The sequence below is a fragment of the Solanum lycopersicum genome, chromosome 1 (assembly GCF_036512215.1).
Source record: "Solanum lycopersicum chromosome 1, SLM_r2.1".
NCBI lineage: Eukaryota > Viridiplantae > Streptophyta > Magnoliopsida > Solanales > Solanaceae > Solanum > Solanum lycopersicum.
Genome location: NC_090800.1, coordinates 57,002,338 through 57,074,426, shown reverse-complemented (window position 1 = coordinate 57,074,426; position 72,089 = coordinate 57,002,338). Strand labels below are relative to the sequence as shown.

The 72,089-nt window shown below is 36.2% G+C and overlaps 2 protein-coding genes, 1 long non-coding RNA gene and 1 pseudogene across 6 annotated transcripts; 3 read left to right on the top strand and 1 right to left on the bottom strand.

The window, feature by feature from the left end:
• The first annotated feature begins 22,401 nt into the window (after positions 1-22,401).
• On the top strand, positions 22,402-25,948 carry LOC138343012 (uncharacterized). Its single transcript, XM_069294681.1, has 2 exons — positions 22,402-22,907; positions 25,351-25,948. Exons 1-2 carry the CDS (start codon positions 22,402-22,404, stop codon positions 25,946-25,948), a joined length of 1,104 nt encoding a protein of 367 aa, XP_069150782.1.
• A 1,480-nt stretch (positions 25,949-27,428) lies between these two features.
• On the top strand, positions 27,429-28,101 carry LOC104646737 (uncharacterized; annotated as a pseudogene).
• A 15,119-nt stretch (positions 28,102-43,220) lies between these two features.
• On the top strand, positions 43,221-46,397 carry LOC104646738 (uncharacterized). Of its 2 annotated transcripts, XR_011213691.1 has the most exons (4): positions 43,221-43,328; positions 43,725-43,782; positions 46,011-46,100; positions 46,203-46,397. It is a non-coding gene; the product is annotated as an uncharacterized lncRNA (long non-coding RNA). The 2 variants fall into 2 exon arrangements; XR_011213690.1 differs by having other exon boundaries at positions 46,011-46,397.
• Positions 46,398-59,791: 13,394 nt separating this feature from the next.
• SR4 (calmodulin-binding transcription factor SR4) lies at positions 59,792-70,598 on the bottom strand. 3 transcript variants are annotated; one of them, XM_010320384.4, is made up of 12 exons: positions 70,409-70,598; positions 70,206-70,325; positions 70,021-70,136; positions 68,513-68,601; positions 66,286-66,331; positions 64,697-64,886; positions 64,324-64,571; positions 63,324-63,701; positions 62,514-63,199; positions 61,323-61,902; positions 60,229-60,537; positions 59,792-60,064 (listed from the first exon to the last, which is right to left on the bottom strand). In XM_010320384.4, the coding sequence occupies exons 1-12, from the start codon at positions 70,431-70,433 to the stop codon at positions 60,017-60,019; spliced, it is 2,835 nt and encodes a 944-aa protein (XP_010318686.1). In that variant the 5' UTR covers positions 70,434-70,598; the 3' UTR covers positions 59,792-60,016.
• Between the last annotated feature and the right edge of the window lie 1,491 nt (positions 70,599-72,089).

Genomic DNA, 72,089 nt, shown 5'->3' with positions numbered 1-72,089 from the left:
CTCCCATCCCCCATTAACCATGTAGCCACTATTGGTAAAAAAAAGGAGTCACACTTTTTAGATGATTCCTTTAGTGTTTTTTAGCATAGACTAGTGGATCCACTTAGCAGTTTAGGTTTTATACCAATAGCAAGGTATAAAATGGCCCTAGCAACATGAGGCAAAATGTTGTATCATTACTATGGCTCTTAAGTGATGATTGTCAGTTAGAGAAATTCCCATAGAAGTTAAATGTATTTTTGTACATACATCTCAGAGTTATATTGTATCTATGCATACATACAGAATTGATACCATGTTTTAAACTTTTTTCTTTATATTGCACTTATATTACATTGCTTCATACTGAAATGAGTTTAGTCGTATACAGTTGAGTTGATTTAGGTAAGTTTTTTAGATTCTCCTTTCAATTCTATGTTAGTAATGTATATCATTCCAACTCCATACTCGTACATTCAATGTACTAATGTCAGTTGGCCTGCATCATATCATTATGTAGATGTAGGTAACGAAGATCGGCATCCATTGCACCATTGATTCAGTTGAGCACTCCAGAGTCAATGGTGATCCTCCTTGCATTTTAGAGGACTCCCTTTATTTGTTTTCTAATTTAGTCATTAGGATGTTGTGGGTTTTTTCCCAACATCCATCTCAGTTTTAGAGGCTTCATAGATAGACAATCAGATGTTAGTCCTTTTAGTTATTCAGTATTATTTATTAGAGTTAAGACCTGGGTTGCCAGTTTTGGCAAAGTTTGAATTTTTCGGTTTTAAAAACACTCAGTATTTACATTTTCTTCAATTGAGTTAACTTTATGATTATTGTCTTCTGCTGAGTTAAGTAAGTCAGTCGAGGGTATGCTCGAGGCTAGTAATAGTCTTCATCGAGTGTCGACCACGCCTAGGGTGTAGCCTCAAGGCGTGACAGGTTCATGCAAGCTGCGTTGAAGGGGGGGTTTGCCGCCCAAGCGTGGCCACTGTAGCAGGATTGATGACACTGTAGCAGGAGCGACGGGACTTGAAGTAGTAAAAAAACTCCTAAAGGACATTATTTGGCACTTTCAAGTTTTAAGAGCTAATGAATGAACCCCGGGTGACTCTTAGAAGTTTTCCACCATTCATGAGGCTATAGGTAAGATTTTCACCCCTAAATCCATTTTTTTATCCGTAAAACGTAATAGAACAGGTAATTATCAATTGGGGAGGGTTTTGATATAGATCTCATGGTGGAAACAACCTTATTTTGGATACTTGGGATCAGGAGTTTAATCTAGGATTCATAGAATTGTTAGTTATTCGAGAATGAGTGATTTTTTTTTATTCTCATATTATAATAATTGTTTTTAGACCAAAAACAAGCAGAAAGAATTCAAAAAAAAAGGATCAAGTTTTTTAGGGTTTCAAGCTTGTTTTAAGGTAGGTGATGGTTGTGGTTCTATGATTCTGTGGTGTATGTTTGTTCTTACTTTATTATTATACTTTTATGTATATGAATGTTGCATCATTGATCACACTTGTTGTAAATGAAATAGATTAATTATGATTGTCATGAAATCATGACATAAATGTAATTGTGGTGTGTTGAATGGATCGATTACAATGTTTTGGCATAACTAACTTGGATCGATTGTCACGCTCCGACATAAATATGGGATTGGTTTCCACGTTCCATCATAATTATTGTATTGGGTATCACGTTTTGTTATGCTAATTGTTTGAATTTTGGCTCCATGTGAGGACCACTGATTTGATATGAAATGTGACGTTGTTTGTTGTTCTAATTGTTATAATATTGTGTATGTTGATATATATGCATGTCATTATAATGTTTTCTTGACTTTCTTATGTCGCACTTAATGAGAATGTCGCATGATCCTACCAATACGTTGTAGTTGTGTACTAATATAGCACTTGCTCTTATTTTTGTTGAGTGCAAGTCATCTTCAAGAGGCTACTGATAGACCTCGTTAGGAGATCAGTGATCGACGTTTGAATTTAAGGGTGAACCATTTCTTCCGGGTATCCATGCGTTTTCCTTTCGTTTATGTCCATCATTTCGGGGATTGGCATTTGTTCTAGTTAGTTGATTAGTTTATTAGATTGAAGTTGCATCCCTTCTTGTTTTAGTACATTGACTTTCAGTTTCTAGGTTATTTCTTCCGCATAATTGTCAATCCTATATATATACATAATATCTATGTATTTTTACAATTTTCCAGCACCCAGACATAATATTTGGATTATTTCTCTTAATACTCCCTAGCAAATGACCCCTAAGGTTTTTCGCCTCAATAGTGACAAGATCCTCATCCATGAAAACAAAATCTTCAAATATATACTTGCACCAAAATAGTAAATTATGACTATAAGATGCTCATGCAAAATAAATTTAATTAATAGTACCTTTAAAATTACTATTACCTTATTGTCATATTTTCTGAACATTTCTTTCTTCAAATGATCAAAATAGATCGTGTTTACTTGAAATATCCCAACTGGATATTCGAAGAGTCCAATTGGATGTACCAAATTGCAATTGAAACATTAACTTTGTTACAACATTCATAAAATCTAATTTGCAACGCAAGCGAAAACCCTTTTAAACTTCACATACTTAGGATCGGGTATCATTTGACTCGATATGGAATTTCATAGATTGAAAAGAGAGATATTGTCTCAAGGGTACATACGTCATGTATTGGCCGGACTCAACACATTAAAATGATCATTTGGAATTTGTGAATATTTGTTGAAGAAGACAATATGAATGTACTAATCAAATAAATTATCGACATATTTAAAAAGTCTTCTTTGATAATCAACCCAGCTTCATTAAAACTCTCTTTGAAATTAATTTTCAAAACCTTATCGATGGCATTTGAAAAATGCCGATAAAGAAGCTTTGATGTATAGTTCGGATCATGGTCAAAAGCCCATACTCCCACCACACTAAAAACCAATAATGTTCTTAAATTTACTAAGCCCAAAATGCGGTTTTTAGCCATTACGTTAACATCAAACATGTTATCCCGATTGTTAGATATATGATGTACCAAAATTATAATGATATGAGGTTGGACTTTTAGTTCGGATCAGTCTAAAAGATAATCAAAAGGTGACTCTTGAAATAAATGAACGTTGTCAATCTTTTCGAGCAGATTTGTCATATCAACAAAAACATTCACATTGACGTAGGAACACCCATGCAATTGTTTCTTATTAATCTAAAAATTAATATATTACAAATCAAATATTATAATATTCACAAAATGCAAAATTTATAATATAAACTAAGAAAACATTTGCATTAAACAGTAAAATAATTTTAAAAAAAAGCAATAATTGACGGTATTAAAAACTTACCTTTGGTGGTTATCTCATCTTTTTCCTTTTCTTACTAATCGAATTAGTCACTTTAAGATTTAAATCCTCCGTACCTCTGCTCTCCAAACCCCAACCAACTCTCTATGATAGAAAAATAATTACTGAATGTTCTGAATATCTCTTCAATAAGAACAAAATTAACAATTTGCATGTCACCAAAAAGTGGGAAAATAAATAAATACCTTTAAATACTGATCATCATTTACTTTTTATCTTTTAAAAAAAGAAAAATTCTCAAATACCCTTCAATCTATACTCGAAATCCCAGTGACAGACATATACTATACTAAGGTCATATTACCTCCCTGAACTTATTTATAAGTACTTATCTACCCTTTTTCGGCCTACGTGACACTAACTTGGAAAAAAAAGTCAACCAGCATTGGGCCCGCAAGATAGTGTCACGTAGGCCGAAAAGGGTAGAAAATTATTAATAAAATAAGTTCAGGGAGTAATAGGACCTTAGTATAGTATAAGTGTGTCTCTGAGATTTCGGACATAGGTTGAGGGATACTTGTGCATTATCCCTTTAAAAAAGGCTATTTCTTCCTCAAAATCGTTGTCGTAGGATAATGAACTTCTAGTAATTTTTCTTTACCCTTCAACTTTGTACCAACATCAGAATCATTTTTTTGTTGAATTTTGTAGGATGATGTTGAATTGAATGCAATACACTCGTTATTTTTGTCGGAGAATTTTTATCGTCCCTAATACGAATTTTATCGGGTGATTGAGTTAATGCTTAAAAAAAAGAATTTTAATATTTCTTGGAACTATAACTTAGGTGTTTATAACTACACCAACTTTATTGGTAATATAAAAAACTTTATATAAAGGAATAAAACCAATATGATGTCAACAAAAGTCCACTAAATTTAAACAAAGAAAATTTAAAAAAAATTATTGAAAAGTGTGCATATGTATTTGTATTACGAGAGATAATATTTCATAAAATATAATACCTAATTATATTCCATATAATATGGCACGAACTACTAAGACTATTTGAGAGAAAAATCAGGAAAAATATCAAATTAAATACAAAAATTAAATTTTTCGTCATGTATGTAATTTAAAATTTTAGTTTGTAATCAAATATAAGTATATTGTTAGTTTGTTGATAAAAATCATAAGTAGTATACTGTTGTAATTTTCACTTTATTAATTACAATAGTGTTGGCATGTTAGATGGTATTAGTTAAGATTTAAAAGGGATAACTTGGATAAAAATGTTGTGAATCAATTATTAATGTGTTGGTATATAAGAAAATATTAATTCGGATAAATATTGATATATTATATGATTTCATGTTAGAATGATATGTGGTATAAGTTAATATATTATATAATATCGAATTGGTAGTATTTATTTTTTCAAACAATATTTATATATTAAATGAAATTGTGTTGATATGATATATAGTATAAGTTAATGTATCATATGGTGACTATATTGTAGTATATAGCTCAATGAAAGTTGGTATATTATATGATAACAAGTTATGATTTATGATATAAGTTACTACATTATATGTTGTATAAGTGGAACCCGTATTTATTTGAATAAAAGTTGGTATATTATATAGTACCACCTAAGTATGATTTATCGTATAAGTTATTAGATTATATGTTTTATAAAGGGTAGTATTTATTTCAATGAAAGTTGGTATACGATATTATACCATATGGATATTGATATTTAGTAGGCAAAATTGTATATAATAGCAAACTAATAACCTAAAATAAATGGAATAGCTAGGGTTTGATTTAATTGTGCTCATAACAAACGTTAGCCAAAGTTTGTCAGGTGCCTCTCTCCCAAAAATCTCGCTCGCCACTCTCCCACTCTCGCTCGCCACTCTCCCTCTGCTCGCCTCTCTCGCTTTATACACAAAAGTATATAATTTCTGTTTCTGTTTTGCATAAATCGAGAGAAAATTGTATATACACATCCAAAAAACATATATCTTCGTGTTATACACTTAATTATACAATTTACAAACATTTTACTTCAATTCACTTGTAGACAAATGCAAATTTTATACAAATATTGCAGAGAAAAAGGCCAACGAATAATACAATTGCGAATTATACAATTGCAGTGGAATACAATTTTCTCTAGCTTTATACAACGGAAGTGTATATATTGTGTTTCTGTTTTTGTATAAAGCGAGAGAAAAACATATATCTTCTTGCTATACACTTATAATTATGCAATATACATATATTTTAATTCGATTCAATTGTATGCAAAGCAAATTTTATAAAAATATTGCAGCGAAATAGGCAGCAAATTATAGAATTGTGCATTATACAATTGCAGTGAAATAAGATAGTGAATTATACAATTGCAGCGAAATAGGCCAGCGAATGATATAATTTAGGCCAGCGAATTATACAATTGTATATGCATAGCGAATTATACAATTTTATGTTTGCTATGGAGCGCAATTATCAAACTTTGCTATAGCATACAAATATGAATTTTTTGTTTGCTATATGTGAAAGTTGCCCTATTTAGTATATGTTAGTATATTATATTGTGTGTATATATAGTAGTAGTATTTATTTTACAAAAAGTTGGTATATTTTATGATTTCATGTTGATACAATATATGGTATAAGTGGGTATATTCTATAGTATATATATAATTGATAGAGTTATGGATTGATTTTGTCTTGTATGGTTAACATGTAGAGTAGTCTACTTTAGTCCCTTACTAAGAGGATCACTATGGAGCATAATTGTATAATACTAACAGAAATCAAGTGTCTAAAAATTTAAATTATACAATCATAATGGATACCGTAACAAAATACAGTACAGTTTCAAATTTTTTATCAGTATAGCTCAAAACTATTTTTAAAAAATTTAAAAAGACATCAAATACCAAATTAGATAGTTATCCAACTACAGAGCTAAAACATACTCCACAATTAGATTGTAACCTCTTTCTTTTTGAATATTTGAGTGTGGCAATGATAAAGTTTACACCAGTGTTGTTCTCTATATTCTTTCTTTTTGACATATTATTGGTAACAACTTAAGGAATTTCACTACCAGATGGGTTGACTTTTTTCATATTTATCGGTGGGAGACAAAATATAATCAATCAATTCCAAGCTTGATCTTGAACAACCAATGATGTTGTTGACATCAATAGTCGCCTTACGCGATATTCTTTTCTAGGAATATAATCTTTATGAATTTTTTACTGATCATGATCGATTATATCAAAAAATATATATATATATTCTTTTTTTGATTAGAAATAATTATAAAAGATAAAATATTATTAATGAATAAATCAAGCTTTGTTGACAAGAATTATGGAAGAATACATTTTTCATCCTATAAATTATCGATCTGGTTGATAAAAAACAATTAAATAGTCTTCCTTTATGTAAAAAGTTTTTTGTTTTCTTGTGTCGGCCGAAATAAAAAAGGCTATATATAAAGTAAGTCGGTCACTTGATCAAAATAGTAAGTTTTTTCCTTGTATAAAATGAGGGTTTCCCCTCATAATAAAATAAGTCCTTCCTAGCAAGTCTCTCTTCTTCTTAATTCCGCTTCCACCCCCAAATTGGTATAACTGTAATTAACAATTCAAAAGGTAAACAAAATTAGCACACTAACCAAACATAGTTATAAAAATGTGTAGTTAAATTGAGTGTCATAAATTTAGCACATCACCCCTAATAAAAGGAAATAAATTGGATCCTAATATATATATATATATATATATATATATATATATATAACGACATGTTTAGTCTTTTTGAGCAGCAGATTTTATTTCTGGAAAAACAGGCTGACGCGACGGACCCCACGACGGACCGTCATGGGCACGACGGACCGTCCCAGGGCCTCGTTTCAAAACACTTAGAAAATCTGAAAATTGGATACTGAAATCGACTCTCTGAACTTCGTAACGGAATGGAAGGACGGACCGTCACAAGTGTGACGGACTGTCACAGCCTCTTCAGAGAAATTGAGTCTCTGAAGCCTGTGACGGAGCAGCAGGACGGACCGTCGCAGGCGCGACGGGCCGTCACAAGCTGCGTAATCCCAGTCTGGGTCGGATTTCTATACACGTTTTAAGGGACATTTTTGACTATTCCTGCTTTAATTATAAAGTTAGTGGGTTAATGTTAATAAGTCTACTTACTTGGGGGTCAAAAGAGGTAACCTTAAGTTAATTAGTGGGTTATTATTGTCATCTTTTATTCTTAATTATATACTAATTAGGGTAAAAGAAAGAGGGTTCAATAAAAAAATAGAAAGAACAAGAGAGAGAGGGAGAATCGAACGAGGAAGAGAGAAACAAAGCTTGGGAAATTGCTTGCTTGATCACGAATCTTCGGTGGAGGTAGGTTATGGTTATTTTTATGCTATTCGTAGTAAACTCTTAATAGCGAATGATATGTATTGGTAGTATTGTAAACCCTTCTATAAGCTTAATTGTATGTTTGCATGAATGTGATTATGAAATTGTGATATAATAAGCATGATGAAGCTATTGAATCCTAAATCTTGAAAAGAAACCCTAATCTACTTTGTTAATGATGATGCCTTGGAATAAAAGAAGTCTAGATGAACGAAAGTAGTGAGATTAGGGGATCAGGTGCCACGTTCCGGTACCAGGATAGTATATGAGGATCGGAGTGTCACGTTCCGACACCAGGATAGAATGTGGATCGGGTGCCACGTTCCGGCACCAAGATAGTATATGAGGATCGGAGTGTCACGTTCCGACACCAGGATAGAATATGGATCGGGTGCCACGTTCCGGCACCAGGATAGAATATGGATCAGGTGTCACGTTCCGACACCAGTATAGAATGAGGATCGAAGTGTCACGTTCCGACACCAGGATAGTATATGAGGAGCAGAGTGTCACGTACCGACACGAGGGGAATAAAGATAATGAATCTTGAAAGATGATAATATATTCAAATCTAATGAACCTAATTCCCAAATGAGTATGATGAGGAGGCGTGAGTCCTCATTGATGTGCTTGGTGTTGTAACCAAGGGTTATGGTAACTGTAAATGCTGCATGCTAAGGATATTAGTTGATTTTATGATATTGCTTAATATATACTGTTTTCTATTTGGAGTTGGCCGGTGATATATACTCAGTACCCGTGTTTTGTACTGACCCCTACTTTTATGTTTTCTTCTTGTTTATTTGTGGAGTGCAGCAAACGTACCGTCATCTTCAACTCAACCGCAATTCTAGCCAGTCTTCGTCACATCAGATCTTCAGGGTGAGCTAATGTTTCTAGCTTGGACTGGATCTTCTTCCTCATGTCTTGATGCCTTGAAGTTCCGCATGGACTAGCTTTTATTTGTTTTAGCTTCTTAGAATACTCTTAGTTTAGTAATTTGATCATAGATGTTCTTGTGATGATGACTTCCAGATTCTGGGGATAATAATAGTTATTGATTTTATTAATGAGTTTAAGTCTTCCGCATTACTTTCTGTTGATATTATATTGAAATGTTAAGGTTTAGATTGGTTGGTTCGCTCACATAGGAGGGTAAGTGTGGGTGCCAGTCGCGGTCCGGTTTTGGGTCGTGACAAACTTGGTATCAGAGCATTAGGTTCGTTGGTCTCATCACACAAGAACGAGTCTAGTACAGTCTTAAGGAACGGTAGGGGGACGCCTTTACTTTTCTTTGAGAGGCTATAAGACTTTAGGAAAATTCCATTCTTTCTTTCTTCTTTCGTGCTATTACTTGGGTTCAATTGGTATCTAGGTGATACAAATTGGTATCTGACCATCTTCACTCTATTTCGCAGATGGTTAGAACTAGAGCAACGACTGCGCCAACATCAACATCGGCAAGACAAGAAGCGTCTGAGCCAGCCACTGGGGCTGTAGCTCGAGTGAGAGTGGCGGCAAGAGGCCGTGGTAGAGGTCGTGGGAGGACGTCCTCTAGGGGAAGAAGACGAGCACCTAGCCCATCTGATACTAGGGCGGTGACTCCTCCACCGACTGAGGAAGTAGTAAGAGAAGGGGAGGAAGGGGAAACTGAACAAGTGCAAAATGAGGAATTGTCACCCCAACCTACCCCAGAGATGATCAATCAGGTTCTCACTTATCTTAGTGGGTTGTCTGATCAGGTTCAAACACCTCCAGTGTTTTTTGCACCAGCACCTCAGGCTCCGGAGGAACAACATGCAGCCACTATGGCTCCTCGTATGGATGCCTCTTTGGACATAGGCACGTTTCCACGTCTGACTACTGGGCCTATAATGACAAATGACCAGCATGAACTTTTCAGTAAGTTCTTGAAATTGAAACCTCCAGTCTTCAAGGGTGCTGAATCCGAGGATTCCTACGACTTTCTGATTGACTGTCATGAGCTACTACACAAGATGGGTATATTAGAACGGTTTGGTGTTGAGTTTGTGACTTATCAGTTTCAAGGGAACGCCAAGATGTGGTGGCGATCACATGTTGAATGTCAACCGACAGAGGCAACACCTATGACTTGGGCATCATTCTCTAGTTTGTTTATGGAGAAGTATATCCCGCGGACTTTGAGGGATAGGAAAAGAGATGAATTCTTAAGTCTAGAGCAAGGTAGGATGTCGGTTACTGCATATGAGGCTAAGTTTCGTGCACTATCCAGATATGCCACCCAACTTTGTTTCAGTCCACAAGAGCGGATTCGTCGTTTTGTGAAGGGGTTGAGGTCAGAGTTGCGGATTTCAGCCTTACAGGTAGCGGCTACGGTAAAATCCTTTCAAGAAGTGGTAGACTTCGTGATAGAGGTGGAAGGAGTAAAGCCAGATGACTTCACTATGGCATCGACATCAAAAAGGTTTCGAAAGGGGGGTGAGTTTAATTGTTCTTACTCAAGAGGATAGGGTTCCGGAGGTTACTCAGCCCGACCAATTCAGTCTTCACTACAGACTGTAGTTGGGGGTCCACCTCAGACCGGTCAACACTTCTCTGAGAGACCTATGCATGAACCCAGAGAGTGCTATGGATGTGGGGAGATCGGACATATTAAGAGATATTGTCCAAAACAGAGTTACAGACCTCCAAATGTTAGAGGTAGAGGTGGTCATGGTAGAGGCCATCATTCTGGAGGATGCGGTGGTCGAGGTAATGGTGGTCACCAAAACGGCCGCGGTGATGGGCAAACTGGAGCCACTACATCACAACATGGTAGGGGCAATGGACAGACAAACGATAGGGCCCATTGTTACGCTTTCCTTGGGCGGTCTGAAGCAGAGGCATCTGATGCGGTCATCACAGGTAATCTTCTGGTTTGTGATCGCATGGCTTCTGTATTGTTTGATCCCGGATCCACGTTTTCTTATGTATCTTCTTCATTTGCTAATGGTCTAAATTTACCTTGTGAATTACTTGACATGCCTATTCGTGTTTCTACTCCGGTGGGTGAGTCTGTGATAGTTGAAAAAGTATATAGGTCTTGTTTGGTAACTTTTGTGGGGAGTAACACTTATGTAGACTTGGTTATCTTAGAAATGGTTGATTTTGATGTAATTCTGGGTATGACTTGGCTTTCTCCGAATTTTCTGATTTTGGATTGTAATGCTAAAACTGTGACGTTAGCCAAGCCTGGGACAGATCCGTTAGTGTGGGAGGGTGATTACACTTCTAATCCGGTGCGTATCATCTCCTTTCTTCGTGCTAAGAAAATGGTTATTAAAGGGTGTTTAGCTTTCTTGGCACATCTCAAGGATGACACTACCCAAGTACCTTCGATGGAGTTGGTTTCGGTAGTCCGTGAGTTTTTGGATGTTTTCCCCGCAGATCTTCCTGGTATGCCACCAGATAGGGATATCGACTTCTATATTGATCTTGAACCGGGTACTCTCCCCATATCTATACCCCCTTATAGAATGGCTCCCGCGGAATTAAGAGAGTTAAAAGCCCAACTTCAAGAGTTGTTGAGCAAAGGCTTCATTAGACCAAGTGCATCTCCTTGGGGTGCTCCGGTTTTGTTTGTAAAGAAGAAGGATGGGAGTTTTCGGATGTGCATAGACTACCGGCAGTTGAACAAGGTAACCATAAAGAACAAGTATCCTCTTCCTCGCATTGATGATTTGTTCGATCAGTTACAAGGTGCTTGTGTCTTCTCTAAGATTGACTTGAGATCCGGTTATCATCAATTGAAAATACGGACAACGGATGTGCCAAAGACTGCTTTTAGAACCAGGTATGGGCATTACGAATTTGTAGTGATGTCCTTTGGTCTTACGAATGCCCCTGCTGCGTTCATGAGTTTGATGAACGGAATTTTTAAGCCATATTTGGATCTCTTTGTGATCGTATTTATTTATGATATACTGATATACTCTAAAAGTAAGGAGGAACATGAGGAGCATTTGAGAATGTTATTGGAAATGTTGAGGGAGAAAAAGCTTTATGCCAAGTTCTCTAAGTGTGAGTTTTGGCTAGATGCAGTGTCCTTCTTGGGGCATGTGGTTTCTAAGGATGGAGTGATGGTGGATCCTTCTAAGATTGAGACAGTGAAGAATTGGGTAAGACCTACTAATGTGTCAGAAATAAGGAGCTTTGTTGGGTTAGCTAGCTACTACCGCTGATTTGTCAAGGGATTCTCTTCCATCGCTTCCCAATTGACGAACTTGACTAAGCAAAATGTTCCATTTGTATGGTCGGATGAATGTGAAGAAAGCTTTCAAAAGCTCAAGACCCTGTTGACTACCACACCAATCCTTACTTTGTCAGTGGAAGGTAAGAATTTCATTGTCTATTATGATGCATCCTATTCGGGTTCGGGTGCAGTGCTAATGCAAGAGAAGAATGTGATTGCTTATGCTTCAAGGCAATTAAAAGTGCATGAACGTAACTATCCAACACATGATTTGGAATTGGCTGCGGTAGTGTTTGCATTAAAGCAATGGAGACACTATTTATATGGGGTTAAGTGTGAGGTCTATACGGATCATCGTAGACTACAGTATGTCTTTACTCAGAAAGATTTGAACTTGAGACAGAGGAGATGGATGGAACTACTGAAGGACTACCATATCACTATTTTGTATCATCCGGGGAAGGCGAATGTTGTGGCAGATGCTTTAAGTAGAAAGGCGGGAAGCATGGGAAGTCTAGCTCACTTGCAAGTTTCTAGACGCCCATTGGCTAGAGAGGTTCAGATTCCTGCTAATGACCTTATGAGGTTAGAAGTAAATGAGAAGGGAGGATTGTTGGCTAGTGTGGAGTCAAGATCTTCTTTTCTTGACAAGATTAAGGGAAAAAAGTTTGATGATGAGAAACTAAGGAGAATCCAAGATAAAGTATTACAAGGAGAGGCTAAGGAAGCACAATCGATGAGGAAGGTGTTTTGAGGATTAAGGGAAGGGTATGTGTACCCCGAGATGATGATTTGATCAACACTATTCTGACAGAGGCTCATAGTTCAAGGTACTCTATACATCCTGGAGCAACCAAGATGTACCGTGACCTAAAGCAACACTTTTGGTGGAGTAGAATGAAGCGTGATATTGTCAATTTTATTGCCAAATGTCCAAACTATCAACAAGTAAAGTATGAACACCAGAGGCCCGGAGGAACACTCCAGAGAATGCCCATTCCTGAATGGAAGTGGGAAAGGATCACAATGGATTTCGTGGTTGGTCTTCCCAAGACATTGGGAAAGTTTGATTCTATTTGGGTGATTGTCGATAGGTTAACTAAGTCTGCTCATTTCATTCTGGTCAAGGTAACTTACAATGCAGAGAATCTAGCTAAACTTTACATCTCGGAAGTGGTGCGATTGCATGGGGTTCCACTCTCCATTTTATCAGATAGAGGTACGCAGTTTACTTCTAAGTTTTGGAAAACACTGCATGCGGAATTGGGTACTAGGTTGGACCTTAGTACTGCGTTCCATCCTCAGACCGATGGTCAGTCTGAGAGAACGATTCAAGTGTTGGAGGACATGCTTCGTGCATGTGTGATAGAGTTTGGTGGCCATTGGGATAGCTTCTTACGCTTAGCAGAGTTCTCCTACAACAATAGCTATCACTCAAGTATTGATATGGCCCCATTTGAGGCACTATACGGGAGAAGATGTAGGTCTCCCATTGGGTGGTTTGATGCATTTGAGGTTAGACCTTGGGGTACTGACCTTTTGAGGGATTCATTAGAGAAAGTGAAATCTATTCAAGAAAAGCTGTTAGCGGCGCAAAGTAGACAGAAAGAGTATGCAGATCGAAAGGTTAGAGACTTGGAGTTCATGGAGGGTGAACAAGTCTTACTGAAGGTTTCACCCATGAAAGGGGTGATGCGGTTTGTAAGCGAGGTAAACTTATCCCAAGGTATATTGGTCCATTTGAAGTACTTAAGCGAGTAGGGGAGGTGGCTTATGAGTTAGCCTTGCCTCCAGGGCTGTCCGGAGTGCATCTGGAATTCCATGTGTCTATGTTGAAAAGATACCATGGGGATGGAAACTACATTATCCGTTGGGATTCAGTTTTGCTTGATGAGAATTTGTCTTATGAGGAGGAACCTGTTGCCATTCTAGATAGATAAATTCGCAAGTTGAGATCAAGGGAGATTGCATCCATCAAAGTTCAATGGAAGAATCGACCCGTTGAAGAAGCCACTTGGGAGAAGGAGGCAGATATGCGAGAAAGATACCCACATCTGTTTACAGATTAAGGTACTCCTTTTTGCCCTTGTTTTCCTTCTTGTGATCGTTCGGGGACGAACGATGGGTAAATTGGTATCTATTGTAACGACCTGTTTAGTCATTTTGAGCAGCAGATTTTATTTCTGGAAAAACAGGCTGAGGCGACGGACCCCACGACTGATCGTCATGGGCACGACGGGCCGTCGCAGGGCCTCGTTTCAAAACACTTAGAAAATCTGAACTTCGTAACAGAATGGCAGGACGGACCGTCACAGGTGTGACGGATCGTCACAGCCTCTTCAGAGAAATTGAGTCTCTGAAGCCTGTGACGGAGCAGCAGGACGGACCGTCGCAGGCGCGACGGGCTGTCACAGGCGCGACGGGCCGTCACAGGCGCGACGGGCCGTCACAGGCTGCGTAATCCAAGTCTGGGTCGGATTTCTTTACACGTTCTAAGGGACGTTTTTGACTATTCCTACTTTAACAATAAAGTTAGTGGGTTAATGTTAAAAAGTCTAATTACTTGGGGGTCAAAAGAGGTAACTTAAGTTAATTACCGGGTTATTATTGTCATCTTTTATTCTTAATTATATACTAATTAGGGTAAAAGAAAGAGGGTTCAATAAAGAAAATAGAAAGAACAAGAGAGAGAGGGAGAATCGAACGAGGAAGAGAGAAACAAAGCTTGGGAAATTGCTTGCTTGATCACAAATCTTCGGTGGAGGTAGGTTATGGTTATTTTTATGCTATTCGTAGTAAACTCTTAATAGCGAATGATATGTATTGGTAGTATTGTAAACCCTTCTATATGCTTAATTGTATGCTTGCATGAATGTGATTATGAAATTGTGATATAATAAGCATGATGAAGCTCTTGAATCCTAAATCTTGAAAACAAACCCTAATCTACTTTATTAATGATGATGCCTTGGAATAAAAGAAGGCTAGATGAACGAAAGTAGTGAGATTAGGGGATCGGGTGCCACGTTCCGGTACCAAGATAGTATATGAGGATCGGAGTGTCACGTTCCGACACCAGGATAGAATATGGATCGGGTGCCACGTTCCGGCACCAAGATAGTATATGAGGATCGGAGTGTCACGTTCCGACACCAGGATAGAATATGAATCGGGTGCCACGTTCCGGCACCAGGATAGAATATGGATCGGGTGTCACGTTCCGACACCAGGATAGAATGAGGATCAGAGTGTCACGTTCCGACACCAGGATAGTATATGATGAGCGGAGTGTCACGTACCGACACGAGGGGAATAAAGATAATGAATCTTGAAAGATGATAATATATTCAAATCTAATGAACCTAATTCCCAAATGAGTATGATGAGGAGGCGTGAGTCCTCATTGATGTGCTTGATGTTGTAACCAAGGGTTATGGTAACTGTAAATGCTGCATGCTAAGGATATTAGTTAATTTTATGATATTGCTTAATATATACTGTTTTCTATTTTGAGTTGGCCGATGATATCTACTCAGTATCCGTGTTTTGTACTGACCCCTACTTTTATGTTTTCTTCTTGTTTATTTGTGGAGTGCAGCAAACGTACCGTCATCTTCAACTCAATCGCAATTCTAGCCAGTCTTCGTCATATCGGATCTTCAGGGTGAGCTAATGTTTCTAGCTTGGACTGGATCTTCTTCCTCATGTCTTGATGCCTTGAAGTTCCGGCATGGACTAGCTTTTATTTGTTTTATCTTCTTAGAATACTCTTAGTTTAGTAATTTGATCATAGATGTTCTTGTGATGATGACTTCCAGATTGTGGGGATAATAATAGTTATTGATTTTATTAATGAGTTTAAGTCTTCCGCATTACTTTCTGTTGATATTATATTGAAATGTTAACGTTTAGATTGGTTGGTTCGCTCACACAGTAGGGTAAGGTGCTTGTGTCTTCTCAAAGATGCATCCACCAAAAATGATTAGTGCTTGATGTATCTTCTATAATAACAGATAAAATTACAAGAATATACTATTTTAAGACTTTAATTAACAATTTGTTAGATATGTTTATACTTTTTATTATATATATAAACTAGGTTTCTAATTACAAACCTAACAAATTTCTCGAACTAGTGGTTTATGCATCTTTGACCTAAGACATTATCAGCGTATCCGCCACACCGCCTCATATCCCGCTATGGAAGCCTTGCCAGATCGGTCAAATCCAGCGTCAAAGCGGACAAAACGAAACAGAGACCTTTTTAAAGAATTTCCAAATCTTCATTTCACAACACACCTTTAATACACGACACTCAGAAAATATCTTCCACACTAAAGTCAATTTTCAGAGTACTACACGCACAAATTCAATTTCATAAAGTCGTATGGATTCCTTAACGAGTTATCTAACTACTTATGCAATAAAAATCTAAATGGTTCACCCGATTGTTTATCATATTTTCTACACCTTAATAAATCCAATTTTGTTCAAAATCTGAACTCGGTTGGAAAAATTTAACTTGCTACGAGAAAAATTTTCGACTCCAATTTTTTCCTCGTTGGTAATTTTATAACGATGGAAATAGATCATTACATATCAACTGCTTATGTATATTTTATCTCGATATATTTATGACTAAATAAATAATGAATCCAATTTTTTAAAAAAATTCAAAAATAGGCATCTACATTTAATATTATAATCAAACACAGATTTAATTGCAAAATTGCAATGGTAAGGCAACAGAAAGAAGTTATTAACATTCTTTGTAGAGTGTGCAGTGTTTTAGGCATGTATATATGTGTGATTCCACTCGTGCGAAGAGATTTTTTTTTTTATAAATATGGGTTAGTTACAATCTCAATTTAGGATAATTCGGAATTTTTTATTAAATTCTAGATATATTGCATGAATATTTGAGGTATGCAACACACATTGAAGATATAATGAGACTTGTTTGATTATAATGGACTAGAATGCACAATGATTTACCTCACATTGATAAAACACAAAACTTCAAATTAACTTATAACTATATTTTTCATTGTTAAAATTTATCATTTTCTTCATTATCATGATACAATCACTTTAAAAATATAATAAAGCATATTTTTCAAGGTTAGACTTTTTCAAATATATTTTCCATGCTATTGTAGATTTTCAGAATTAAGTATGAATTATTTTATAAATTAAAGTAACTTAATGATTATGATTTTACTGTAGTATATCTAGTTCATGTTTTTTTACTTCATCATCATTTGACTTTCTCTTTAAATCTCATATGAAGATGTTAAAAAAACATCAATGGATGAGAGATTTATTAATATATTGAATATGTGATTGTCACGTCCTGAGTTTACACCTTGGGGGGGACTGGCACCAGAAATTTACTATTGGCCTCAAGCGAATCCTTGGTCTAGCTTACTTAACTTAGCAGAAGACTTAACTTAATAAAAAAACAATCTCATACAATAACTTAAAGAAAATATAATCTGGTCAAATTGGGAACTTAAGTCTCATAGCAAAATATTTGCAATACAAAGATAAGAGACTCATAATTAACTATCTGACTGTCTATGAAGCCTCTACAATACAAATATGGATATTGGAATGGAACCAATAACATCCTATAAAAGCCTCTACAATACAAATATGGATATTGGAATGGAACCAACAACATCCTATAAAAGAAATACTAAAAGCGAATAAAAGGGTCCTCCGGAATGCAAGGAAGATCACCACTAACTCTAAGTGCTCAACAGGATCAACGAGGCGTTGGATGATGTTGATACTGGTTATTTATGTCTGCGTCATAATGCAATCTAGGCCAACTGTTATCAATACATTAAATGTAAGAGTATGCAAGTTGGAATTCTAAAAGAACAACTCAATATTGAATAGAGTAACAATGAACACTTACCTTGACTCTACTCAACTCAAGAATAACTTAACTCATATAAGCAATAAGACACAAGCGATATATTCACGTCAAAATAAAGAAAAAAGAATGCATGTGATATATATATATATATATATATATATATATAGATATATATATATATATATATAGCTTATAAAACAACTTAAAACAATATTAATTCATTAAAGATAAAGAAATAATAAACTTAACTTTAATCATTTTAAAGTAATATAACTTTAGTAGGAGATTCTCAAACAAACAACCATCACTATGAGCTCATTGATGATAGAGAGTTTTACCTCACGCTGCCAAGGATCATCCTATACCTTGCCATCGGTATAGGACCTTACTTAACTTAGTAAATCCACTAGCTTAACTTATGTGATTTCTAAAAGTATGACACGTTAATATCCATGATGGCTACATGGTTCTCATGGAGACTTGAGTTAATATGAACTCGTATACCCATCAATGCTAATTCCAAAATATATTATAGCTCATACGTGTGTTAAACACCCTTTGTTCTTTAGGTTGAGATAAATACTCAACCAGTAGTTGAAAAGCTCGCTCGGAATCGATTTTCCCTTTTTCTTGCTCAAAACTGTTTTTGAAAAATCTCAGTTTCCTCTTTCCGTGTGTGTGTGTGTGTGTGTGTTTCCTCATACGTGTGTTAAACACCCTTTGTTCTTTAGGTTGAGATAAATACTCATTAAGTAGTTGAAAATCTCGCTAGGAATCGATTTTCCCTTTTTCTTGCTCAAAACTGTTTTTGAAAAATCTCAGTTTCCTCTCTCTCTCTCTCTCTCTCTCTCTGTGTGTGTGTGTGTGTGTGTGTGCGCGCGCGCGCGCGCGCGTGCGTGTGCATGCGTGTGTGTGTGTGTGTGAATCAGTCGTTCGTTTGAATATTCTTGCTTCTCCTTTTCTTCTCTTGTTGCGTTCTTTCTCAAAAATCCCTAACCTAAATTCTCAACTTTCTAAACTTAACCAAGTCTGGTTTTCCCCCCAATTAATCCCTTAAAACAAAATAATTTAATTAGGTATGGAAAATATATTATTGCCCTTCTCTATTCTAGATTGGACTTTCCTTGATCCAACAACCCAACTTCCTAAAGGCATAACTCATTTATACGGATTTGAAATCGCCCAAACTTGGAGGCATTGTAAAGATCGTGCCAAGACATTTCCAACAAAATCTAGAACTACACCTAACTCCTCCTGAGTTAGGACTTGTGATCTTTTGAAGTTGACCAAAACTCAATGATGTACTGTGGTTTCATGGTACTCTCAATGCTTTTTTTCTTAAGATTGGTGTGTGTCTAAATCCTTTTTGTAAGATTTTTAACAGGTTTTTTTCTTTGTTTTGCAGGAAAGGTTTCCAAAACCAAAATGCGGAAGGCAGCTGAGATTTAGTGCAGAAGTGGACCACGAAGGCCATTGACGGTCCGTCGTCTTATCGACAGACCGTAGATGGTGACCGTTGATTGGATGTTCAAGGAATCTGGAGAAACCCGGGGAAATATGACCAAGTGTGGGGCTATGGAAGGATTGACGGACCGTCCTAGTAAATTGTCAATCTAATCGGAGAATGTCCTAGTACCCCAAATTAAAGAAAAGTTATATATGGAACGACAGAAGGCATCCACGGATCGTAGGTGCATCTATGGACCATGTTGTTGGTCCATCGATTGAATAAGAGAATATGCTTGGTTAAAGCTAAAAAAAGATGCTACGTCTGAACTTACTGAGGCAGTCGACGGTTCGTCGTTTTGTCGACGGACCGTCTGTGGGGGTCATTGATTGAAGCGACAAATTTTGGACAACATTCCTTATTTGAATTCCTTTTAATTAGGAAAATGTTTTTTATAAATAGGGTGTAAAACCTCATTTTTGGGTTTGTATTCTATTACTACTTTCTTAGTTTTGTTCATAGAGCTTTTTTTTTTTGCAACTTTGGCATTAAATTCAAATTTTTGGATTTGGTTTTCAAGTGATTTTTGTGGTTTCAAGTTGAATTTCTAGATTTTCTTAGAATTTTTCAAAGTAAGTTCATGATTTATTATTTATCAACCATGAAATATGTTGTTCTTCTATGCATAGGTAAATAAATCCACAACTACGGTTGTGGGAACCATTGTTGATTAACAAAGTAAACCTAGCTTATTAACAATTATGAAATAGGTTATTGCATGCATTGATAATTCTTTCGCTTACAAGTCTTTTTAACGAGTGCACGCATTAGAACTCGTCTTATTTCTACTTGCTGGACCAAGGAGGTAGTTAATAGGAAAAGAATTATCAACATAGATTTAGTAGGATACTATCTAATTGGCAATTCTTGATTGGTGCAAAGTAATAACTAAGGCATACATCAAATACGATGCTTAATATGAAGTAAAGGTAAGGGTTAGTTACTTAGATACATTCAGTCGGACCAAGGTACGGGGTGAAACTCTCTAAATGCCAGACCAAGGATTTAAAGATACCTAACTTATCACTTTGCATGCAAAATAATAGGGAAGAATTATTATTTCTAGGAATACGGAGTTATGAATCTATGTGGAACACTTACACCTTAGCTTCTCTCACAGCTTGATAAACACCAAAAATTACTCCTATTACTTGTTTGATTTAGCAATATTGAAATACTCTTGTTTCACAAAAAAAAACCTTTAATTACTCATTTTTGGAAAGGACTTGATTAAATAGAAGTAATCGTATATTCAAGTTAAGTCTAAACTATTTTCCACGTGGGATCGATCTCAACCTAATAGTTGGGTTCTTTACTTGATATGACCACTTATACTTCTTTATAAAAGTGTAATTTGAGCGTATCAAATTTTGGCGCCGCTGCTGGTGAAAGTGGCTTTAAGATTAACTTTAATAACATTACTTAATTTTAGTCAACAATTTCCTAATTAAACTTTTTTCTTCTGTTTTTGTTTCTTTCAGGTCTAGCACCAGTGTATGTCAAGTACACGGAACCAAGGAGAACCAATACTTCCATCCGATCATGAACTGAACCATACACTTTGAAGAATGAATAATATGAAGAACCCAGCTAATCTAGGTGATGGGATCAATCGCAAGCCCCCATCGCCGGTTGATGCTCATATCAAGTGGCTGCGGAAAATCTGGCTGATGATGCTTTGAGGACCTCCCCTCCCACACATCTCAAGATTTCTATAGGGGAAACATTTACATTACTGATTTTGATGGGTATCTTGTCCTACCTCCTCACTGCAAGGGGTTTGTTTTTAGGGATACGATCTGAGGATTCACATGCTCACATCGCCAAACTGAGGTCAGTGTGCAAGAATTTTGTAGGGAGGCCAGACTTGGATATGAACGTCATTGGGTTGACAGTGTTCCCTCTTTTACTGACGGGAGAGGCCGCAATATGGTTTACTGAGTTGCCCCATAATTCTATCTGTACCTGGATCAGTTGAGGGATGTGTTCCTAGCACGGTACTACCGGGTTTCCGAAAAGCTCAAGCACAAAGATAGAGTGAACAACTTTGTGGCACTACTTGGGGAGTCGGTGAGTAGCTCTTGCGACAAATTTACTGCTTACATGAGAGGTATCCCAAACCACTGCATTGATAATGAGTTGTTCAAAGAGTACTTCTATCAAGGACAAGATGATAATAATATGGAAGTGCTTGATACTATTGCGGGTGGTTCTTGTGGAGAGTGTGCATATGCAGAGATCACAGAGAAGTTGGAGAAAATCTCTCGCAACAATAAGGCTTGGAGCTAGAAAGTTGGACACTGGGAGAAACACCTTTGGAGTGCAAGCTACACATAATCTGTCCACATATTAGATTCGTGAGAGGATGGCTCAAATAAGCACTGAGCTCGGGTTGGTATTGAAACACGTCATTGGAGGTGCAGAAAAAGTAAATGTGGTGAATTACTTGACCAAACCACCACCGCCAGCGAATGAATACTATTATGAAGAGGATAATTATGCAGTTTTAGAAAGGGGGTTTCCGACTGAATGCCCAAGGCTCCAATCAGGAGAATTGGTGCAAATGTCAAGGAAATCAAGGTTGGAACTATGGGAATTACAATAGAGAGGTCCATTATGTTCGAGATGCAAACTACAACCAAAACAACAACTTCAACCGAGATAACTATGGTAACAGAAATGATCGATGTGGGACCTAAGTTCCACCTCAAAATTGGGAAATTGCTCCTAGGGATGGTAGAGGTAGTATGGAGCGAGTTGAAGGTATGTTGCAGAAGATGAAAGGTTTGATGCTAGTGATGAGCAAGCCAAGGAATTCAGTGGTGATCTGGATAATATCGAGCAAAAGGTTGATGCGCATGCGGTCTCAATTAAGCATCTTGAGTTACAAATGGCTCAATTTTCCACTACTGTGAACCTATGTTAACCGAAAACACTTCCTAGCAATACCATTCAAAATCCTAAAATGATGGACATTGCATGGCAATCACTACTCGAGGAGGTAAGCAAACCATCCTATGACGTCTATGGTAGAAGATGAGATGAGAAAAGATGACGAGGTAGTGGAAACAAGTGGTGAATTGGTGGACATTGCGGTGAAAGAAGCAAAGGTACCCCAAAAAGTGATCCCCATCCATACACCACCACCACCATTTCCTCAGAGATTGGTGAAGAAGACTGAAGATGGTAAATACCGATGTTTTATCACTATGTTGAAACAGCTTTCCATTAATGTCCCTTTGATAGAAGCCTTAGAGCAAATGCCCACTTATGCCAAGTTCATGAAGGATATAGTCATAAAGAAGATATTGGTAAGTTTTGAGGTTGATGACCGAATGCAACATTGTAGTGCTATTGCTACAATGTCTTTTGTGCAGAAGAAAGAAGATCTGGGTGATTTCACTATTCCATGTACCATTGGTTTATTACACTTTGTAAAAGCACTATGTGATATTGGTGCAAACATAAATCTTCTTCCTTTCTCCATTTATAAGAAATTGGGTTTGGGTGACTTAAAGCCCACTACAATACGGTTACTGATGGTCGATTGAATAGTGAAGAGGCCCATTTGGATACTCCAAGATGTGCTTGTGAACTTGGAGTTGTTTATATTTCTGGTTGACTTAGTCATTCTTGATTGTGAGGTGGATTTTGAGGTGCCTATTATTCTTTGAAGGACGTTCCTTGCTACTGGTCATGCCTTGGTTGGTATGAATAAAAGGCAGATGAAGTTTAGGTTGAAATATGAAGAAGTAACTTTCAACATTTGTAGGTCCATGAAGTAGAGTGGTGAGCTCCAAACGGTATATGCTATATCCTAAAGGGTTGAGAGTACGTCTGAGATACAAATTGATGTGCCCCTTGGTGTTGAGGCACTAGCTGCAGTGATCATGAATTTTGAGAGTGATGGTATTGAAGAGTATGGGTCTTTGGTTACGGCACTTTAACGAGGTGATTATCGGTCAAAACCAAAGAAATTAGAGTTTGATATGAAGAATCGCGAGTCTCCACCTGCGAGACCATCTATTGAGGAGACTCCAAAACTAGAGCTTAACTCTACCACCTCATCTGAGATATGTATTTTTGGGGAAAAATGACACTATGTCGGTAATCATTGCACAAGATTTGAATGTGCAACAATTAGAGTATTTGGTAGAAGTGTTGAAGAGGTTCAAATTAGCCATTGGTTGGACTATTACGGACATTATTGAGATCCCACCCGGTATTTTTCCACCAAAAATCTAGCTCATGCATGATCACAAGCAAAGTATTGAGCACTAGAGACGGTTCAATCCACCTATGTAAGAGGTAGTGAAGAAGGAGATCATTAAGTGGTTAGATGCCAGAGTCATATATCCTATTGCAGATAGTAGTTGGGTATGCCTATTCAGTGTGTGCCCAAAAGGGGGGAATGATAGTAGTGCCCAATAAGAGGAATGAGCTTGTTCCAACGAGGTCGGTGATGGGATGGAGAGTTTGTATGGGTTACCGAAAACTGAATGCAGACTGAGAATGACAATTTCCTGATGCCTTTCATGGATCAGATATTTGATAGACTCGCAAGAAAAAGATGGTGTTTTCATGATGGTTATTTCGGTTACAATCAAATATCTTTTGCCCCGGAAGATCAAGAGAAGACCACCTTTACTTGACTGTATGGGACATTCACATTCAAGAGGATGCCTTTTGGGTTATGTAATGCACCAGACACTTTCCAGAGATGTATGATGTCGATCTTCTCCGATATGGTGGAGGACAGTATTGAGTTTTTTATGGATGACTTTTCAATTGTTGGCAACTCCTTTGACCGCTGTTTGAGTCACTTGGACGAGGTTCTCAAAAGATGCGAAGATTGAAATCTTGTTCAAAATTGGGGAAAATATCACTTTATAGTGAAAGAAGGTACAATATTGGGCCATCACATCTCAGAGAAGGGGATAGAGAACGATCGAGCAAAAGTTAAGGTTATAGAGAGACTTCCTCCACCATATCTATAAAAGGTGTGAGAAGTTTTTTGGGACATGTGGGCTTCTACCAGAGGTTTGTTAAGGATTTCTCAAAAATTCCACATCCTCTGTGCAGGTTACTTGAGAGAAGGAACGTAAATTCTATTTTGATGAATCCTGTCTGAAGGCATTTGGAGAGTTGAATGAGAAATTGGTGTCTCCACCAGTAATTATTTTCCCAAATTGGAGTAAGCCATATGAGGTAATGTGTGATGCAAGCGGTGGGTTGATCTTGGTGTGGAATTGGGATAAAGAAGGGATAAAATCCTTCACCCCATATATTATGCAAGTAAGGCCCTAAATAAAGCACAAAAGAGTTACACTGTGATTCAACAAGAGCTCCTTGCAATGGTATTTGCTTTCAAAAACTTTTGCTTTTATTTACTTGGCATGAGCGTCATAGTGTATACTGACCACTCCGCTTTGAGGTATTTGATATCAAAGAATGATGTGAAACCAAGGTTGATTAGATAGGTAATACTATTACAAGAGTTTGATTTTGAGGTGAAATATAGAAAAGGAAATGAAAATAAAGTTGTCGATCACTTGTACAGATTGGAGGATAAAGCTATGAAAAGTTGGGTGAAAAGGCTGAAATTGATGATATCTTTCCTGGTGAGCATGTATTGGCCGCTTCTCATGACTTGATTCCATGGTTCGCCGATTTTGCGAATTATCTGGCTATTTATATAGTCCCTCGAACTTGTCCTTCCATTAAATAGAAAAGTTCATGCATGATGTGAAAAAGTTATTTTGGGATAAGCCTTACTTATATCGGAGTTGTGCTGATGGGCTTATTCGTCATTGCGTGCCCAAAGTTGAGATGCTAAGTGTTTTGGAGGCATGCCATTCCTCACCTGTGGGTAGGCATCATAGTGGTATCCGGACTGCCCACTAGATTTTGCAGTGTTGATACTATTGCCAAATCATTCACCAAGATGCTCATGAGTTTGCCAAGTCATGTGATAGGTGCCAAAGATATGGAGGAATTTCTAAGAGGCATGAGCTCCCTTTAAATCCCATTCTAGTGATTGATTTGTTTGATGTATGGGGATTTGATTTTATGGGACCGTTTGTGAGTTCTCATAGGATGAAATATATACTTGTGGCAGTGGACTATTTGTCAAAATGGGTGGAAGCCATAACACTTGCCAACAATGAAGGAAAGACTATCACCGCGTTCTTGGAAAAGAAAATCCTCTCCAGATTAGGCACACCTAGGGACATTATTAGTGATGGGGGATATCACTTTTGCAACAAGTTGTTCAAAGGGATATTGGAGAAATATGGGGTTCACCACAATGTAGCCACTCTATACCATCCACAGACTAGTGGGCAAGTTGAGGTGTCCAACAGAGAAATCAAGCAGATCCTGTCGAAAAAGGTGAATGCTAATCGAAAAAATTGGTCAATGATGCTTGATGATGATGTTTTGGCCTATCGAACTGCATCCAAGACCCTCATACGTATGTCTCCATACCAACTTGTATATGGGAAGTCTTGTCACTTGCTAGTTGAGTTAGAGCAGAAGGCCATGTGGGCGATGAAGAAACTGAAGATGGATTAAAAATGAAGTAGTGGAGCAGAGACTTTTGAATGATCTTGATGAATTTCTCCTAAGAGAATATGAAGTTTAGTCATCTACAAAGAGAAGATTAAGAAGTACCATGACCAAAAGATTGAAAAATGAGAATTTGTGGTAGGGTACTTGGTGCTTCTATTCAACTCTAGGCTACGCTTGTTTCCAGGCAAACTTAAGTTTAAGTGGACTAGACCATTCCTTATCACTAAAATGTTCTCCCAGGGAGCGGTTGAGTTGGAGAACAAGGAGGGTGCACAGTTCATGGTCAATGGGAAAATAATCAAGATCTACCTAGGGCATGCAGAGAGTTTCCATAAAATTGTTGAAGCATATCTCCTTGATGAAGTCTGAGTAATAAAGGATCTTGCGTCGTGCTATGACGTTAAATCAAGAGCTTCTTCGGAGGAATCCCAAGATATGTCCTCTAGCCAACCATAGGTTTTTCTTTTTATTGAAGGAATAGTTGCATTCCCTTGTTTCGTTTTTGGTTTACTCATCTTCATGCGTTATATTTTTTAGTGTGTTGGCTACAGAGTAGTTTAGGGTCTGTGCCTACAAAATGTCCAGAAAAACACAAAAAGAATAGCTTAATAAGTGTTCAATGTGCAGGGACCAAACCCAAGAATTCTACAGAAATTGGTCTGGTGCACAGAATATGGACCAACCAACGGGCCATCGTTCCATCGACGAACCATCAATGGTGTCTGTAGATCCTAGTTATGTCTTAAAATTTTGTCTAAGTCTGTATGCAATTGATGGTCCAGTCGATGGTCCGTTAACTGACTTATGGACCATCGACGAGGTATCGTTTGTTTAAAGAACCACTGACCCGGCCCGACCCGACCTGACCAGCTATATTAAAAGGAAACCTTTTATTTGAACTCCAAAGATTTTTTCAAATTTCCTCCCAACCGTTTCCCTCCCCTTATTCCCTTCCTTTTCCATTAACTCCTCATATCTCTCCTTTCCATTTTCTTCACAATCACAAACTACCAACAAATCCAAAAATCCTACCCAACCTAAATTCTACTCCGTCTCCCTTATTTTATCCGGTCGGTGTTCGAAGGCAGGCACGTAGGATTGTTGTTGAGAAGATCACCCACTCGATCACTCGACTACTGATTTCAGGTATTTCAATTCCCTTGTCTCACTGAATTCTCATTCATTTTTTGTTGGAAACGCCAAATTTGTATGTGGTTCTTAACTTAGGGACAAAAATTGCATAATAACTGGTTAAATTTTAGGTACTATTTCCTTGGAATGATAGAAAGTGAATGGGTTAGGGGCGTAATTTGTGTAAAAACAAACTAATTGTTGAAATTTTGACTTGGAGTTTAAAAGCATCGTATAAACTCAGATCAAAACTAGCAAAATTGAAACCTTAAGAATGAATAATTGAATTTGTGAAGAAAAATTGAGAAACTCAATTTTCGAGCAAACCCCAGATAAGAAAATATGGAAAAAGATGGTGGGCACAAATTTGAAAGCAGAAACTATGAAGTTAATGGATGAAAGAAGTAATACTAAAGCTAAGATAGATGTTATTATTCAGCGACTTTGCCAACCTAGTGGTCCTGGACTTTTAGGGAACCTTGTTGATTCTGAGGGGTTCCCAAGAACTGATATTGATATTCCCTCTGTGCGTGCTGACCGGCGTAGGCTAGCTGAGTTGCATAATGATCACAAGATTAAAACAAAAAAAAGACCAAAATATTCAAGTTCTGCATTCGGCACGACTTGCTTCTTCACCTTCTTCTGTCAAAGATTCAGGTGTTCAAGGATCTACTGTCAATATTGGTTCCTCATCATCTCCAGGAAATTACTCTGTGACAGCTGCTACAAGTGCCGCCATGGACATAGATGTAGTTTTCAGCAGACCCTTTGAGTTGATTGATGAAATAACCGAGGCATCTCCAGATGCAGAGGACGGTTTACAACTGGGAGATCAGATTGTAAGATTTGGGAATGTCCAGCCGGGTGAGAATCTGTTACAATGCCTTGCTGCTAAAGATCAGTCAAACAAGGGTTGTGTATTTACCATGACAATTCTGAGGCAAGGTGCTATGACTAACGTACAAGTGACACCACGAGTGTGGTTAGGTCGCGGCTTGCTTGGATGCAATTTTCGAATCTTATGATGACTTTGTCAATGATATGTCACAAAAGTGTTGATATGTAGAAGGATTCGTCCGCGTCTTTTTAAACAGCCGTGTATTTTCTATTGTTCTTTTATTGAACGAACACAACATGTTTTTTGGATTCATCAATCGATATCAAATGGATGTTTTGTAAAAAGAATGAAGAATTGGTCTTGTACTTGTTGCGAAGTGTTGGGTGAACCTGTGATTTTCTTAAAGTTGTCACAATGTGTTTTTCAAAAAACAAGTCATGAAACCTATCTTTGTCCAATAGCACGAGACCCCATATACGGACCATCGATTAATCGATGAACCAGCGATGGGGTCCGTCGATGGCTAAACCTTAAAAATTCTAAACTTTGAAATGATAGAAGAGGAGTGTGATCCGTCGATTAATCGACGGGCTGTTCTGCACGTCCATTGTTTCAAACTGAAACCCTAATTTTTGAGAAATTAAGAATTATTCTAAGTGTCAAACGATGAAAGTGGACTATGGTTCTTTGATTGATCAACGGGTCGTTATGCACGTCCGTCGTTTCTAACAGAGAGGTATAAGGAGTGAAGACTACAAAATTTACGAAATATCACCGACTGATACTACCGACAGACCATCGATTCATCGACAGGCCATCGATAATGCCCGTCTCCCAGTACTGAAATTCTTAAATTCCCTGCGCTTTGTGCTTCAAGGTTTTGTTTTGATTGTTTTGCTTGTGTAGGATGACTGCAATGAGACCAAAAATTGTTTTCCAGGTACATATAGCCCCCAAACCAGACATCGTCTATTCTATGGGTAGGTCCAAGTCCGTAACACCATCCCGTTGAATGATCGGCAGTTCTAATGATGAGCGGGATCCGAATTACGTGACCCCAGACACCCTGACCCCTACACCAGCTTCTAGGGTGTAGCATTCTAGAAAATGTACTCGTCTAGTGAAGAGCCTATTAAGTTTTAATAATAGGTATTGGGGTACATAGGCATCCCAATGCCCAATATTTAGAAATATTAGGCATATTAGAGAATATTGGCTTAAAGGGTGTTAGCCAATTTTCTATGTATTAACAACATTGTCCAAGAAATATACCTGCAATAAAGACCCTAAACTAAAAATCTTCATTTTCATGTCCACAAAATAAGTGTAAGGCATCCATGTGTCAAGCCTAGGCACCATAGCACATGACCAATTAAAATGGGCATGTAGAGTAAGCAGTGCACAAGGATATTGTGAGGATCCTTGAGACAATAAGAAATAAGCTGCAACACATGTGCAACCCATGTGCAAGCACATGTGCCAGAATTCGGTTAGGGATGTTAGGGCGGTAAGAGGCAGGCGCACATTTGGGGGTCAAGCAATATGGGGCTGAGTTTTCTAACAAACTCTAGATCTAACTAACTTACCTAAATAGATAACTAAGCTAGGACTAACCGAAATAAACTAACTAGTGCACCTGACAACCTAAGACCTAACTTGGTGACACTAACCTAGTAACTAACTCAAAAAACATCCTAGTACCTAGCCTAGGATGGTCCAAAAGGGTTAGTTATGGACCTAACAACTTAGGGATACTTTAGTTTTTACCCTAGGTCACTTAATTAATTATATTAACAACTTAATTAATTAATTTAAATGGGTAAACCGAAATCCTTACACTAGACAAGTAACTAACTAAGAAACATCGTAGTACCTAACCTAGGATGGTCCAAAGGGTTGGTTATGGTCCTAACAACTAAGGGGTACTTTAGAAATTACCATAGGCTACCTAATTAATTAAATTATAAATTTAATTAATTAATTTAATTGGTCAAAATCAAAACCACTAAGGAATTTCCAGATTTCGGTTAAGTCAAGTGTTCTTCTAATTCTAGTCAATCTAGGAGGGGCATTTTAGTAAATTAGCTAATTGATTTATTAATTAAGTTAATTAGTCTAATTTAAATTACTAAATATAAGTTCCTATGACCTAGAAACTCACAACCAAAACAGAAAACAAGCGTGAGAAAAATAGTGAGTAAAACGAAAGAAAAAAAGAAAATTTCTTAGGCGATTTCAAGGTATCCTTCAAGGTTTTCGTGCAAGGTGATCTTCATAGATTCAATTCTACATAAGTTATGGGTTTTTTCTCTTGTATTACTTTATCGAAGAGTCTTTTTTCAAACGTTTTATGCATTCAAGAATATCGAAACTAGGGTTGTTACCAATGACATTGTTGAACGTCCATCTCCCTAGTTATCCTTGTTTTTTATTCTAATAGTATGTAGATGTAATCTCTAGAATGTTGTTGGTATGTGGTGCTAACTGATCATTATCTGTAGGTTATATGTGATTCGATAATGTTAAATGATACCTATAGGTTAGATTCGTATGATTAATAACTAATTGTGTTCGAGAAGATGAAATTGTTATGAGTTCTTTATGAAATTCAGTTTATTGTTGACAAGGATGAAGATTTCGAATTTCTAGTTGTGTTTTACAATAGATATGTTGGTAAGTGTTGGGAATGTAATGTTTCAAAGAATAAATAAGAATGAAAATCAAAGCTAGTTAATGAATCTTCAATGCCAATTTAACTTATTGGCTTAGTGAAACTAAGCATTGAATTGTTCCTATGATATAACCAAATGTTAAAAGTTGTTTTACTAAAATGATAAGATTAGCTATAGTATATTCATAAATTGATTGAATTGACTAATGATATTCTCATGACCGTTGTCTAGTGAAAGTTTGGCTTATGCCAATAAATTGGCTAACAATATTCTAGACAACCATATTATGTGAAAGTTTAGTCTATGCCAATAAATTGGCTTACAATGTATTTCAAAGATATGATACAAAATCGGCTCATGACCAAGTTATACCAACTTAAGAATGACCAATGTAACTCAATGAATTCATAACCAAGGGTATGTCAATCATTAGGACAAGTCCCAACATACTCTATCAAAATGCACCATGAATATAGTAGTACATTGAGTAAGTTTATAACGTTCATAAAGAGTGGTATAAAGCTACAAAATGTCATTGAACAATATAAGGTGAGTAATAACATAATTAAAAGTTATAGAATTATCAAAGTGACAAGAATGAGGTGCTAAAAGAAGTGGGATAAGTCCCACTCACACCTAGACAATTATGTTCAAGATATTCACATAAGAGGGTGTTAATAATCGTGAGACAAGTCATATTAACACCAAGATGATAATGTAAGGTTAAATTCACATTTCATCAAGTTAAGAAAGGTATGACCGGTATTCCAAAGAGTTAAGTAAACCTCATAACTAGAAGAAAGGTTCCATAATGTTTGATTCAACTCTAAAAGATGTTATTTGAGCAAAGCACCGATAGACTAGCAATGACCTTTTGCCAGCACATGTAAGCCTCATGAGATGAGGCTACCACCAATGTGAATAAGTAGTCTCTGTATATCTCCTAGTCTTCAAACTATGTTGCCAGCATAGGAACTAGCCAGTGGATTCCACCTAAGCGAGCTAGGTATGATGCGGTTTCACTTTGGCCGGTGATTCCATCTCTTTTCAGTATGGGGAAGACACCAGATTTCATGTTTAGCTCACTTTCGATTAAATGCTCAAAGAAAGTATTCGGTTCATTTTAGTCGTGAACTACCTCTTTTTGGTGTGGGGAGAATACTGAACTTGGTTTCACTTTAACCGGTGAACCAAATCTTTTCAGTGTGCGGCAGACACTGGATTTCATGTTAGCTCACTTGATCTAGATTCACTTTGATCGGTGAATCACCCCTTTTTGTTGTAGGGCAGACACTGAACTTCATGTTATCTCTCATGATCTTAATTTTAAAGATGTCCTTAAGAAAGCAATAAAGAAAGAAGAAGAGATGTATGTTCAAAGTGAGCTAAGAAAGTAAGAGCTTAAGAATAGTAATCGTCAGTATTTGATAAGAATGAAGTTTTCAGCAAATAATGGGCATAGAAATAATGACTTCTTTTATTATCAAAATGATCAAAGTCATATAAGATTGGCTTATAATGACTTCTATTATTATGAAAATGATCTTAGCCAAAAAAGATTGGATTATAATGATTTCTTATATTATGTAAAGAAACACATAATAGGCATAACGAATAAAGATTGGCTTCATAAGATTTCATACCCAATTTGTAGTTAAATCATTTCCTTAGTCCTTCAGATTATTTACTTTATTCATTATAGGTGTGGGACTACAATAAACCATTGCAATTGTAAGTAAAACATAGGCTTAAAGGAGATAATTTAACTAAACAACAACAAGAAGAAAAAGACTGACACATAACTTAAGTACAGAAAGAGGAGCTCTCGATTTTGGGGTATCAAATTTCAAAATTTTCGCTCGAGTCGTTCTAAAATTATGTTCATGATTCTAAGATCTTGTGTTCATATAGAAAATGAGTTGTGTTATTTGAATGCGTTAAAATGCGTCATATTCATACCACAATTCACAAATAATGAATTAGGAAAGTCTAGTGATGTCACTTTCTAGAAATGGCATGTTGTTATAGGAAGAGCTTTCCTTGATCATGCATAGTACTTATGTGTATGTGTGCACACACCCATACTTAATACAAGTGTATACTAACCCTATACTATTATTATCTTTATAGGTGCAGGTCAGAGAGAAGGTTGACATAGAGTCACTCGAGTCACCCCCACAAGGTGGCGTACAACATAGCCACTACCTACCAGTTTGATGAGGAGCGCACACTAACTGGCACAATGTTTGGGTCTTCCTCGGGTTCTGACGGAGCATCTGGTTCAGAAGAGGCTTCAGGTTCAAAATCGGCCCACTCTATGGGGTCGAATGAGGCCATGTCCTCCAGTTCCCGTCACTTGGAGCCACTCACCCAGAGGTGGCTGCCTGCTATGCCTCGTCTGATAAGGCTTATAGTTCAGAGTCTGCTCCGGCACCCCAAGATGTTGTCCCTACACCGATTCCTAATGAGACCAATTGTGGTTCTTTGATGGTCAGTATCAGATCCACAGGGAAGCCAAGATGATGAATGACAAGATGGTGATGACTCGGTTGGTGACAATCGAGCGGCGAGTACTTATAGGGAGTCTTCATACCGTTCCTAAGGTGCATAGCCTATTTACCCACCACAGGCTTGAGTGGATGGCTCAAAGTTTGGAGTCATATAGCGAGGAGGTTGTTAAAGATTTCTACGCCTCATATGTGGAGACTCTCAGAGGTTCTTTGGACAGGCTAGTGAAACCTGTCAAACAAGACCCACTTACAAAGGTTCTAGCTCAAGGCTGGTGGGTGGACATTTCTTCTAAATCTATCCGACGCTTCTTGAATGGTATGTCCACTGGTGCCGCGAAGGTTCCCCTTACTCCAGAGTTGAATTATAGGGTGGAATCGTTCGAAAGTGGTAAGTTTAAGCGGAGCAGAGATCAGAGAGAGTCCACTAAGAGGTGGATTGCACAACAGCTCACCATTGACAGTGAGAGAGAAGACTAGGTGTTGGACCCTAGAGACCTTATCAAGAAGACCAACCTCACCTTTGCAGCCAAGTTCTTATGGTTGTTATTCCTCCAGCGCCTATCCCTCATGGCAGCAGATAATATCCTTACTTGGGATAGAGCGGTCATGGTAGCATCACTGGTAGCCATGTTGGAGATCGACTTATCGAGATTGTTGATCTTTGTGATACATGAGAGGGCTTTTAAGACCTCTACTATTTACCCATTCGCCTGTGTGATTTTCCAGTTATGCAGGGATGCTGGAGTGAGCCTTTGGCACTCTGATGTCCTTCATACTTTGACCAGAAGTGTGGATATAGGTCTCATCAGGGATGTGGCCAATGTGACGGCACCACGGCGTGGGCCTAGAGTTGATTTGCAGACGCTGAGTGAGAACTTAGCGGATACAGTAATGTTAGATCAAGAGTTGAGAATCGGATTGAGAAGAAGGTGTCTCAGCAGATGGAGCGGAAGATTCAGACGGTCCACCGGCGCCTAGATGCATTTGAGCTAGGATTCCTAGCACGCCCATCCCCCACTATTGGTTTTACTACTCTTCAGGAGGCTGTGGCGAGTCTAAGGGCAGATGTTGACATCATACTTGAGATAGGGGGACCTGAGCCTGAGAGTGCACCCATTGAGATAGCGGAAGATACAATACTTGTTGCCCTCTTCACTGCCCCCACTGCACCGCCTTAGCCATGTGAGCATGCCAAGAGGAACCATTCCAGTTGCACCACTGATAGAGAGGATGCTCGTGCGAGGAAGAAGGAGTAGACGGATCTTGAGGCAGGGAGAAGATCCTCGTTGATTAATGAAGAGACCCGTCAGATGAGGGCTCTAGAGTTGGCTGCTAAGGCATCTAGTTCAAGACTTTAGGCTGTTAAGAGGATCACTACTGAGGGTGCGGAGATTGATGTGGGCACCTTGAGGGTGTCCCTACTATAAAGGTTACAATTTTTTAGACACTAAACCGACTGCTTGTTGATCGTCGATGCTATGCGCCTCAGGCTTGCTTCACCGACCACCCTATTTTTATATATTTTATGCATAAAGGACAATTGCATATTTTTTTGTTGGGGATGGGGTAAATGGAAAGTGAGTGTTAGGATGAAGTTTGAGTAGCCCAGCTCACGATCCTCTCTAAGGGGTTTTCTTTCTTGTGTTCTTTTTCCCCAAGAGACTGATTACTTTCCTGTTAAATCGGCATGTGTTATAACTTGTACAAAGTATGAAAGTGAAATATGAAGCATGATGGCTAAACATAAATTATATTCCGTTCTACGAAATTTCTCGCATGAATAGGTAAAAAGAAGTTGAATGTGTTGGCTCTAATCATGACATAGAGATCCAACCACTGCATGACCCTCAATCTAACACTCAAACTAGGTGTCCGACAATCTGATAGGGTAATGAGGTGTCAAGAAAGTGAGGAAATTTTATTGTTCCACTGTTTGTATCTAGATAGAACTTGCCTGGTTAGTCCTGCAAAAGGAATTTGTGTTAGACAACTAGGAAAGGATCATAGGCCCTTATTCAAATTAGCAAACATCTAGCCTAAAGTAAAAATAAACCAAATGAAAGTATTATCCCTTTTTTATCCAAATATGTTGAGCTTATAATATACCTTTCTTTTCTTCACCAACTCACCCTCTCAGGGTATAATGTGTTGGCCCTGGTCCTTCCTTGGACATGTGCAACTCGACTTAGGCCAAAAGTCTATGTTGAGGGTGGATAATAAAAAAACTAACCTTGTCTTGGCCCTGACCCAACCTTGGGTAATGTGTACCTTGACTCATGTAAAAGCCATAAGTTGAGGGTGGCTATTATGAGTGATGACCCGAAAAGTGGGTATGAAAAGAGTAATGTGGAAAAGAACAGAAAGAAAGAAAAAGAGTTGAACAAAAAGAAGTAAGAGTCACTTCGACAAAGAACAAAAGGGAAAGCAAGGAAAAGATGAAAAGAAAATAAAAGTAGGGCATACGAGATAATGAAAGAGGTAGGATACATAGCCATAATGTCAAGGAGGGAAAAAGTCACTAAAATGTACCCATATGTACCATACCTAACCCTGAGTCTACATCACAAGCAAAGAATGTCCTATTGTAATCCTAAGAGTCTAATGTGGCAAACTTAAGCAGCGAAAATAAGGGCAAGCCTATGGCAACAAGTACTAACTAGGTCTGAATTTGTTTTGAGCGTGAGTGTTGAATAATGCTCCTTATACTCAAAGTTAAAATCAATGTGCAAAAAAGGAGGATATCTTGAGGGCACTAGTTGCAATATCGGAAAGTTGTACCTTGGCGAGAGGCAAAAGAGTAGAGGTGTCGGTGCATGGTGATTTTATGTGTTGGTCTGATCCACATGAGTGAGCTTATCAAGCTTAAGAGTAAAAGCATGCACTAAAGAAACGAAAAAGTTGGGATTGAAAGCCATGTGACTGATAAATCTCAAAAGAGGATACTTTTGTACAAAGTGGTGTTTATTCATAGTGCGTCGCTTGAAGACAAACAACAAATTTAAGTTGAAGGTTTTGATGTACCGTGGTTTCACGGTATTTTCATTGTTTTTTCCAAAGATTGGTGTGTGTCTAAAGCCTTTTTGTAAGAGTTTTAACAGATTTTTATCTTTGTTTTGCAGGAAAGGTGTCCAAAACCAAAAAAGAAACTGAGATTTAGTGCAGAAGTGAACCACGAAGGCCATCAATTGATCGTCATCTCATAGACGGACCTTAGATGGTGACCGTCGATTGGAAGTTCAGGCATCTAGAGAAACTCGGGGAAATCCTACCAAGTATGTGGCTACGGATGGATCGACGGTCCGTCGATTGATCGATAGATCATCCTGGTAATCTTTGATCTGATTTGAGAATGTCCTAGTACCCGAAGTTGAAGAAAATCTAAGTATGGAATGATGGTAGGAACCGACAGAACGTAGGAGCATCGATGGACTATGTTGTTGGTCCATCAATTGGATCAGAGAAGATTCCAGGTGAAGGCTAAAAAAATATGCTAAGTATGGACTTACGGAGGCAGTCGACGGTCTGTCATTTCATCGGCGGACCGTCTGTGGGGGTCGTCAATTGAAGCTGCATTTTTGTACAACTTTCCTTATTTGAATTTCTTTTGATTTAGGACAATGTTTTTATAAATAGCGTGTAAAACCTCATTTTTGGGGTTTGATTCTATTACTACTTTCTTATTTTTGTTCTTGGAGATTTGTTTTTGCAATTTGGCATCAATTCAAATTTCCAAATTTAGTTTTCAAGTGATTTTTGTGTTTACAAGTTGAATTTTTGGATTTTCTTAGAATTTGTCAAAGTAAGTTCATGATATATTGTTTATCAACCATGAATTGTGTTATTCTATGCGTGGGTAAATAAATCCACGATTAGGGTTGTGGGAACCATGGGTGATTCACAAATTAAACCTAGCTCAATAACAATTATCAAATAGGTTATAGCATGCATTGATAATTCTTTTGCTTAGAAGTCTTTTTAACGAGTGAACGCGTTAGAACTCACCTTATTTCTACTTGCCGGACCAAGGAGGTAGTTAATAGGAAAATAATTATCAACATAGATTTAGTAGAATACTATCTAATAGGCTAGTCTTGATTGGGGCAAAGTAATAACTAAGTCATACATCGAATATGATGCTTAATATGAAATAAAGGTAAGGGTTAGTAACTTAGACACACGTAGCCGGACCAAGGTACGGGGTGAAATTCTCCAAATGTCAGACCAAGGATTTAAAGATACCTAACTTATCATTTTGCATGCAAAACACTAGGAAAGAATTGTTATAGCTAGAAATACGGTGTTATGAACCTACGGGAACACTTACACCCTAGTTTCTCTCACAAAACACCAAAGATTTACTCCTACTACTTGTTTGATTTAGAAATATTAAAAGACTCTTATTTCACAAAAAAACCTTTTTTACTTGTTCTCAAAAGGACTTGACTAAATATAAGTAATCGTACATTCAAGTTAAGTCTAAATCATTTTCCTCGTGGGATCAACCCCAACCTAATAGTTGTGTTCTTTACTTGATACGACCGTTTATAATTCTTTAGGAAAGTGTAATTCGAGCGTATCACTCAACTTTAACTTACTCCCAATTTTCCATATTTCCACATACTTCCCAAAAATGATTATTGTGAGCTCTTAGCTATTAAAGTTGCGAGAAGTTACAATATCTCCCCCTTGGGAATATTCGTCCTCTAATGAGATTACTCTTATTAGGATAAATATGGTATCCTCTACTTCAAACACCCAACAAGCAATTGCAACAATCAACATGTTCATTCATAATTTAAAGTGTGCTAAGAAGAGAATTAGTACCTTGATCTACATTTTCTCCGGATGCAAGAGATGTGGATATCTCTTCTTCATATCCTCTTAACCTTCCCAAGAAGCTTCCTCAACAAATGGTTCCTCCAAAAGACCTTGAATGAAGCTACTTCTTTTGTACTCAATTTTCGTACTTGGCGATCTAGAATCTAAACAGGAATCTCCCAATAAAATAGACTATCCTTGATTCCAATATTTTCTGTTGGTATGATGAATGATGGATTGTCCATGAACTTTATCAACATAGAGACGTGAAACACCGGATGAATTGTTGCTAACTCTTGTGGTAGCTCTAACTCATAAGCTACATTGTCAACCCTCTTAGCTATGCAATAAGGTCCAATGTATCGGGGACAAATGTTTCCCTTCTTGCCAAACCTTATCAAACCCTTTATGGATTAAGCCTTCAGATATACTCTGCCATCTACCTTGAACTCTAATTACCTTTCAGATATAGTCTTTCATATACCTCGAACTCTAACGACCTTCTCCTAACATATGCACAGGATTTTTGATGAATCTGCGCCATTTTCAACCTCTCTTGAATCACATTCACCTTCTCCATAGCTTGGTAAACTAAATTTGATCCTATAATCCCTACTTCACCAACTTTAAACCATCCAACAAGAGATCTGCATCTTCTCCCATAAAGAGCTTCATATGGATTCATCTAGATGCTAGAATGATAACTGTTGTTGTAAGCAAACTCAATGAGAGGTAAGTGATCATACAAATTCCCTTTGAAATCAATCATACAATCCCTCAAAATGTCTTCTAATGTCTGAATGGTACGCGCTTCTTGCTCATCTGTCTATGGATGAAAGGCAGTACTTAAGTTCACCTTTGAACCCAATCATTTCTTGAATGTTTTTCAGAATTGTGCACCTCTATCTGAAATAATGAAGACCGGAGCTCCATGAAGTCTTACCACCTCTTAAATATATACAACTTGGCATAATCTTCTGCTAAATGGGTAGTCTTTACTAGCAGAAAATGGGTTGATTTTTTTTTCTATCGACAACCACCCAAATAAAATTTTGTTGCCTGCAAGACCTTGGTAAACATGTGATGAAGTCCATATTAATCATCTTCTACTTCCATCACGGAAATTCTATATTTTGAATCAAACCACCAGGCCTTTGGTGCTCTACTTTTACTTTTTGGAAATTTGGACACTAAGCAACAAATTATGTGATCTTCATGTCATTCCACCAGTACACTTCTCTCAAATCACGATACATCTTTGGTGGAACCTGGATAAATGGAATATGTGGATCTATGAGCTTCCTACATAATTCTCTCTAGGAGTTCATCCACCATTGGTACACACAATCTACCTTGGGACCTCAACACACCATCTCCCCCTTATTCAAAAGTCAATATTCTTTTCTTATGAATATTTGATTTCAATTCAAGAAAAATGGGATCTTGGTCTTTTTTCTCCTTTACCTCTGACATTAGTGATGCTTCAACCCCATTCTTCACCACTATTCCTCCTTCTGTAGAATCCATAAGTCTGACTCCTAGGATTCCAAGTCTGTGCACATATTTGGCTAACTCTTTCTTTTATTCCTTTACATGTGCAAGTTTATCATGCCCCAATCCTACACCTGTGCGAGATTGGCACCCGAAGACCATTGCTGCCTTGAGAAGACCCTTGGACTGGCTTACATAACTTAGTGGAAGATTTAACTCAATAAATAAATAATCTCGTACAATAACTTAAAGAAAATATAATTTGGCCAAATTGGCAACATAATTCTAATAGCAAAAGATCTGCAATACAAAATTAAGAGACTCATAACTAACTGTCAGATTTTCTATGAAGCATCTATAATACTAAGATGGATGCTGGGCAGAACCCACAAGATCCTATAAAAGAAAGACTAGAAGTGAATAAAAAGGTTCTCCGAAATTCAAGGAGACTCACCACTAACTCTAAGTGCTCAACTAGATCAACAAAGTGATGGATGATGATGATCCTAGTTACCCGCATCTGCATCATAATACGATGCAGGCCAACTAGCTTTAGTATATTGAATATACGAGTATGCAAGTTAAAATGATAAAAGAACAACTTAAGCTTGAAAATAGTAATAAGGAACACTTACTTGGCTTTACTCAACTCAAGAATAACTTTACTCAATATAAGAAATAAGACACAAGCAATATATTCGACTTAAAATAAATTAATAAGAATACATGTGATATATATAGCTTATAGAAAAATTGAAAAATATCTTTCATTAAAAATGAAGAAATAACAAACTTAACTTTAATCATTCAAAAGTAATATAACTTTATTGGGAGATTCTCTAACCGACAACCATCACTATGAGCCAGTGATTGTACAACGTTTTACCTCACGCTGCCAAGGAACATCTTATACCTTGCCATCGGTATAGGACCTTACTTAACTTAGTGAATCAACTAGCTTAACTTACATGATCATCTAAAGTATGATCCGTTAATACCCATGATGGCTACATTATTTTCATGGAGACTTGAGTTAATATAAAATCACATCACCATATCGGTTCTCAATCCTACTCCAAAAAAATATACTTTTGCTAATATTTGTTCTAAATACCCTTCTTTCTTTAGGTTGAGATAATTGTTCAACACTTAGCTGAAAAGCTACAATCGATGTTCCATTTTTCTTGCTTAAGACTCTTTTTGGGAAATCTCAGTTTCCTCTTTCCTTATATGTAAAAACATTTATAAACTCGTTGGAATACAAATTTCCCTATAACTTTTGAGAAATGAACTTAACTATTTACTCTTGATTAACTTGAACTTTTTGTCTTTAAACATAGTAAAAATATTTGTAAAAGACTCTTGAAAACTTTGTTCTTGGCTCTTACTTAATCCTTGAATGAAATTATGGATTCAAGGAGTATGTTTAGTGTTTGGAAGGACCTCTTGATGCTTAGGAATGATTTCGAAAAGCTAAACTTGAGAAAGTTACTAAATTATCATCGTGAAGCATGTTCGAGGAGCTGCTCCCAGAAGATATTCGTAAAATCAATTTTTGGGACAGAGTGGTCCGCGACCATTTCCACGACGTGGAATCACAATTTTGACTCTTGCTAGAACAAGTCCGCGATGCAAACTAGTTTCACGCAACACTACCCGATATTTCCTTTTCGTTTCTCAACCCTAATTCATCTAAACTCAAATATCTTCCTCAAAATCATTTTTGATCCTGATACCCAACATTAGTACTCACGAATCTAACTTAATGATACTCTAAACTTAAACCGAAAGGTCTCAAAAACTCCAACAATAAACCCAATTCAAGAGTACACTTAAATTCAAGAATAGAAATCAAGAACATCAACTTCCAATCCTTTTTGGACAAATTTCACTGAATTAAGCATGTTTGGCGCGTGGGTGAATGGACCGAATCGCTATGAGAGACTCACATACGTTTTTAGGAATCACCCCCGAATATACTCCCAATTAATCGATTGTTTCTTGGAAATTTCTTGCTTTTACTCTTCTTCTCCTGTTGCGTTCTTTCTCCAAAAGTGCTAACATGAATCCTCAACTTTCTAAACTGAACCAAGTTTGGTTTTTTTACCTCAATTAATCCCTTAAAACAAATTAATTTAATTAGGTATGGAAAAGAAAATCTTGCCCTTGTCAAATCCGGATTGGACTTTCCTTAATCCAACAACCCAACTTTCACAAGACATAACTCACTCATACAGACTCAAAATTACCCAAACTTTGTGCATTGAAAAGATTGTGCCAAGACCTTTCCAACCATATGTTGAACTACATCTAACTCCTCCTGATCTAGGAGTTATGATTGTTTGAAGTTGACCAAACTATCCAATTTCCAGATTTCCTCCTACTTTTAAAAAATGATTATTCTTTGTTTCTTTAACCTATTCTTAGATATTTAATATTATGAGATGTTAGAGTGATAATAAAAATAAAATTAGGAATTATTTGCTTACCTTAATTTCTCTCTCAAATATAATTCAGTTTGTACTTTGGTATGTATTGTTTATTTATTACATCTTAATAGTATACGTACCCACGCGTTACGCGGATATTTTAAGATGTAATAATTTTTAAACTTAGAAATAACTATTACAAAAAAAAATTGAGCAAAAAAGTGCATGTGTAAATCATATATCATGTTTTAATTTAATAAAATAAACATTTAGTGCTAACAAAATTTTACCCTAATTTATGTGCAATGAATGTATGTTCTTCAAAAACACCAAATGTTAATTCTAATAACTTTTCCTTCTTATAATACAATGAAGAGTAATAACATGTGTATCATATGTTTAATTGATATCTTTTTTTTTGTTAATTAGATTATATATTCATAGATCAATCTAAAATGCAGTATTTAATATTTTGCTTCTACTTGTGGCTAAAATTTAAATATAATTTACAAAGCATATTGCAAATTCTTTAGCACACTCCTCTCTCGTTTAATCCTTCAAAATAAGATAGTTTTTCATTTAATCTATATACAATTTCATAAAATAAGAATGCACAAAGTTACTGAATTAGTGCCACATAAAAATAAATTATCAAAATAATATTATATCACATAAGAATAAATTATTTTAAATGCACAGAAAATATTGAAAGATGAAAAACATGGATCATCTTTCACTCCTTTGATTTATTATAAGTCTCTTCTATTTATTTTATGGATAGTCTTTCTAAATATGTGTAGATTTTATTATTTAATAAATACGTATAACTTAACAATGACAGATAATTTTAGAATTTAGTTTCAAAAACTTTTAAACTAATTTCATAGAAATAGTTAATATATTAGTTTTAATATTAATTATATAAAATTATAAGTTATAAGCACCATTAACATGATATTATGAGTATTACCTAAAATGTTTATAACAGTTCACTTTAAATCAATTTTAATTAAGAAATTTAAATATAATAATATCAATTATTAAATTGAAGAGACAATTCAATTTAAAAAATAAGATAATTGAATGTTTGCAATGTGGTACGTTTCATTATTGTATAACTTTAATGCTCCATTGCTATGATTAATGAGTTCACAATGAGTAGACATATTGTATCGAATTATGTACGCATTTAAAAAATTATTAATGCTCACCTATTTGCATTATAAATATACAATAGATAACTATTTATTTAAATGATTTGAATATACTACATTTCTACTATAGTAGAAAAGCTCTATTTCAACATGTCTGCTTAGTGTCATTAAATTTAAAAATAAGGGCAGTTGGGTCATTAAACCAACGGAGTTGATATGCATTAAGCTACGTGTCCTATTACTGCATCCAAGCGGATGACATGTAGCACAGAAAACTCTTTTGCAAAACCTATTGCTTTCTATTCTTCCATGGCCCTAATAGCAGCTTGAATAATATCAAGTATATGTTTTTCTTAATCCGGTGGATTAACCTAATTTGTTAGGATATTAATACAAATGCACAATATTAGCAAGTTACAATCGTCTTTTACCTTTTGCTATTTATAAATAAGAATCTAAATATTCTTGATGTATTTCACTTGTGCAATAATCACAGTGGATAGTAGTTGGAGAGCTTTGCAATTTTAAATTGAAGATTTGATTATACGTTTTTTCATGTTAATTTCTTTATGGTTTGAAGGTGGACCTAATAATTACTCATTATTGTATGTCTGAAATGGTTGGTTAAGAGTTGCTCAAAAAGATTATGGAACTCTTACTTTTTTATATTTTTAAGCTTTACTGATTCATGATTTTTTGTTCCTGATTATTTCCCAAATCTGCTTTGTGTGAACAGGGCTCATCGTCTGGAGAAATATCATTTATTTTTATATCATCCTGGTGCAAATTGACAGGTACGCGTTTTTTTCTTTTCTAAAGTTTGTAAATTCTGTCATGCCTCCATTTTTTTAATGTTGAGTGAACCTACAAATATTTTTGGTATTGTGGATTGCTATGAAAGAATCGAAGTGTCTTTGATAATAGAATGCCGCTAAATAATAGTAGGATTCATAAATAATAGTAGGATTAAGTCTATAATCAAATTATTGCTTATGTTTCAGTAATATTCATTTACGGGTTGGGAAATCAATAGTAAAATTATAGTGATGGTTTCAACTTTGATCTCACTCAAAGTCAGAAAAAATATTTAAGTGGGATCATAACAAAGGAGCATGTTCATACTCTTCAATTATCCCGACGAACAACTCAAGTTTCGCTCGCTAACTAACATGGGATTTATTACTATTAAATAAATGAGTTTTTTCCTGACAAAAAGGATCTCCTTTAGTTTTTAGTCATACAGCTCAAACTCTTTGAAATGTCGGTGAATGTATTCTCTGTGATTAGAATTCTGTTGTTTTCTCTTTGGAGTTTCAGAATGCTCCACCGAAGAAAGATTGAGAAGATATATTAGATATAACTTTTTTATATTGTGATTTAGTTGATTCATATATAACGTATTATACTCATGTGCACACATTTATACCCTGCCTCACAAGACAAAATTATTGTACAAGTAGATGCATCTCAAATGAAAATAGGGAAATCTCTCCCACAAAATAAGGTGAGTTGAACTTTAGATGAAATACTTTCCTTTGCCTATCTTCTTTAAGTGGAATCTTTGACGGGACCTACGAGCAATTCCGAAAGAAAGGTGCTCCTCTAATAGAACTTGGTGGTTGGTTTTAGTTCTCTAATATATCATAGTTTATTTTGCTTTATTTGCAATTTTGTACAGCTTTTGTGACCTTAGTTACTTCAAAGTTCTGATTTTTTTTTAAAACATTAGTAAAGCTCTAAATTTTCGTATGTTGAAGCTTCACTGGAAGCACCTTATCCTTGATATGCACATCACTAAAAATGCCTTTATAAATTTAGCTACTTTAAAGCTCCAAACTTTTTTATGATATGGCTTGGAGTTTTACTTATATGAACCAAGCATATCGAGAAACTTGATTACAAAACTTGATATTAAAGTAAATTTTCTTGACTTTGATTGCCAAAAGGATAAACACATAAAGATTAAAATTTCTTTGTCATATATTTGAGATAACTAAATCTTATGGTTAAATCTGATCTTATGTTCAAGATTTTGAGTATACGAGTCATGTAACATGACCCCCATTCTAGATCAGGTGACAAATTATTGTCTTTTTGCAATACCTTGTCGAACACACTTTCAAACATTCAAGTTTTTATTCTTTTATATTTTTCTATGTAAGTTGATGTACTTGAATGCAAATACTATTATAATTCTATCGTGGCGTGATTCCATTCTACAATCTTACTGCTATAGCACCAAATTGTATTGCAATATGTAGTTACTTACGACTGAACAAAGCTAGAAAAGTGCATTAGAAAAGTTTATTTGACTATATAACATTTCGATTATGTTTTAGACTTTTTAGCATGATTCAACATTGTTTATGCATTTGAAAATAGGATGTTTATTTGAATTTTACTGATATTAGTGAAATTTCTCCTTAAGCAATACTCCTCTATTAAGAACGACGACTTACTGAAAGACAAGCTAATCCGTCATTGGATGAGGAAGAAACTACGAGAAAGATCTATATGAGATAGAAAGTAGAGTAGAAAAAGTTGCAAGAGGAAGAACTACCTAAGACTTAAAATGACATGAAATAACTTAAATCTCTTGTAAATGTGAGAGATGACTGGTGCTTAGAGATAATAGAATGAGTGAAATCTCATGTAAATAGTAAGGCTTGATTGGTGCTTACAGAAATGATTTGTCAACTGATTTTGCAGAAACATAGTGAAATCTCATGTAAATAGTAACGCTAGATCGGTGCTTAGAAAAATGATCTGTCAACTGATTTTGTGAAAACATAGGAAAAACATAGACATGTTCATGAAAACTGCAACATATTATTGAACTACTTTATCCCCTTTTACTATGCTGAAAAAGAGTGTCGTTATGATTTGTCACTTGACACTAATATTTTCTTTTCACGAGTATCTGGACAAAATAGATTTGTTGTTTTGTTTGTCTATTCTACTTTACTTATATTATTCGACTTTCTTACTTTTGAATTGCTCTTTATGCTCTTTTATTTAATAGATGTTAAAAGACAATTGCATATGCATGGGGGCAAAGGGAAACAAAGTGCTGGATACATGTTTCATGGAGAACAGAACACTGCTCGTCGGTGTAACACAATTTCTTTTCTCGCAAGGACTTTTTCTTTTCTTTTGGAAGATGTTTAAATTGTTCCTCATCAAATTGATGTACCTTTATGTGGATTGGATGTAGGCAAAGGCAAACAAAGTGCTGGATACATGTTTCATGGAGAACAGAACACTGCTCGTCGGTGTAACACAACTTCTTTTCTCGCAAGGACTTCTTCTTTTCTTTTGGAAGATGTTTAAATTGTTCCTCATCAAATTGATGTACCTTTATGTGGATTGGATGTAAAAAATTTATTATGTTTCAAGTAAAAATAATTTCTGCGAGCATGCCTTCTTAGAATTTCATCATGTGATGATCATCATATCTAATGTTTACATATATTGAACTGTTTTCTGCAATTTTGTATCAGAATCAATCAAATAAGATAAATAGTATTAACTTACATTATTGGGCCCGTGCTTGCACGGGCAATTACTCCCTAGTATTAATAGAATAGTATTAATAACAAGAAAAACTTATTAATATTAATAGAAAAATAATATAAGCTTTTTGAGTAGTTGTTTTAGATTCAAATATATAGATACACAACATGTACATGTCGGTTAATGTGTTTCTTTGACTTTTTTAAATGAATCGTTGAAAAAGTAAATAATTGAAAAAATTCTTTTGGCCAAAATGAAAATAAAATATTTTATATTATGTTTTTTATTTTTTTAAAATACTTTTACCTTTTTAACTTTAATATTTTTAAATAAAAGTGGAATATATATCGAATTTTCCAAAGAATATGTGTTGCCCACAAAATCAAATAATAGGAAAAATGTTTTGGTCAAAAAATTTAGCCAAAGTGGTAAAATAATATATTTTACACAATGTTGTTTTATCTTTTTGAATACTTTTACCCTTTTAACTTTAATATTTTTAAATAAAATGAAAAAAGATCAATTTATTTTAAAATAAAAAAGTTATTATAGATTTTTCTAAATAATATTGTGTTGCGCACAAAATTTTAATTAATTACCCACTAAATAAAAGTAAAATTTGTAAAAAGTATCTGTTTGGAAGGTACAACTGAATTTAAAGAATTATCTAAAAAGGTGAAAAAACTTTAAAGCATTATCTAAAAAATTCAGTTTTTTTAGTGTCATAATACTTATATCACATTATTTGTAAAAATCGTTATAAATTATATAACATTAATTTTAAAACTCATTTTGATATTTATATTTTTTTTAAAAAATTATATTTTTTATTTAAACGTAACTATAATTAATTAATTTTAATTTTAATTTTATTTTTAATTTTAATTATACAGCAATTCTAGAAATTATCAAAACATGTTTAAAGCAAATTGTCGATTTCTAAGATTTCAAATAAATAATAACTTTTAAAAGAACATCAAAATCTCAAGTAAAAAAATATTTTTTTAAAAAAAATAAAGATTAAAAGAAGTGAAGGTGAATGAGATAATGGGGTTTCTTTCTATATCCTTCATCATATAAAAAAATTAAGAAAAAAATTGAAAAAGTTATTATCAAATTCTGCTGTTGAAAAGAAAATGATGAATTTAAAGTGAATAACAAAATATGAATTTTATTCACTTTCAATTGAACACCTTGTAAAAGTGAATATCATTTGAATATTTAATATTAATAAAACTAAATAATCAAATTATTATATTTATACAATAAAAGCATATTTAACTGTCAAGCACAAAAATTGATGTAATTTTTCTTCGATTCATATAGTTTTCTTTGTTCATGTCACGACCCAAAACGAGCCGCGAGTGGCACCCACACTTATCCTCCTAGGTGAGCGAACCAACAAATCTAAACCCCAACATTTACCAGTATATCAATTATGAATAGCAAAAATAATGCGGAAGATCCAAAACTTATTAACGAAATCAACTAAATCAACTTCTAAAGTTAAATATTTGTTATTCCCAAAATCTAGAAGTCATCACATCAAGAACAACTATCCTCAAATTTCTAAATCTAAGAGTATTTAAGAAGCTAAAATAAGTAAAAAGATGGTTCATGTCCGAACTTCAAGACATCAAGACGCGAAGGAGAGAATCTAGCACAAGCTAGGAATAATAGCTCACCCTGCACTCTGATGTACTGAAGACTGGCTACAGCTGAGGACGAGTCGAAGTCGATGGCACGCTTGCTGCACTTCACAAATAACAAAGAAGAAAATTACAAGTAAGGGTCAGTACAAGGAACACGTACTGAGTAGGTATCATCGGCCAACTCAAAATAGAAAATAATATATGCTGAAAAATAATATAAAATCAACCACAATACTTAACAGGTGACAATCAACAAGTATAAGAACCATTGGCAACAACACCAAGCACACCTATAAGGACTCAAGCCTCCACACCATACTCATTTGGGAAATAGGTTCTTCGAATCTGAGAATATTAACATAATTCAAGATTCATTCTATTTATCATTATCGTGTCGAAACGTGACACTTCGATCCCCTAATACTACCGTGTCGGAACGTGACACTCCGATCCCCTAATACTACCGTGTCGGAACGTGACACTTCGATCCCCTAATACTACCGTGTCAGAACGTGAAACTCCGATCCCCTAATGCTACCGTGTCGGAACGTGACACTCCGATCCCCTAATGCTACCGTGTCGGAACGTGACACTCCAATCCCCTAATGCTAACGTGTCGGAACGTGACACTCCGATCCCCTAATGCTACCGTGTCGAAACGTGACACTCCGATCCATTTATCTCATTATTTTAGTTCATCAAGCCTTCTTTATGTCAAGGCGTCATCTTAATAAAGAGGATTTAAGATTGAAGATTCAACAGTCTCATCATTCTGACCACCACAATTACACAATCACAACAAAGAAACACATAATCAAGCATATAGAAGACTTTACAATACCACCCAATACATATTGATCGCTATTTAGAGTTTATCTATCACATAAAAAAAACCATAACCTACCTCCACCGAAGAATCGTGATCAAGCAAGCTACTTCCCAATGCCTTTGCTTTCCTCTTTGTTCTCTCTCTCTCGCTCGTTCTCCCCTCTTCCTGTTCTTTTTATTTTCCTTCTGCAGATTCTTTTTCTTTTACCCTAATTATCATATAATCCGTTATGATAAAAGTAACCCACTATTTATTTCCTTATTATCTTCTTTAACCCCCAAGTAAATAAATTATTAAGCTTACCCCACTAATTCCATAATTATAATCATGAATAGTCCAAAACACCCCTTTAAAACTTTTAGTAGAAATCCGACCCAGTCGGGGTTACGCAGCTTGTGACAGTCCGTCGTATCTACGACGGTACGTCCTGCAGGTCCATCACAACGTTCAGAGAGTTAATTTCGATAGTGAGGTTACGCAAGTTGTGACGATCCGTCATATGTATGACGGTCCGTCCTGCAGTTCCGTCGTGAAGTTCAAAGAGTCGATCCCAGTACCCAGATTTCAGAGTTGAAGTATTTTGGAATGAAGGTGCTCGACGGACTGTCGTGCCTGTGACGGTTCGTCCTATCTGCCGTCGAGGGTAATGAGGAGAGCAGCAGAAGAAATTACACAAGTATGGGACGACGGAGTCCATCACGGTCCGTCGTGACCATGACGGTCCGTCGCGTGATCCGTCAACCAGTCAGTTTTTATCACAACTTATTCTACTGCTCGAATGACTAAATAGGTTGTTACAATAGATACATATTTACCCATCGCTCATCCTCGAACGATCACAAGAAGAAAAGCAAGGGCGAGAAAGAGTACCTGAACTTGTAAAAAGATGTGAATATCTTTCTTGCATATCAGCCTCATTTTCCCAAGTGGACTCTTCAACTGGCTGATTCTTCCACTGAACCTTGATAGATGCAATCTCCTTTGATCTCAACTTGCGGACTTATCTATATAAAATGGCAACCGGCTCCTCCTCATAAGACAAATTCTCATCAAGAAGAACTGAATCCCAACGAATAATGTAGTTTCCATCCCCATGGTATTTTTTCAGCATAGACACATGAAATACCGGGTGCACTCCTGAGAGTCCTGGAGTCAATGCCAATTCATAAGCCACCTCCCCCACGCGCTTCAGAACTTCAAATGGACCAATATACCTCCGACTAAGCTTGCCTCGCTTACCAAACCGCATCACCCCTTTCATAGGTGAAACCTTCAGCAAGACTTGCTCACCCTCCATAAAATCCAAGTCCCTAACCTTTCGATCTACATATTCTTTCTACCTGTTCTGAGCTGCCAGAAGCTTCTCCTGGATGAATTTTACTTTATCTAACAATTCCCTCAGAAGATCAGTACCCCATGGTCTCACCTCAAATGCATCAAACCAACCAATGGGAGACCTACATCTCCTCCCATACAGTGCCTCAAATGGGGCCATATCAATAATTGAGTGATATCTATTATTGTATGAAAACTCTGCTAAGGGTAAGAAGTTATCCCAATGACCACCCAATTCTATCACACATGCACGAAGCATATCCACCAACACCTGAATCGTTCGCTCAGACTGACCATCGGTCTAAGAGTGAAATGCAGTACTAAGATCCAACCTAGTACCTAATTCAGCATGCAATGTTCTCCAAAATTTAGAAGTAAATTCCGTACCCCTATATGATATGATGGAAAGTGGAACCCCAAGCAATCGAACAATTTCTAAGATATAGAGTCTGGCTAACTTCTCTGCATTGTAAGTCACCTTGACCGAAATGAAGTGAGCAGACTTAGTTAATCTGACAACAATTACCCAAATAAAATCAAATTTACCCAATGTCTTTGGAAGACCAACCACAAAATCCATTGCAACTCTTTCCCATTTCCATTCAGGAATGGGCATTTTTTGAAGTGTTCCTCCAGGCCTCTGGTGCTCATACTTTACCTGCTGACAATTCGGGCATTGGGCAACAAAATCAACAATGTCACGCTTCATTCTACTCCACCAAAAATGTTGCTTTAGGTCACGATACATCTTGGTTGCACCAGGATGTATAGAATACCTTGAACTATGAGCCTCTGTAAGAATAGTGTTAATCAAATTATCAACACGGGGCACACATACCCTTCCCTTAATTCTCAAAACGCCTTCCTCATCAATTATTGCCTCTTTAGCCTCTCCTCGTAATACCATATCTCGAATTTGGCTCAGCTTCTCATCACTAAACTGTTTTCCCTTAATCCTGTCAAGAAAAGAAGATCTTGCCTCCACACAGGCCAAAAATCCTCCCTTCTCTAGTACTTCCAGCCTCATAAAGTCATTAGCCAGAGTCCGAACCTCTCTAGACAATGGGCGTCTAGAAATATGTAAGTGAGCTAAACTTCCCATGCTCCCTGCCTTTCTACTTAAAGCATCTGCCACAACATTAGCTTTTCCTGGGTGATACAAAATAGTAATATCATAGTCCTTCAATAATTCCATCCACCTCCTCTGCCTCAAATTCAAATATTTCTGAGTAAAGACATACTGTAAACTACGATGATCTGTATAGACTTCACACTTGACCCTATATAAATGATGTCTCCATTGCTTTAATGCAAACACGACTGCAACCAACTCCAAATCATGGGTCGGATAGTTACGTTCATGCACTTTCAATTGCCTCGAAGCATAAGCAATTACATTCCTCTCTTGCATTAGCACTGCACCCAAACCAGAATAAGATGAATCACAGTAAACAATGAAATTCTTACCTTCCACTAGCAAGGTAAGAATTGGTGCAGTAGTCAACAAGGTCTTGAGGCTCTGGAAGCTTTCTTCACATTCGTCCGACCATACAAATGGAACATTCTGCTTAGTCAAATTTTTCAATTGGGAAGCAACAGAAGAAAATCCCTTGACAAATCGACGGTAGTAGCTAGCTAAACCAACAAAGCTCCTTACCTCTGTAACATTAGTAGGTCTTACCCAACTCTTCACTGCTTCAATCTTAGATGGATCCACCATCACTCCATTCTTAGAAACCACGTGCCCCAAGAAGGACACTGAATCGAGCCAAAACTCACACTTGGAGAATTTGGCATAAAGCCTTTTCTCTCTTAACAACTCCAATACAATTCTCAAATGCTCCTCATGTTCTTTCCTGCTCTTTGAGTATATCAGTATATCATCAATAAATACTATAACAAAGAGGTCTAGATATGGCTTAAAAATCCCGTTCATCAAGCTCATGAAAGCAGCAGGGGCATTCGTAAGCCCAAAAGACATTACTAAGAATTCATAATGCCCATACCTGGTTCGAAAGCAGTCTTTGGCACATCTGCTACCCGTATTTTCAATTGATGATAACCAAATCTCAAATCAATTTTTGAAAAGGTACAAGCACCTTGTAACTGATCGAACAAATCATCAATGCGAGGAAGAGGATACTTGTTCTTAATAGTTACCTTATTTAGTTGCCTGTAGTCTATGCACATCCGAAAACTTCCATCCTTCTTCTTCACAAATAAAATAGGAGCACCCCAAGGGGATGCACTTGGTCTAATAAAGCCTTTACCTAACAACTCCTGAAGTTGGGCCTTTAACTGCCTTAACTCAGCTGGGCCATTCTATAAGGGGGTGTGGAAATGGGGCGAGTATCCGGCTCCAGATCAATACAAAAATCAATATCACTATCCGGTGGAATACCGGGAAGGTCTGCAGGAAACACATCCCAAAACTTACGGACTATCGAGACAGACTCAATCGAAGGTACTTCGGAAGTATCATCCCTGAGATGTGCCAAGAAAGCTAAACAACCCTTACTCTCTTAGCACGAAGAAAGGAGATGATATGAACTGGAGTGGAAATGTAGTCGCCCTCCCACACTAGCGGATCTGTCCCAGGCTTGGCCAATGTCACAGTTTTAGCATTACAATCTAAGCTTGCAAAATTTGGAGAAAGCCAAGTCATACCCAGAATCACATCAAAATCAACTATTTCTAGAATAATCAAATCTACATGAGTATTGCTCCCCACAAAAGTCACAAGACAAGACCTATACACCTTCTCAACTATCACAGACTCACCCACAGGATTAGAGACACGAATAGGCATGTCAAGCAAATCACAATATAAGTCAAGACCAGTAGCAAAGGAGGAAGATACATATGAAAATGTGGATCCATGATCAAATAATACAGAAGCCATGCAATCACAAACCAAAAGATTACCTGTGATAACAGCATCAGAGGTCTCTGCTTCAGACCTCCCTGGGAAAGCATAACAATGGGCCCTACTACCTCTCTGCCCGTTGCCCCTACCATGTTGCGCTGCAGTAGCTCCAGCTTGCCCGCCACCCCGGCTGATTTGGTGACCACTATTACCTTGGCCACCACGTCCTCCAGAATGGAGGCCTCTCCCATGACCACCTCTACCTCTAACTATTGGGGGTCTGTAACTCTGTTTTGGACAATACCTCCTAATATGTCCAGTCTCTCCACATACATAACAATCTCTTGAGTCGAGCATAGGTCTCTCTGAGAATGACGAAGTCTGGGGATAACCTCCAAACTCAGAGAAATGTTGACTGGTCTGCGATGGACCCCCAGCTACAGCCTGCAGTGAAGACTGAATAGGTCGGGCTAGGTAACCTCCTGAACTCTATCCTCTGGAGTAAGAACCACTAAACTCACCTCCCTTACGGAACTTCTTAGATGTCGACGCCATGGTGAAGTCGTATGGCTACACCCCCTCCACCTCTATCACAAAATCAACCACTTCCTGAAAGGATTTTGCTGCAGCAGCTACCTGTAAGGCTGGGATCTGCAAATCTGACCTCAATCCTTTCACAAAGCGGTGAATTCGCTCTTGTGGATTGAAGCAAAGCTGAGTGGCATACCTGGATAGCGCACGAAATTTGGCCTCATAAGCAGCAACAGACATCCTTCCTTGCTCTAGGCTCAGGAACTCATCTCTCCTCCTATCCCTTAAAGTCCGGGGTATATACTTCTCCATAAATAAGCTAGAGAATGATGCCCAAGTCATAGGTGGTGCCTGTGCTGGTTGACACTCAACATACGACCGCCACCACATTTTGGCATTCCCCTGAAACTGATAGGTCACAAATTCAACACCGAATCGTTCTGCTATGTCCATCTTATGTAGCAGCTCATGACAATCAACCAGAAAATCATAGGCATCCTCAGATTCAGCACCCTTGAAGACTGGAGGTTTCAACTTCAAGAATTTAGTGAAAAGTTCATGTTGATCACTCGTCATTATAGACCCTGTAGTCAATCGAGGAAATGTTCCTACTTCCAATGAGGCATCCATGCGGGGAGCCACAGCAGCTGCATGTTGTACTCTCGGAACCTGAAGTGCTAGTATAGGAAACACTGGAGGTGTCTGGCCCTGATCAGATAACCCGCTAAGATAAGTAAGAACCTGGTTGATCATCGCTGGGGTAGGTTGGGGTGGTAATTCCTCATCTTGCACCTGCTCATTTTCCCCTTCCTCACCCTCTCTTACTACCTCATCAGTCGGTGGAAGAGTCACCGCCCTATTACTAGCTGGACCAGGTGTTTGTCCTCTACCCTAGAGGGTGTTCTCCTGCGACCTCTACCATGGCCTCTTGTCATTGCTCCTCCTCGAGCTACAGCCCCAATGTTTGGCTCAGACGCACCTTGTCTTGCCGGTGTTGGTGTTGGCACAGTTGTTTCTCTAGTTCTAACCATCTGCGAAATAGAGTGAGGATGTCAGATACCGATTTGTATCAACTAGATACCAATTGGATCCAAGTAATAGAATGAAAGAATGAAATTTTCATAATGTCCTATAGCCTCTCAAATAAAAGTAAGGGCGTCCCCCTACCGTTCCTCAAGACTCTACTAGACTCGTTCTTGTGTGATGAGACCAACGAACCTAAGGCTCTGATACCAAGTTTGTCACGACCCAAAACGAGCCGCGAGTGGCACCCACACTTATCCTCCTAGGTGAGCGAACCAACAAATCTAAACCCCAACATTTACCAGTATATCAATTATGAATAGCAAAAATAATGCGGAAGATCCAAAACTTATTAACGAAATCAATTAAATCAACTTCTAAAGTTAAATATTTATTATTCCCAAAATATTGAAGTCATCACATCAAGAACATCTATCCTTAAATTTCTAAATCTAAGAGTATTTAAGAAGCTAAAATAAGTAAAAAGATGGTCCATGTCCGAACTTCAAGACATCAAGACGTGAAGGAGAGAATCCAGCACGAGCTAGGAATAATAGCTCACCCTGAACTCTGATGTACTAAAGACTGGCTAGAGCTGAGGACGAGTCGAAGTCGATGTCACGCTTATTGCACTCCACAAATAACAAAGAAGAAAATTACAAGTAGGGGTCAGTACAAGGAACACGTACTGAGTAGGTATCATCGGCCAACTCAAAATAGAAAACAATATATGCTGAATAATAATATAAAATCAACCACAATACTTAACAGGTGACAATCAACAAGTATAAGAACCATTGGCAACAACACCAAGCATACCTATGAGGACTCAAGCCTCCACACCATACTCATTTGGGAAATAGGTTCTTCGAATCTGAGTATATTAACATAATTCAAGATTCATTCTATTTATCATTATCGTGTCGGAACGTGACACTCCGATCCCCTAATAATACCGTGTCGGAACGTGACACTCTGATCCCTAATACTATCGTGTCGGAACATGACACTCCGATCCCCTAATGCTACCATTTCGGAACGTGACACTCCGATCCCCTAATGCTACCGTGTCGGAACGTGACACTCCGATCCCCTAATGCTACCTTGTCGGAACGTGACACTCCGATCCCCTAATGCTACCGTGTCGGAACGTGACACTCCAATTCCCTAATGGTACCGTGTTGGAACGTGACACTCCGATCCATTTATCTCATTATTTTAGTTCATCAAGCCTTCTTTATGTCAAGGCGTCATCTTAATAGAGAGGATTTAAGATTGAAAATTCAACAGTCTCATCATTCTGACCACCACAATTACACAATCACAACATACAAACACACAATCAAGTATATAGAAGACTTTACAATACCACCCAATACATATCGATCGCTATTTAGAGTTTATCTATCACATAGAAATAAACCATAATCTACCTCCACCGAAGAATCGTGATCAAGCAAGCCATTTCCCAATGCCTTTGCTTTCCTCTTCGTTCTCTCTATCTCGCTCGTTCTCCCCTCTTCCTGTTTTTTTTATTTTCCTTCTGCAGATTCTTTTTCTTTTACCCTAATTATCATATAATCCGTTATGACAAAAGTAACCCACTATTTATTTCCTTATTATCTTCTTTAACCCCAAGTAAATAAATTATTAAACTTACTCCACCAATTCCATAATTATAATCATAAATAGTCCAAAACATCCCTTTAAAACTTTTAGCAGAAATCCGATCCACTTAGGGTTACGCAGCTTGTGACGGTCCGTCCTGCAGGTCCGTCACAACGTTCAGAGAGTTAATTTCGATAGTGAGGTTACGCAACTTGTGACGATCCGTCATATGTATGACGGTCCGTCCTGCAGTTCCGTCGTGAAGTTCAGAGAGTCGATCCCAGTACCCAGATTTCAGAGTTGAAGTGTTTTGGAACGAAGGTGCTCGACGGACCGTCGTGCCCGTGACGGTTCGTCCTATCTGCCGTCGAGGGTAATGAGGAGAGCAGCAGAAGAAATTACACAAGTATGGGACGACGGAGTCCATCATGGTCTGTCGTGACCATGACGGTCCGTCGCGTGATCCGTCAACCCAGTCAGTTTTTATCACAACTGATTCTACTGCTCGAATGACTAAACAGGTTGTTACAGTTCAATTATATATAAAAATATAATCATCAACATCTAATTCCAAAAAAAATGATAATTTAAAAAATCCAAATAAAACATGTTAGTATCACTCATTGAATAAGAAATCAAACGGAAAATAATAAAATTTAAAAACAACAAAGATTACAAATATAAATAAAATATTCAATCTAAAGAAATCAAGTTCAAAATATGATAGAAACAAATCATATTGAATTAAATAAATTTTAAAAAAAAAATCACCACAACACATTATATTATAAATCTAAAACTATCATCATATATAAGATTTTCATTTTGATAAATAATCATCTTCTTCTCCTTCTCCTTCTTTTACAAATATTTATACGATTTTTCTTCTAACATCAAATAATATACATATACACCTCAGAAGAAAAGAAGAATCGAAACACAAATAGCATTACACAATTGAAGAAGAATAGATCCATTAATTTTCTTAGTTGAATTTAATTATGTATATATAGAAAATCTAGATAATGGGTAGAGTGGTTTTACATAACCGTTTTAAATTTAAATTTAAAAAGTAAATAATGTGTCAACTTTTCTTTTTTATGAAATTTTCAAACTTTATTTAATAATTAAATTATTAATGGATTTGGATTATGTAACTGTTATTTTTCTCTTGGTGATACAGTTATTAAAGAAAGGTGCAAATAATTATAGTATTACTCATCTTTGAAAAATGAGTAATAATTCTATAACATATCACTATAACCAAATTAATGTTATATTTTAAATTTATGTAACTTTATCTTTTTTTTAAAAAAAATCAAACTAAGCGAGAATTCACACAATAATTATTCTTTAAAAAATAAAAATCATTATATATTATTTTTTTTAAAAAAAAATCATTCCCTCCGGCTCTTATTGATTTTTTTTAGAAGTGGATGTCAATCAAAATGATTTTGTTTGACAGCGCTTATTTTCAAAAAGGAAATGCCAGAAAAAAAATAATCAAAAGCAGTGAATGATAATTTAATACAATCCATTGTATTTACCTTCTCCTGATCCAGAAGGTGGTTTTTCTTTTCTTTTTTTTGCTCCGTTTATTTTTATGCACAGCAATGAATTGTGTTGTGTGTTTTCACTTTTTAATGAATGAAAAATAACTTCTCTTATACAATTGCTCTAAAATGTCATTTATTGAAATTTCAATATTTAAATAATTCATTAAAGACTTTAAAAGGCAGACAACAATACTTATTATTATTATTATTATTATTATTATTATTATTATTATTATTATTATTAATATACAATTATATAACGTAGTAATAATGAAGCAAATGTTTACGAAATTGTTTTTTTTTTTTTTTTTAAAAATGTATATCTAAAAATTCAAAATTTACATTATCACTGATTTTGGATCATTCTTTATATATATCTTTTGTTGCTTTGCTTAGCGTTGTATGTAATATATTTTTAGCAACATGATAATATGAACAAATCATAAATCTAAATTTTAAATTATTTGTGCAATTATCTCTCAATAATTTTTTGAAAATATCTGAAAATAAATTTGTTAAGAAAGTGTGTTGTATCTTGAAAGTAATCTGTCATCTTTTTAAAAGAAAAATTTAGAATAATTCAATTCCTAAATTTTGGCCACCATTATCTTAAACATTAAGCTTGATAAATGAGATGACTTAATAATTAGGGTGTTATAATATATTTACTAGTATTTTATTGCCGGAAGGAATGTGTCAAATTAAATACGGATGGAAAGAGTGTTCAACTTGCTCATACTGTTGCTGGATTTACCCCTATTTAATGCATAGTCAAAAGTTCTAAATTTTATTTTTTTGACCACTTGAGAATCAAATATCATTTAGCATACACATGTAATTGTTAATTTCGTGTTTCGAATTGTTATAATAATAATAACAATAATAATAATAATTAAAAAAATGATAATGATGATGCTGATAACTATAATAATAATAATATATTTATATTATTATTATTATTTTATAAAGTTTGCACAATTCCAAACTTTAATTTATTTTTATTTAAAGTTATATTATTATTTTCAAATTTTAAACTCGTATATTATTATGAAATTTAAATCAGTTAATTTCAACCAATAAATTTCTTGTGTTAGAGCTAATCTAAAACCATATCTTAATCATGATTCCATGGGACGGGAGATATAATCAATACTTGACTATTGGCCGAAGTTTTTTGAAAGCTAAAAGTACTGTTTTTAATTTTAAAAAGTTATTGGCCAAAACAATCACACTTGCATTTAAAAACTTATCCTCAAAATATAACCTTAAACACTATTTTTCCCTTCAAGTTTGCAAAGCTTGTATGCTTATGGTCAAACTGACAAACATTTTATTATAAGTGTTAAACTCATATAACTTGCACATGGATTAAAAAATATGACATGTCATTAGAAATCCATCATTTTCACAAAGATTGTTCGTTTTAGTTGTATTTTGCTTATAAAATGCTAAGTGAAGGTGGTTATTATAATATCCTCTAAGTTTTAGTGATAAGAGAATGTTATTTTTGAAAATTGGTGCTCACCATTGCATTTTGGAGCATATAGTTAAACCAACACCCCAAACACAACCTCAAAATAAACAATTTTGAATTAGGATTGTTTTCAGAAGTTGAAAGAAAAAGTGAATACTTTTGAATATTAATCCAATACAAAGTGTTGACATTGATCAAACATAAATGTTGCCAAATATTATTTTTATATTGATTAGCCAACCAACCACTGTTATTCTTCAAAAGTATGACTAAACAAGTGAGAGTAGAGATATAAGACCATGATGCTAAGTTAGTATCAATAACCTTATCGTACAACAACGAAGAATAATACGGAGGAGGAGCAGGTCTTAAGAGAAGTTCTCTGCCTGCATAATTATTTGAATACCAAATTTTGCTTTCAGATGGACAACATTATATTTCTAAAAGAATATTAACATTTGCAGGAGTATTATTAACATTGGATGCAAGAATATACGTAGATGGAATCTATTTGTTAGGTTTCAGCCTATACAATCTCTCTATCCATTTTGATCATTCTAACCTCTATCATTACGCAATGTGTTCTCTTCCCACATGACTATATTTCAGACTACAATCAATCAGTACATTTTATTGAAAACCTAAACTGGTGGTGATGACCTATTTACTTCTCTCCCTCCGTCATCCAGCTGCACAAACAAACACAGGTACAGTATGTTAGTTGATTGCTTACTGGCAAGAGATCTACCATGTCAGAATAGATAGTAAAATCAACACAGGTACAATGCATTAATACAAGAGGCGGGCGGCTTCGCTTGTATTCTAAATTCTCCTACCACAAGATTAGGCTCACCTTACAACTTTTAAACTTGGCAACCATCCTCATATACTGATCTCTTGCCTCTGGATGACGTACCATGGACTCAACTCTACCCAAAGCCTTCTCAACTCCAGCACACTTCTGTTTTAGACCAATACTTAGATAATCATACTCCTCCTCCTTCTCACGCTCTACTATTCCTGTCTCGCTTGTTTTTTCTGGCCAAAATCCTCGTAATCCTGTTTTTTTCCTCCTCCAACGCAAAATGCCCTTTTCAAGGATACTGACCGCCCATACAAACTTTTTATATTGCTTCCGAACTTCATGTCCACGTACAAGAGCCTGAAATCATAACATGATGTAAAATATTTTTAACTGCACTCTGAAGGTGGAGAGATTATTAATGATTCACTAAACATGTCCAATTTAAGTTAGTCAAATAAAAGTCAATTACCTCATCAAATACATCAGGGAAAGATTATCTAATCTAAACTAACTTCAGAGTGAAAGATGAAAGAATTTTTCAATCTATCCCTCAATGATTTATGAGATGTCCACGCCACAAGTTCGTGTGAAATTTCAACTACATAAGGGCCAGTAACTAAGAGGGATGAAGAGATGTGATTAGCAGGGTTCCAAAGTGATTTGATGTCAGTCACAATCTAGCCATCATCATCTACACACTTGCTTAAAGCATCTAAGGACAGACAATCTTACACTTCCTGCACAGAGTCAGTTTAAGCAAAAGCCAAATCATTGGGACCAACAGGGGGAGAAAAAACAACTTGCACTATGTAATATATAATTTCTTACCCTTCTTGTGCAGTCTTTAGTAAGAACAAGACTATGGACAGTACTCTTCTATTTCTCATGCTAAAAGTTACATCATTAACAAGCAGAATGGTGAAGATGACAGGCTTAGTATCCAATTGTAAATAATATTTTCCAATTAGCCAGAGGTCAAAACTAACAAAAAAGGCTATCTGAAAGCTAGAAAGTGTAAACAATGGGACATCCCCAATAGAAATATACCAACAGACCAGTTTAGCTAAAACAAGTACTTAAATAAAAGTCATACTTATTAGCAGACACACAAAAAAGGGAAGAAGAAAAAACATGGCCATTACCTGCATTTTCACAATCTGGTTGTGTACCTTCAAAAATTCTCTCCTCCCCTTCCAGCCACAATATTTCTGCTGAATGTTTATGGCAGCCGAGTGTAAATAGTCCTCAAAACAGTTCACCTTTTGGACCTTGTTCAAGGAGCCCAGGGCAACAAGGTCAAGTGAAGCTTCAGAAACATCATTTCTACTCTCTCTAAGCTGTCTCTGCCGGAATGAACGAGCTCTAAAAGCAGCTTGAATCAATGCTGCAGCATGAGCTGATTTCCTTAGTGAAGCAAGAGATGCTTTCAAGGAAACATCATCATCTATTGTTCCATTCAAAGGAACAATCTCTTGAACTGCAGATTCATATACCTTTTCAGCTTCAAGCCCAGCACCAATAGTGTCTAAAGCATTTTTACTGGTAGCCAATAATTGATGATGAGAAGTAAGATCTGATTCTGCCAAGTATCCAGCAATCCCTTTGTAACCTCTACTAGAAGCCAAATCAGCAGCTGTTCGCCCCCCAGGGGATGCAGTAGTTGGATCATCAACAGCACCAGCAGCTACACCTAGCTTGATAAGTGCAATCACCATATCTTCCCTAAAGTAGATCATTAATATGAATTAATTTTAAATGAATATCGATCTTCTGTTGGACTTAGCAAGTTAAGGTGATTTTTCCTTTTTGCTATCAATAATTCAACTGCTGAGAGTAATGTATCAATATATGCAACACATAGCTCACTTATGAAGCTTCTGTTGCAGAATTCCTGGGACGTGCTCATACAGTTTTTTCTCTTCACAAATATAGTATATAAATTCACACTTACCCGAGGTGAATTTCAATGGAAAATGCATGATCAAACGGCAGGGAATACACTATAGAAACAAAGAGAACTTTATGGTCTTTCATTATTCAACTATTATTATTATAAATGCATGCACATTCCAACTAACTATGGATACAGGAAACATTAAAGCAGTGACATGTCTCTAAACAACAGCCTTAAATGGAGGAGTGATGTTCTTGATGCATACAGGAGGAAGCTGGTTGGGTTGGACCTGCCTTACAGAGCTGCTGTTCTAACGCAGGCTCACTAGATGCCCAAAGGAGAAAGAAGAAACTTAAAAGCAGTGAGAGCTAACAAACTCTAAAAGGTTTTGATGTTGATGGTAAATTAGTCCAGGTACAAATTTGATGGGCCCACTCACCTTCCATAATGTGCGGCCCAGTGAAGAGCTGTCCTACCACATGCATCTCGGAAATTAGGACTAATACCGGCAGCAATTAATGGAAGCAACCCCCATTCATAACCTAGGGCAGCCACTAGATGAATAACCCCTTTGCCTTGGTCATTTAAAATATTTGGACCTTTATCTTCTTCGTGTGCTCTAGAGACTAGCCATTCATAAAGTTTATCCTTCATGAAATTCTGAATCTGCACATCTTTGAAGTTGATGTGATCGCATTCAATAACGGCAAGTAAGTCCTCTAATCTTTCAGTAGCATTTCCAGTCTGGCATTTCAAAGAACATAACTGGGTCTTCAATTTACAATTTTCACACTCTCTACTGGAACAATCCAAGAATTTTTTGTTTAGTCCTGAATATAGCAATTTAACTAATTGTACTTGCAGATGCACTTCATCACTTGGTCGAAGGGCAAGAGCAAGTTCTGATGATTTTTCACGATATTCAAACTCCCGCACCTCACTGCATGCTAACCTATTGCCGCAGGTTACATAAAAAGGAACATGTCCAGGAGCATGAAAAGGAACTTGACATCGAATACTTTGAGTCTGAACTTCTGCAGACACCTCAACTTCACCAAACATACAGCTCCATTTGAGACAGGTAAGATATTTCCGATGGACAAGAAAGGTACCTACAATCAAAACCTGAAAGAGAAATAAAGTTGTATATCTGAATATTTAACATTTACAACTAATACAATATCGCTTCATGTGATTTCAAAGTTACGAGTAGAAAAATGGACCATTCTATCAGATCAGATAAGTTTACCTTTGTTTCCACTCCTGAGAAGGCCCATTGTGGAGAAAAATCAAAGATCCTGAACAGCTGCTTTTGGGATGGAGAAGTGCCTACGGAATTAGCTTCCAACAGCAAGTGACGTGATAAAGTGGAAACTTCTTTATCCCCATTATCAGTGTCAAGGGTATTCCAGTAGTTGCCAGAATCAGAGGACATCAGGGACTTGTTGCCTCCAGCGAACTCTCTATCCATCCATTTTCCAAGGATATCAAGTTTCTTTAGGCTTCCAACTTCATCACTGTTGAGTCCACCATCCAAGGAACTAGTTTTAACTGCAGCATCAGGAGTAACAACTGTCTGAGAGCTGGAAATGTTCTGAATCTGAGGAGGAGCAACATGGATATTCTCCTACAATAATAAGAAATAGTAGTAGTGTTAACGGAATGCTTATAAAAACTACATGAATACAAATATCGCAGTTCAAACCTGTGGGCAAACGATAGAAGATAATGTGTCTTAATGTAGCCATAATAGGTCAATTATTTTTAGAAAACCAAAAAAGAAGGTACAAATGGAGCAACCGAAATTTCCAAATCCACATTTGAAAGTAAGTTTGCCTTTGAACATGAATTTGCATCACCAACACTGAACAATGCAGATGTTCAAGAACTGGACACATTGCAATAAATCATAATGTCAGAAGAATAATTCTAGTTAAATCAAGATATGCCAACCATTATATTAAATGTTTCTCTATATATCTACTTTATAAAAAATTTAACCTCTTTTGGGTATGCTATCAGAAGTTCCGAACCAGACTATGGAAAACGATAAAAGACTAAAAATATGATAAAAGCATGTTTGATCCTACAGATGAAACACATTGAAGATCTGTACCAAGAACTTACAAATTTCCAATATCTCAATTGTTTTTAGTGCTTATTTCCCTACCCCCTTCTCCTTGAAGGGAAAACAAGAAAGAGGGACACCAATGACTGCATGAATACATCTATAACACAAATTATAGTACCTCAAATACTTTTCCAGAAGTAATTGCCAATCTGCTTCTGTTGTTCGCCACAGCTTTACCAGCATATAATTTTGCATAAGTGAGTTTACTGGACCGCAAATCAGCCAGATTATAGTGTCCCGAGTAGAACTTTCTCTGTAGCATAACATTTAAATTTCTTTCAAATTTACGAAAGCCAGAAGACATGAATGCTCTAACTTGTGGATTGAGCTGAAACCTCTCCTTTGACCTCGAAAACGCCACAAGTCCTAACAAGACAAAACAAGGTCCTTAGTCTGTATTATATAAGAACAGCTTATGAAGTGCTATATTACTGTACCAGTTTCCTTATCAAAACATTATGAATTAAGGGAAGCATCAAAGAGAAAACTACCTTTGGAATCACCACTGTGAAGTTCAGAAGAGAGTGCTTGTTCTTTCAAGTCAACTAAGCTTGGATTTGATGTATGAGATTTCTGAAATGCTGGGCCAAATACAAAGCAAGGCTTGGAACTACTGTCGGGATTTTCAAGCAATAACCCTGGATGTACAGGTTGCAGACGGGAGGCACCTAGTCTGTAACCCTGCATGGCACATATCAATAATATATGTTAATCTACTATGATAGAGACTAAAAGCACACACCATGTCATAATAAGTCAGTTTGCTACATGTAGCTTGATAACTCTCTGTATTCATCCCCATAAAAAAGGAACTGGTGACTAGATTTTCTGAGTATTTTCCCCAATTAATATAAACACAGAAGAAGCATACTCTATGCAACAACTTTCTGGTATACCATTGTGTTTCCAGGAGTAACAGTAGATATTTGCCTTGAACAACTAAGTTGATAAACTATTCTGATAATTACTAGATTAATTAAGCAAAATTAACCTATTAATATGCAAACATAAAGAACTTATCCAACATATGAGCAGGACAAAAGACACTCCTGTATAGCATATCAATCTATTTTGTTTCCTGTTATTGACAACTACTATTGATCTTCAATAGAACGTTATGATGTTTTTAAGATTATTTGACATATAACAATACAGATTACACACAAATACAAGTAAATTGGGTACACGCACTTTAACTAAGAATAAAATTCTCCTTTCTTGTCATACTACTCTTATTTCGATGATACTCCCTCCGTCCCATTTTATGTGGCAACATTTCCTTTTTGGTCAGTTCCAAAAAGAATGCCACATTTCCTTATATGGTAAGTATTTAAAGGTATAATTTCTCTTTTACCCTTATTGGTCCCACTTAATTTTCTAATACATTTATGAGGAGAGAGAAAAATGAGTTACTTTTTGGAAGGGCAATTTGGTAAACATTTCAAACTCTTCATTATTTCTTAAACTCCGTGCCGGGTCAAATGTTGCCACGTAAAATGGGACGGAGGGAGTATTCTTTTTTATGTAGGGACGTTTCAATGTTAAGACATTATTCACTTTGGTAATATTAATACTAAATAATTTTCACAACTTTCAATAATTTAAATTATTTAGTATATTCAAATTTTAAACTTCGATGTGAGGTTTTCTCTATAAGACAAACTTTTTAACCATATTTCAATACTTTTTTCCACTACCACTAACTTCAAAAACATGTCAGTTAAAATCTCAAACTACATTTCCCATCTATCAAACATCGCCATATAATATGAAATGGAGTGAGTACTAATATTTCTAGTAGTTATAAGACATTCATTTCATATTCCCCTTCCTCGACCCCAGAAACTTCTTTGCAAATCAGCGTCTTAAAAAAAATAATAAAATAAATCCATCATGGTAGCCTCCACATCTGCAAGTTATAATGTAGAAAACACAGACAAACACCATGTAGATATATATGATGCAGGACTACGTAAAACAGAAGACAGATATTAAGTGTAAAATCAGAGAATTAACAAACAGAAACGCATCCCCAGAAACATACAGCAACAACCATATCATTAAACTGTTGTGGAAATACCTCTTTTACATCTCTGTAATGCACAAGGACGATGTGCTCCAACTGTCTGCAAAATAAAATCAAGAACGATCATGCTAAAGTCTACAAGGACTATATCAGATACTAAGAACATAAAATATTTTCTTAAGATCTCCACTGCCATTCCTTTTTCAATAAAACACTTAAATACGAGCTAGAGATATACTAAGTCGCACAAAGGAAGAAGGATGTAATTATCTGAGGGAAACTCAAGCCTACTTAATAAGCCAGTATTACCATAAAAGCTTGGTGATGGAGCATTTCCCTAGAGGATATTTATTAATTTATTTTGGATTTGATAAGTCCCTCCAGAACATCTCTTTTTGCTACAGAAAAAATTCCAAAGCATAATCAACCCCAAAGAATATCTACAAGAGTGGGCATAATTAATAACTACGTAGTAGCACCATCAAATGTGCAATGCATGAACAGGGACTGTTTTGCAACTTCTTTTAGTATATTTACAGCAAGTGGTAAATGTATATTTATTTTTTGGCATAATGCATAGAAAAACTCCTAAACTTTGCAACAAGCTTAACTGAGACACCTCAACTGAGTCTTCTACCTATTAGTCACGCCAACTTTAATCCATGTGTGACTATTAAGTCCCTCATGACTAACCAGTAAAATAAATTGAGCTTCGCATGTCGCAACATGGCAAATAATAAAGAAATGAAAAAAAGCCATGTGGCTCTTGAGCCAAGCTATCCCCTAATAAAAAGCTTGTGAGGGGAAAAAGAAAAGAATTTTAACAACTTCTGTCGCCCACCATCTTCTTCCCAGGACCCTGACCCCTTTCTTCTTCCATAGAACTCCCTCCCCTCCAGCACTGTGTTTTCGGAACCTCCTTCCACCCTCCAGTCATCTTCTTCCTCATATACTCTCCAGTTCTTCTTCTAGGAACTCTGCCAACCCCCAAGCACTGTGTTTTCAGAACCACCTCCTACCGATCATCTTCCTCGACCCTTCCCCTTTCTTCTTCTAAAGAACTTTCCACAACCCTCAAACGAGGAGCTTCTGAAGAAGCATCTTGAAAAATGAGTTCCCCTGTTGGGACAATAGTAGCATGTTAGAAAACTGGCGCAATTAAGGTGTTGTTTTTGTATTTAACCTCTCTTCTCAATGACTCAAAACCACCATAATTAGTTCTATTTTGGAGGTACTTCCACTGCAACCAAGGAAAGCTAGAGGAAAATCACTAGACTAAGGAAAGCTCTACGACAAAAAGATATAGTCACAAGGTGATTGCATAGACGTTGAGGCATGGGAATAACAATTTGGAGAATGCAAGTTCGATTCCCAGCGAACACTTTGTGAGAGCAGTCTGCTCCAACCTGGGTGGACAAGGTTATCTTGACATCCTGTGCTTGTGACCTGGATAAGCTTCCAGGTGGAGTCGTTGAGGTGCATGCAATCTAAGTCAGAAAGGACCAATCTTAATATTAAAATGAAAAGAAAAAGTAACAGCGGGTGATACTTGATCACTGAAGTAAACTGAAACATCAACAATGTAGTGTGGACTGAACTTAAAAGAGTAACACCATTCCTAGAAGTGAACTCTTTCAGAATCAAAAGACGATGCCTCTTTTCCTTAAATCAGATCTCCTTATTCTTTTTCTAAGGGAAGGAGTAAGAAGCATACCGGGATGTGAACCTCCATTAAGTTCAATAGGTGAAGTTATCATCTAATCCTGCCTCCAATGTACTCTTAACAAAATCCATTTCCTATTAGTTTTAGCATAGAATATTCTGGGTCTCAAGGCAACCACCGTGACCATTTACTGACCAAAGAAATATATGGAACACCAGATTGCACAAACCACCCGTTGAGGAACCATACAAGATTAAATTAACAGGAAACATACATATCGCTTCAAAACCCTTTGAGAGAACCTCTACATATCCAAACCTTTGAGAAATTCTTTGAAGAACAATACTATACATTGACATTCTTTTAGATCTAATATACAGCACAAAATATAATCAAAGTTTGGAAACCTGACAAAAGAATGAACAGTAAGGAATATCCACATAACTGATAAACATCAAATCAGATAAAGGAAAATGAAATTATATGTGAAACTGGCTTAAACTGATAAGTATTCGTCAAACTACATAATCTGTTTCTGTAATTTTCCCCTAGCACACATCTTCACCTCAAAGCAACATTACAGAACAAGCTAACAGGACACCAAAAACAGAGACTCACTCTTCAAGCATCCAATAACTTCGCCTCTGAAAGTTCTTGTTGCCCTCCCCATGGACATAGTAACAGTGAAGAACATCGACGCTGCCTGCCTGCAGTCAGAAAAAAGGTTGATGTTTTAAATAAAGAGAAAGTTACTAGATGCACAATCGTTTGGTCAAGATCTAGTCCAAAATGTAAAGAAGTCGTTGCTCTGTGAATTTAAATATAATTAGGTCGTCTAGTCTTCATGCAACTGATACAAATTGTCTGGATTTCTATTGGTCATAAAGGTCAAGTAATAAAGGTTGCCTTATTGTTTAGAAGATATTAGAGTAACTAGAAGAGCAGCTTGCATATATATCCATGTGTTTTCTAAATACAATAAGCTTTTGTATTCTTTGTTCAAACTTACTGTTAAGTTTCACATTCATTGAAGAACTAAATTGTGGTCCCTTTTTGTGGTCTTGGACAATCTTCCCTTCATGATCTAGCTTTTGGGATTGAGTAAGGCCCAAAATTCAATTATGTACATGGTATAAGAGTTAGACATACTGATCCTGCTTGTTATCTTTCTCAATGTTGAGGCCCGTGTTATGTTATAATGCTAAAAAGTCCCACATTGATTGAGGGAATGGATTGTGGTCTTGTTATATTGTCATGAGCAATCCTCTCCTCATGAGCTAGCCGCTTGTTATATTTCTCAATGTTGAGCCTCGTGTTATGGTATCAACGCTGAAAAGTCCCACATCGATTGACGGAATGGGATATGGTCCTGTTATATTGTCATGAGAAATCCTCCCCTCATGAGCTAACTTTTGAGGTTGAGTTAGGCCTTACTTTATAGATATATCAATGAACTTGGAGGGTGCTTTCAGGGAATTCTAGGTCGCATAACTTTATAGAAACTTCATCTGATGGCAAAGATTTTGCACTTCAATTAAAATAATCAACTATGTCTTAATACTAAACAAGGTGGCTGGTGTCGACTATTAAAATTCTCTATATTTGATCTGTGCTATTTTAACTAGCACCAGTAAATATGTTAACAGGCCTAAGAATCTGTATCCGATTAAAACAGTCAATTCAAGCTGAAAACAGTGTTGTTTCACTTGATTTACGCTAAAACCAACGTAAAATGGAAACATTACTACAACTTGGAGAGAACATTTAACATATGGTCTCTCATAGGTGGTTCTTGACTTCCTTTAAAATTCAACTTGGTATATTTCTTGTATAGAGTGATTTTCCCACAATATGAATAAACTATTACACCCAAAGAAAAAAGTAATCTGATTTCCTAAAAGTTGCTTTTAAGCAGTAAAGATGTCAAGATAAACTAAATCAAAGATAAAACACAAAGCTGTTAAACACAGGCAATCCCACGTTTATACTACAGATTGAAAAGAGCAACCAGAAAAACATAGGCGACTCCACCAATTGGATACTACTTCACCAAAAATCAGAAATTTTTCTTTGAAAATGACAAGAACACGATAAGAGAAAATGAGCTTAAGCATATTAGAGCGTACCTTAAACTTTTCATGAGCTTCTTTAATAGTTTGACCGTCCTTGTTCTTTCTCCAATGGTGACCATCTTTACAGAAATTTGGTAGTAGTTTCCGATCATATAGAAAGATGGAACCAGCTGAAACCGAAAAGGTATATTAGTTAAAATAAATGCAAAGGAAAATCGTTTGTGGATATAATGATGAACCTGGAGGTTTGAGTTGAAGCTGTTGAGTCAAGCAGAAACTTTGATGATTGCGCAAGATTTGACAAACTTCATGGGGGAGAAGCCAACGGTGATGAAGTTCCTTCAGTATCTGTTCAAGATCTACTGCCATAATCGTAACAAAGAAATATGAGTTGAAGATAGATAACCAGAGTAAACAGAGAAAACTTGGAGAAGAAGCAAACCTTTGGACTCCATGAGCAAGTACATGAAGATTTCAAACCCTAAAACTCAAAGCGATAACCGTTTTCAGAATTTTCTAACTTCCTTCACTTTCTGTTTCAATGTAATTGTAATGCTTCTTTCTTTGCTACTCCTCTATGTACATATATATACACATCGAGACTTCACTCCTCTCACCTTTCATTTTGTTTTTTCACTACTTCACTGACGTCACGTCATTATTAAATCAAAAAATAAATTAATGTCTACGGGCACCAGTATTTTAAAAGGCGGGGCATTAGTTGAGACATTTTATACAGTATGGGGTGAGGTGTAAGATTCAAGATACGGGGCGTAAGTTCCATGGATATATGAGGCATAGTCACATATATATTTAATTATATAGTTTTATTATTAATAAAATAAGTAAAAATAAACTTTTTAATGAATTATGATATGTTATGTGAGATAAATATTAATATTAAATAATGAAAAAACAAAGGATTATCATTATTATCTGAGAAATATTACTACACTAATAATAAAAATATGACTTAAAGGAAAAAAATTAAAAAACATTCGGGCGTACGTTTTTACACCCAGAACTTACATTTTTATGTTCAGGACTTACACCTCAAATTTTAGGACTTACATTTTATGAATCTACGTTTTTAATTTACGCCCAAAAGCATTTTTGATACACCTTATCTCGAAATTAATCTTGAGACTCGCCCAAAAAATGTTTGTGAAAACACTGATGAACACATATATTTAAATATTATTTTCAATTAACTCCATGACTATGCATATCTAAAAAAAATTAATTTTCTTTTTCTAAAAAAAAGAAAAGACTATCCTATGACACTCATACTTCCCTATGTTTCATATTAAGTAGGAAGGAAAATATTTTGCCTTAAAAAAGAGTGAATTTTTAATTTATTTTTTCATTTTTGATTGATGAATAAAAAATATTTTTAATATTTGAATGAAAAATAATTTTTAAAAAATATCTTCTTCTTCTTTTTCTAGAGAGTAGAAAATATTTTTTAGAAAAATAACTTTTGATCCTAATGTCAACCTTAATAATAGATCTAGGACATGACGCCAACATCCAAACTAGGATACAATCCCAACGACCTATCTGTAACTCGACTCTGATATCTGACTCAAAACTTGACTCTAACTTCCAACCAGAGACCTCACATTTGTATTGGGACTGAATATTCGATTTGATACTTGACCCTGACATTCGAACTTAAATATGATAGATCAATTCAAAATTGAACTCCGACACTCAAATCGAGACTTGACTGCCATCAAGACTTGACAACCGATGTTAGACCCAAGATTCGATTTTCAAATCAGAATTTTAGATCCAACTTTAAAATCAAGATCCAATCATGTCTGAATCGTGAATTTGTATGGTCATTGAAGGGTGGAGTAAAAAATATAAAAATTTAACAGGGAAGGGCCTAAAATACCCTCGAAGTATTGAAAATGGTACAAAACTACCCTCCATCCACCTATTGGCTCCAAAATACCCTTTTCACCCACCTATTGGCTCCAAAATACCCTTGTCATCCGCCTTTAGGTTCAAAATTGACCACTTATTTAACGGTTTCAAATTTAAACTATTTAAATATTTTTTAAAATACTTGGCGCTCAACTATTGGATATAATTTCATTTATACATATTATTTAATA

Bases quoted from the DNA above. Each gene is read 5' to 3' on its own strand.
- SR4 (XM_010320382.4), bottom strand. From the start codon at position 70,433: ATGTACTTGCTCATGGAGTCCAAAG. The intron at 64,887-66,285 runs GTATTTCCACAA...TGTGCCATGCAG, and splicing joins ATTACAGAGATGTAAAAGAG to GGTTACAGACTAGGTGCCTC. The intron at 61,903-62,513 runs GTGAGTGGGCCC...GATCTACTTTAG, and splicing joins TGGGCCGCACATTATGGAAG to GGAAGATATGGTGATTGCAC.
- LOC138343012 (XM_069294681.1), top strand. From the start codon at position 22,402: ATGGTAGAAGATGAGATGAGAAAAGATGACGAGGTAGTGGAAACAAGT. The intron at 22,908-25,350 runs GTTACTGATGGT...GTCATGTGATAG, and splicing joins TTAAAGCCCACTACAATACG to GTGCCAAAGATATGGAGGAA.